Source organism: Nicotiana sylvestris, chromosome 2, assembly GCF_000393655.2.
Source record: "Nicotiana sylvestris chromosome 2, ASM39365v2, whole genome shotgun sequence".
NCBI classification, from domain to species: domain Eukaryota; kingdom Viridiplantae; phylum Streptophyta; class Magnoliopsida; order Solanales; family Solanaceae; genus Nicotiana; species Nicotiana sylvestris.
The window spans coordinates 116,187,343-116,238,582 of record NC_091058.1 but is presented as its reverse complement, the minus strand read 5'-3'; the positions used below and the strand labels follow the sequence as shown (position 1 = coordinate 116,238,582).

The following is a 51,240-nucleotide window of genomic DNA, read 5'->3' as shown; positions in this document are numbered from 1 at the left end:
TTCAGTGGAATTTATTCTTTATTGCTTAAATGTATAAAAGAAGTGAATTCAAAAATATCTAAAACGAGAAATTACTAGTTATTTAGTGTTGGCTTGCCTAACAATAGTGTCCGGCGCCATCACGACCCTTAGTGAATTTTTGGGTCATGACAATGTAATAATATTACACGTTGGATAATAATAAAGAAAAATATAGAACAAAAAAGTTATTCAATGACTATATAAGTCCCTTTAATTTAATAGAAATTTTATTATTGGGTATATGACGAGTGTCTGGCGTGTATATAATTTAAACTCGTACTCTGTCAAATAATAGTATAGAAAGATGTCGAACCCACAGAGATTGGTTTATCTATTCTACAGTCGTTTTTTGTCTTAATTACTATTTGAGAAAATCGGAAAAAGTTGAGTTGTGAATTAATTAACTAAAAATGCATGAATAGAGCAGTAGGAAATGATTTTATTTTTCACAAATATAATAAAAAGATGTTGGGATCATAACTTCACTTTATATTTCTATAATATAATAGATAAAATATTCATCCAATTTGTATTTCTCACAAATGTATAAATGTCTCTCACAATTACATTTATATATTATTACTTAAGTTGAACAATTAATTGCACTCCTCTCGGTTATACAAATTAATAGTCAAAATACTAATATTAAAGAGCCAGAAATATATGCTTAAACTGAAACATGCTCTCTTTTAGTAAGTCCCTTTCGGTTATCTTACTTGTTATAACTGATTGCTACAATATTCGCCTTTTTCGATTACAAATTAGTATAAAATCAATTTTAACATATAACAGCTAGATGTCAATAAATAAAGGTTAACATCTATCAATACCAAAATTAACTATATTACTTCTTCCGCTTCTCTCGATTACAGAATTAATAAGAAGTTAATATGTAGTATGAAATAGATAGATGTTAACAAATTAAATAACACATAACTATAAAGCAGATACAATTTGAATGAAAAGTTTCAGCTCAAACACGCGAAATTGAGGAATAATATCTACTATTATATAGAAATATTAAGATCCGTCATTTTCCCAGCACAAGAAAAGTTACTCCATAATGGAATTAGTATTAATAACGGAAATATTCTTGCTCATTAAATAAGAAAATAAAAAAAAATCAAAAGAATAATTTTCCTATTTAATTCAAAATAGAAACTAAAGTAATTTCCTATACCGGATAACTTAAGAAGTAGAAAAAGGAAAAAGACTAATGAGAAGAAGATTTCAATTTTTTTGTCTCGATCTCTTCCTCTCTCTATTTATAGATGTCTCCCCACACTGCTGTTGGGCAGCTCAATATATCTCTATTTATAGATGTTCCCAGGACTATATACATTGAATTCTCACAATTTTTATTCCAAATTGGCAACTTGTCGAATATGTGTTCACTGAACTTCTTCATCTAACTTGACAACTTGCAACTTCATTTGTTTTGAAATTGTGTGCTCATAAATTTATTTCTGACAACTTTCCATTTCAAGTTGATAAGCAGCAACTTCTTTTCCTTTTTTATTTGTCTTGAGCAAACTTTTGTTTTCTGTTTCCATTTCTTCTTCTTCTTTTTTTCCATTTTGTCTTGACGTTGGATCTTCTTTTGAGAATGTCTTCCTTAATTGATAAATTGTTGATTATATTATTAAATTATTATACTCCTGCAAAGAAAAATAAAAATATTAATATTAAAATTAAATTAATTACTAATTTTATGCAAAATATTTTTTTCTTATCAGTATATCGTATTAACAAATAAGATGACAATTGAAATTTATTAAAGTAATACGATCTAATATGTTCAAACTAATTTAATTAATATTTTTTAATATTGATGTAGTTTAAACATAATAATAGAGAAATAATTTAAAAAACAAATCTCATCCTTTCAAAATTAACAAGAAGACGTGTTAGTTACCCAAACCTATATTAACATCTACCGGAGCAAATTCTAATGGGAGGAGCCGCTTCCCATCTAAATACTCTTTATCAACTTCAACCCAATAATGTCCAGACCGACCAAATGGAGTAAACTTTGAATAACAACCAACCAGCTCACTTTTTTGCTTCTGGGGTCAAGCATTAACACCTTCAACTTACAGGATAGAGCAGTATTTAACCACTAGCTAATTGTTCTGTGAGGAAGACAGTAAACCATGGATTACTTAGCCATTGTTGGTGTATTACTACTTGCTTGGACTTTGATTCAATGCATTTCTTGCCTTTCAATAAGCAACAGAAGTAACAAAAAATTTCCACCAGGACCAATTCCACTACCATTGATTGGAAATCTTCACAACATTCTTGGTGATCAACCCCACCAGTCCCTCGCGAAGCTAGCTGAAAAATATGGCCCAATAATCAGCCTCAGGTTGGGCCAAATAACGACGGTGGTAATATCTTCATCAGCCGTAGCAAAAGAAGTTATTCAAAAGCAAGATTTGGCCTTCAGCAGTAGAACAATCCCAGATGCAATCCATGCACTTGATCACTATCAGTTCTCTGTGATATGGCTACCAGTCAATACTCGGTGGAGAAGCCTCCGGAAAATCATGAATACTTATATCTTCTCCGGCAACAGGCTTGATGCAAATCAGAATCTCAGGTATATATAGAGCTAATTGGAAAGCTGAGTCAAACTTGGGAAGATCAAATCAATAAACAAACTCATGGCCTAGCTGCCAAGCTTCTTTCTTATTTTGAAAAAGTGGGTTTTTAAAAGTACTTCCAAAAAATAATAATTTGTGTTCGATTAATTAATTTAAAGATATTTTTTTTATTATTAGAGCAACAATGAGTGCTTGACCAAGATTTTAAAATGTGCTTTTAGAGAGACGCCACCTTATTCAGCTTCTCAAAAACAGTTATTTCATATGTATACAATTTCCAACTTCCAAATTTATTTTGTGTATTCGGGTTTAGATTACATTTTTTTAAGTCGAGTTACAGTATTTTGATCTGTTTTGACCCAATATATGTTTAAACCTCAAAACATTTGGTCAAAAATGTTGATTTTGCAACTTGTAATCTCAGGTTTCGAAAGATCCAAGATTTAATAGATTATTGCCGTCGGTGTAGCCAAACAGGGGACGTAGTGAATATAGGACAATCTGCTTCTGAGACCTCTTTGAATATATTTTCGAATATCATTTTTTCAAAGGATGTAGTGGACCCTTATGCAAATTCAGGTAAAGAATTCAAGGATGCGGTGGGCAAAATGTCGGAAGAAGCTGGTAAACCCAACTTGGCCGATTATTACCCCGTCCTGAAAAGGATAGATCCTCAAGGTATAAGGCGACGCATTGGCAAGCATTTGGATAAATTGCTTCAGCAGATTGAGGGATTGATTGAAGAACGTTTGGAGCAAAGGAAGAAATCACCAAATAGTGGTAGCACCGATGTTCTTGATGTTTTGTTAAATACTAGCCAAGATGATCCACAGGCAATTGACAGAAATCACATTGAACGGTTATGTCTGGTATGTTTTCAACTTCTTCGTTAAGTTCCTTATTGCGGCCAAACGCACGCGCAAGTATACACGATCGTTAAGTAATAAAGTGACTAAAAATCGGATGTCGAACTCACGCGGACTTGTGATTAACTATTAACTAAATTAGACTATCCTAATTATCTAAACAAGGATTAAACCCAAAAAAAGTGATGCTAAAGTAATTAAACTAAAAAGAAAATAACTAATGAACTTTAAATAGAGAAAGAACAGATTTTTATATTATTTATGTGATGAAAACGATCTAGGGTTATGGGCTATCTAACATTCCTATTCTATTCTTCAACTGAATTGACTAATTAATTTATTGGTTAACAGGGTTAATATTGCTCATAAGAATCTGTCCAGTTCTTACCCGTCTATTCAAGCTAGCCTAACGCCTATATGTCTATAGAATTAGAACTAACAAGAACGCATTTATAATTCCTGTAAATCAACCAAGCAATGCAATTAGGTATATGGTTATCCTAACCGTGAATCCGTTCCCCGATGGTGCCGGTTCAAGAACTTGTTCTACTCAATCATATATGCAATCTAGAATTCTCACTTTCGAGTTCAACTCTAGATTCATAGATAGTATTCAATTGATGATCAAGCAATTAAATAATTTTGCGCAAGATTGAATAAATAAACTAATACGATAAACTAAGAAATCAAAATCAATATTCGAATAACAATAATCATGAAAGAACCATAACCCTAGAATGTGAAGCTGAGCTTTACATAGACATGGTAGCCGAACAACAAATCATACAAAGAAACATAAAAATTACAAAATTTGGTGAAAGAAAAGATGAAACTCGACCTCCACGACGGTTATGAACTCTCCCTTCGTCAAGAGTTACTCTAAAAAACACCTCTCCCCCCTCCAAAATAGGTTTAAGACCCCTTTTATATGAGTTGAGAGCGTATAAGGCCGAAATAATCTTGTCTTGTGCAAAATAGGAGACTTCCCCGGCTCAGCGTCCGACCAGTGCCTAGCGCTGGACCTGGCGCAGAAAGCACTGATGTTTTGAGTTGCATTTTATATATTACTCTTTTGTCTTCCATTTGGGGGACAAAACCTAAAGGGTGTCCCCCCCTTGTCTTATTATTTTTTTCTTTCATATTTTATTTAATTTTGCTCCAAATTTCTTTATCTTCACACTGCTTTATTCCTACACAGTTAAAACATAATATTTAGCACAAAGTAATATAATTAGTACTCAAAGGATGATTCAAAGTACTAGAATATAAGGTAACAATATATATATATCACCACCCCACACTTAAACGTTGCTCGTCCTCGAGTCAACCAACAATTTACACTATTCTTGAACACTTTATATTTACACATTTGAAGCACACTACACCAATGACCATGGTTGATAGCAAAAATTAAACCTTAGCATATGCAATCACATATACTTCCCTTTTTCTTATGTCAAACTTCAAAAATATTCAAACAAAGACAACATGCTCATAACAATCCTAGCTCAAAAATCGACTCAATGTCACAATGCACTAATGGCTTAAACACTTAACATCGTAGAGAAGTCTAATAATATTACCTATCCCTCATGAAACCATGCGCCTTCATAACAAGAACAAAAGAGTAAGTTGAATGCACACACTTAAATCAAATGCTCAAATATATTTTAAGGACTCATATATATCAAAGAATATCACCCACCATCACAAAAGAAGTCACATGCATGCAATTGATACCATAGGCTTGCCCTTAATGTAAATCTCTACTAATGTAGGCTTGGTCAGTCTAAATTCAACTAGAACTTTTTCATGGTTGTAATGTGGGATAAGGGATGGGCAGTATATATTTTGGAATAATGACTTAACCTCTTAAGCACTTTAACACATCATATGATAAACTTTAAGCTCAAATTCTTCAATCCACTTCAATTCCACAACTAAAATCACTCCCATCAATTGTTCTCTCTTTCTTTAAGCACCACTTCAATTTATACCCCCACTAGCAAGAACAAGACAACAATTTATTCATCTACATTTTTTTCTTCCTTTTTCTAGATTTTTCTATTCATTTTTTTCAACTATTATTTTTTTTTTAATTTTCGCTAGTGGTGTATTATTTTAAAAAAATAAGTGCATCGTTCTCCCTTGTATTAGTTCCACTCGAAAGCCACCCCACACTTAGTTCATTCTTATTTCTTTTAGCGCTCATTTTACAATTAAAGTGTTTTGTAAAAGGATAAAAATAATGTCAATTAAGAACAAAAAGGGTATTTGCTTGTAATGTGGGTGTCAAATAAATGTCTATAGGCTCAAAAGGGTTAACTAGGGATAAATTTATTTGTGATAAGCATTTAAGCTCAAAAAGATCAAAGAAAGCCTAAAATCAATTTTAAAACCGAGCATCACCAAAATTTTCGCTTCCACTCACATATCGAGCAAGTCATAGACACAAGTACAATACACAGACTACACAAAAATCTCACCACACATAGCACATGACTCACTAAGGACGGTCACATCCTGACTCTCAACTAATGCAAGTATTCACAAAGCCATGAGATATTAAGCATTAAGCACAAAGTGAACATAAGTCAAGTAAACGAGACATAGACACCACAAACATACTATCCAATTTATAAAGGTATCATGATCAATTTTAAAACATAGGAAATGTACTACACATGCCAAAGCCTAAATATGTTACTATCAAACAAGTCAGGAGCGCCTAGGAATCTAATCTTTCTTCCATTTATTCCCTAAATTCGAATCTACTCTAAAAGGAAAAAAATTACCCGGTTCAAACTACATCCCATGAAAAAGAACCGAGGCATAAAGAAAAATCACGGGGGATTATTACTACTTAAAGAAATTAAATGACGTACTTTGACTTTTTCTATTTTCTAAATTTTTTTGTGTGTTTTTTGTTAGACTTTAATCCCTCTAGAAAACTGTCTAGGAGATCCATCGTCGGAAAAGTCTAATTTTTTTTTAATTTTTGATTTTTCTGATTTTTTAAATCTTTTTTTTAATTAAGCTACTAAAACTACTATTACTATACTACACCATTAATTCTACTAACTATGCTATTAAATATAAGAAGCTAGCTAATAATAAAAATATAAGAAACTAACAATATACTAATATAATACTATACAAAGATCAGAGAATCTTTCACTCCACACTTAAAAGAGTGCAATGTGCCCAAAGCACAAATAAAGCAAAAATAATAAGAGTGGACAAGAAATTCCCTGAAAGGCCAAAGGCCGAAGCAATAGTAGCTCACGGGGTACTCAGACTTCTCCAAAGGATAATCCTTTATGCGGGTACCTCACACTAATTCCAACCATCTGGCTCGCTTTTGCACACTTTCAGTGACTTTTCTTCCTATACTCATAATCCTACAAAATAAAACAACACTACAAAGATAATAGAAAAATAAATAAACAAAATTTTAAAAAAAAAACAGTAATGCCGGGTTGCCTCCCAACAAGCGCCTAATTTAACGTCGCGGCACGACGTGTATCACTTTTTTCTCCACCTTAAACTTATGAATTGTACCCCCTAACATGGCATCCGGTCTACGGCTATGCTCCAGTGGTGGGGCTACAAAAATAACCAGGCCAAGCAATAAAATTTTCACTCTATACTTCTCGGCCTTTGGACGAGGAATGCCAGTTATGCTTTTTGGCACAATAAATTCAAGAATATAGGCACTCTCATCCTCACCCTTTGACTCCTTCACAGGCTCAGATGGCTCGATTACTATCTTACTATCTAAACACAGTGTGGAAAATGATTAGAATGAGGTCTAATGCGCCCTGACTCATGAATTGTACTGCTATTTATATCCCCATATATACACACACTCAATTCTCCCAAAGTAATGTTATCTACTCCCTCACATGACTCTAGAACACTCTTCTCAATATTGGCATCCTCAAGAAAAACATGGTCTAATGATTGGTATTCTCGTTTTAGCTCTTCAATTTGGTCTAGAAGATTTTTTTTCAGCTTCACACAATTCATCAGTAAATTGTTAGACATTATGCGCATCAACCTTTGCGCTCAAATTTGCATCCAAGTTATACACAGCCAAGCCAAAATTATCAATTTTATGTGCAAGCTCATCTCTCTCCTTAGACCAATCATTCACCAACGTTATTGATAAATAACGTCGTTCGGCATATTCCCCTAATCTAGAATATCTGTCTCAATACACACCCCTACTCCCATATTTAAATTCAGATCTCCAAGAGGTCAAGCGATGGCAAGCTCAAAAATACAGACCATAAAAGTCTTCTGTTAACCAAGCGTCTTCTGTAATAACCTTACCTCCGAATATTTCATCCCTCTATGTCATGCTGAGAGAACTAGAAACACACTAAGACAAAAATCAAATAGTTATAAAATAAAATATTTACAAAAAGAGAAGGAAAAAAAACTTGTAAAGATAAAAGTAAAAGTCTAATCTAGAAAAATAGTTAATTTCTAAGTCCCCGGCAATGGCACCAAAAACTTATTGAGGGCAAACGCACATGCAAGTATACGCGGTCGTCGAGTAATAAAATGACTAAAAGTCGGATGTCAAACCCACAAGGACTTGTGATTAACTATTAACTAAGTTAGACTATCCTAATTATCTAAACAAGGGTTAAACCCAAAAGAAGTGATGCTAAAGTAATTAAACTAAAAAGAAAATAACTAATGAACTTTAAATAGAGGAAGAACAAATTTTTATATTATCAATGTGATGAAAACGTTCTAGGGTTATGGGCTATCTAACATTCCTATTCTATTCTTCAATTGAATTGACTAACTAATTTATCTAGTCTATTGGTTAATAGGGTTAATATTGCTCATAAGAATCTGTCGAGCTCTTACTTCCCTATTCAAGCGCACCTAACGCCTATATGTCTATGGAATTAGAACAAATAAGAACACATTGGTCGGAAATTACCGACCAACTTTGGTCGGTCAATTAAATTCGAAATCGATCCGGGGTCTGTACTGTGGCAAGATACTATTCTACCACTAGACCATTGGTGCATTTTGTTTTAAGACTGTCTTTTATTTTATTTATACTCTTTAATTGTATTTTTGCACGAAAATAACCAACCAATGTCAGTCGATTTTATTAAAAAATAAAATTACAGACCGAATTCGACCGGTTTTTAAAAATGACCGGCTGAATTAACCAACCGATTTCGGTCGGGTTTTTAAATATTAATTTTAATTTATTTTAAATGAAAAATCGACCAAAGTTGGTCGGTTTCTTGAAAAATAAATTTTGCGAGACTCAAAAATAGTTTCCCGCATTTTTGCGCCAAAGAAAACCGACCAAAGTTAGTCGATTTTGTTAAAAAAAATTAAAAAAAATATTTTGAAAAACCGACTGACTTTGGTCGGTTTTTTGGCCAATTTTTTGATTGGCCGAAATTGGTCGGTCGACCGCGGTCTGTTTTTGCCGAACTTCTAGTGGTGGAAGAATGCAAGAAATAAGGAGGTCGAGAATTTGAAAAGTTGGATTAGTAAACGTTGCAACTATTGAGCCTCATGTATTACTGTAATGAATAAGAAGAGTCAAACAATTGGAGGTTACGATGAGAAAAAAATAAATTGGAGGTTATGGATATTAAAAAGCGAAGGAATTACAAAAAAATACACATTTCACACCATAACAAAAAAATGGCCCATATTGTTAAGTTTTACCTTACCTAGCTCATATTGTACATATTTTGAAAGCATTAGCAAATTCAAAATGTGTGTTCTTACAACTATTGCTTCTAAAAGCTATGGAGTTAAATCTCACAACGATTGTTTTCACTCTCTCTTCTTCTTGCATCTTCTACATATGCTTCAAGGGGTTGTGTATTTTCTGCTTCTCCTCCTATTTGCAATGTTAGAAAATTGAAGAGTAGAAACCCACCATTGAAGGCCATTCAAAGCTTTGCTTTCGAAAATAGGATTTTTTTGAGTTTGTTAGGTATTTGGATTGGGTGTTGTTCCAATTGGTTGAAAATATCAAAAGAAGTTCAAAATTTAAATTTGAAGTGATTTGGAGTAGACTTGAGTTAAATTTCAGAAAAGACGCAAGGTAGAAGACGAAGTCAGTTTTTTGTATAATTTTGTATAATCTTGTATAATAGTGTATATGAGTGTATAAACACATTTATACACTATTATACACCTTTATACAAGCGTCTGTAGACGAATTTTTTTTCACGATTTTCAGTTACAATTCTTGTTCAAAACCAGTCCAAATCTCCATTAAATGGCTTCAAATTTTATATACAACCTCCTTATACTATTTCTAACAAGTCTAAATAACACCTACTCTAAATTTCTCACAAAATCAAATTTGAAATTTAAATCCACATATTTAAGCTTGTTAAAAATCTAATTTTCACCACCCAAATAGATTTGGTTTGTTGAACTAATATTTGAGTCACAATTACTGATTCAAAAATTAACTTAAAAGTTTGAGCAATCTTTTTTAGAAATTAAATAGTAATTTCGAGAATCTATTGGAGTTGAATGTATTAGCCTATTATTTTTGGGCTAGTTGATTGTAAATTGAAATATGAGCTATAAAATTGAAAAGTAAAGAGCCCAGTTATTCTTATATGAAATTTTCCCTTAAAAAAGTCATGACCCCAATGAAAAGGTGCAAGTGAGTTATGGCATTACATATGGGGGTTTTAAATAATTAAAATGGAAATTTTGAAAGTAAAGAGTCAAAAAAAGAAGAGAAAAGAATAAAAAGTCCTACATTATAGAGATTTAATTAGGGTACGCACGTTGCATGTGTAAATATATATCAATGAGTATAAACTTTTTGTAATCACATCAATAGTTTTTATAAAAATATATATGAGTTATAAAATAAAAAGATAATTCAAGTTTGTGAAAATGATAAATTTATTAATGCTATTATCAAAAAAATTATACTCATTGATATAAAGGAAGAGACATACCCAAAAAAATGTCCTCAAAACATAAGCAGCAAAGTTGATCCATCATATATTATATTATATTATTATTTATTATTGGTATAATTCCCCTAAATAAGTTTACACACAAATTTCTCTCATCTCTTTATTGCCGTAATCCTGCATATTAGATAATATAAAAAGATAAAAAGTTTAACTTAAGGCAAAATCAATAATATTTTATATTATCAGGTCACATAAAAAATATCTACAAATAACTTGATTTATAATTTTGAAAATAAAGTAGGTAAAATTAAACTGATAGTGGAAAATTCTTTGACCATCAATAAATATTAGTTAAACACCATAAAAAGATGCACACATACGTAAAAATATTTTGACATAAAGTTAAGCGAATACAAAAGCACAAAAGTACATAGTTCTGTTGACAGTAACAAATCTCAACAAATAATGACTTCAAATAGCTACTATTTATCCTAATAGATACTATATATTTGTAAAGGAATTTGTAGAGATACTTGCCTAATTAATCAAATTCCAACCATAGCTAAAAATTATAAATTATCAATCAAACCTTTAAAGAAACACACCGAATTAAACGTTATAATTATAGCCATAAAGATGAAAGATTTTTGTTCCTCAAGCCATACTCATTCCCTTTTTCTAACCATAGCCGGAATTGGAGAGTATCAATTCCTCTGCTCAAATCTCGTTTTCGAATTGAATGGAGGAATTAACTTGAGGAATGAATAATTGTTGATCTTTTATTGCAAAATAACCCTAATTAAGAAATTATTTTTAAAGAGAAATTGACGCAAGTAATATAATAGTTAAAAGATGGAAATAAACAATCAAAATTTTAAATTAATCCTTCATAGAGTATGCGGTAAAGGAAGTCGTCTGCCACATTGTTTCATTTATGTTGAAAAAAATAATACACATTATTCACTGCCTCAGAATTATGAGAGTATCCATTATATACTTGCTACCTTATAAAAGCTAATTTATAAAGAAAAGAATCAATAGCACAATCAATTTAGACAAGTATATCACCATGATCATTTATCACATTGTAAGTATAAATTTTCTATTTACTAATTATTTCTGCATCCCTTATAGTTATTTATATTGCAGGACCTTTTCATTGCTGGAACTGACACAACTTCAAATACATTAGAATGGGCAATGGTAGAGGCCATGAGAAAACCAGATATTATGTCAAAAGCTAAAGCCGAGCTTGCAGAAGTTATTGGCAAAGGCAAGGTAATAGAAGAAGCTGATGTTGCTCGTCTCCCTTATTTGCAGTGCGTAGTTAAAGAAACCTTGCGAATACACCCAGCAGTTCCCCTTTTGATACGCAAGGTAGATCAAGACGTTGAGGCGTGTGGATACTTTATTCCAAAAGGCTCCCAAGTGTTAGTGCACGTATGGTCAATGGGGCGCGACCCAGCTATTTGGGAGGATCCTTTGGCATTTAAGCCTGAAAGATTTTGGGATGTGAAAATGGATTTTTTTGGCCATGATTTTGAGCTCATTCCATTTGGTGTTGGCCGAAGAATATGCCCGGGGTTACCTTTGGCAACCAGGACATTGTCTGTAATGTTGGGTTCATTGTTGAATTCATTTGATTGGAAAGCTGAAGGGGATATTGCACCAGAGGATTTGGATGTCGAAGAAAGGTTTGGCATTACACTAGCGAGATCAATTCCTTTACGAGCTGTCCCTATTCCGCTATAAATATAATGTCAGCTTCAAGCCAACACCCAAAACCTAATAATTAATTTGGAGTCTTGACGTTATACCTTAGTCATGAATAATGAAGTTGCACATGTTACTAAATTAGTTTATGATTTGTGTGTGCAAACCTCCTAAGCACGGATCTTATTTTTTGTACTTGTTTACTCTTATGTAAGTATAGTGACAAGGGTTCATATTATCAAGGTATCATATGTCTAAAGATTCTGACTTATTTCAGAGGCGTTAGTGACTTCAGATTGAAGAAGGGTTTGATTTCTGCGCATCTCTTCGGGGACATGGGGCGTAAACCTCGTGCTAGAACTAGTGGTACATCTTGTGGACAACTTCGGAACGTTAAAAAGAAATACTAAATCAACAAAGCAAAAGTTGTAATATGTGAAACCATGTTAAAAATAGTAGTATTATTAATCCTAAACCTCAAGGGAGGTTTCTGTAATTAGCTCCCCTCCCCCTTGAAGAAAAATATTTGAATAATGCTGCAGAGCTCACATGGCGCAAGAATATTTTTATTAATATTGGTATAATGCATCAATCATACATGGAGCAAGCAATTGTGTTGACCTTCAGGCTTCAGAGATACTCCTTTTCATAGTTAGCAGAACATGATGTATTTAACCACTAGATAATGTAAAGCTCGTACTCTGGATTATTATACTTATGGATTACATAGCCATTGTCGGTGGATTATTACTTGCCTGGACTTTCGTTCAATTAATTTGTTGGATTTCAACAAGCAAAAGATGTAACAAAAAGCTTCCACCAGGACCAATTCCACTACCACTGATTGGAAATCTTCACAACATACTTGGTGGTCAACCCCATCAGTCCCTGACGAAACTAGCTGAAAAATATGGCCCAATAATCAGCCTCAGGTTGGGCCAAATAACGACGGTGGTAATATCTTCATCAGCGGTGGCAAAAGAAGTTATCCAAAAGCAAGATTTGGCCTTCTCCAGCAGAACAATCCCAGATGCAATCCATGCCCTTAATCACTATCAATTCTCTGTTATATGGCTGCCAGTTCATAGTCGGTGGAGAAGCCTCCGGAAAATCATGAATACTTATATCTTCTCTGGCAACAGGCTTGACGCAAATCAGCATCTCAGGTATATATCAAATCAATAAAGTTTGCTTGAGTCAAAATGAGTTGGGTTAAGATGAGTCAAATAGCTGGTCAAAATCCGATCGACTAAACATGATCCAATTTTACTTTGTTTTGTTTAAAAGAGAAATGCACAAACTTATGTTTTTTTCTTAAATTATCAGGTTAAGTTCTTCCAGGTTTATATTTTCCAATTTCCTAATCTAATTTTGTGTATTTAGGTTTATATTACTAAGAAAAATTGCCGATTTTGCAACTTCTAATCTCAGGTCCCAAAAGATCCAAGATTTAATAGCTTATTGCCGTCGGTGTAGCCAAACAGGGGATGCAGTGAATATAGGCCAAGCTGCTTTTGAGACCTCTATGAATTTACTTTCGAGTACTATTTTTTCAAAGGATGTAGTGGACCCTTATGCAAATTCAGGTAAAGAATTCAAGGATGCGGTGTGCAAAATCACGGAAGAAGCTGGTAAGCCCAATTTGGCTGATTATTTCCCCTTGTTGAAAAGGATAGATCCTCAAGGGATAAGGCGATGCGTAGGCAAGAATTTCGATAAATTGCTTCAGCAGATTGAGGTATTGATTGATGAACGGTTGGAGGAAAGTAGGAAATCGCCAACTAGAGATAGCATAGATGTTCTTGATGTTTTGTTAAATACTAGCCAAGAAGATCCGGAGGCAATCGACAGAAATCACATAGAGCGGTTATGCCTGGTATTTATTTCAGCTACTTATCTTCATTAAGTTCCTTATTTGCCACATGCTGCTCTAATTGGCTTCATTAGGTTCCTGTTCATTTTAATTTTTCTTCATATACAAATCCAGTTCAATGGGATTTACTTCTAAAGTAGAAATTCTTTTGTCCTGTCAAAGTCAATGTACAAGCTTGATTTCCTGAGCTAGAACGAAATGGACATATGAGCAATCCATTACGTGAACACAATTGATCGGACCAACAAGAAGAGAAAGAAAGGTCGATTCCCCAAATACCTTAACAGAGTTGAGCTTTAGGGGGATTCTTTTTTGTGGTATTGGACATAAAAAAAGTCAAGTATACTATGCAGGCTTGATTTACTGGAATATTTGCTTCAAAGAACTCCTTCAAGCTTGAAAGTTTAGCACAAATAGCTTTATTTGACAATTAGCTGGAAGTCGGGTAATATCTGTGTTTGACCTTTATTAGCATATGCTACTCACATAATTTACCCTTCCTCAGTTACTCTTTGGCCAAATTGTAGAGATTTATCCATCATAGGAAGTGTAATGGATAATAGGGGAAGAGCTATTGTCGACAGTCGTATGCCACATTGTTGTATTTACGTTGAAAAGAATACACATATTTATCGCCTCAGAATTATGAAAGGGTCCGTTATATGGAGTACTTGATATCTTATAAAAAGCTAATCTGTAAAGAAAAGAATCAGTGGCACATTCAATTTAGACGAGTACATCACCATGATTTATCACATATAGTAAGTATAAACTTTCTGTCTGCATCCCTTATAGTTAGTTATATTGCAGGACCTTTTTATTGCTGGAACTGACACAACTTCAAATACACTAGAATGGGCAATGGTAGAGATCATGAGAAAACCAGACATAATGGAAAAAGCTAAAGCCGAGCTTGCAGAAGTTATTGGGAAAGGCAAGATAGTAGAAGAAGCTGATGTTGCTAGACTCCCTTATCTACAGTACATAGTTAAAGAAACCTTACGGATGTACCCAACAGTTCCCTTTATGATTCGCAAGGTAGATCAAGACGTTGAGGCGTGTGGGTACTTTGTCCCGAGAGCTTCTCAAGTGTTAGTGAATCTATGGTCAATAGGTCGTGACCCAACTATATGGGAAGAGCCTTTGGTATTTAAGCCTGAGAGATTTTGGGGTTCAAAAGTGGACGTTCGTGGCCAGGATTTTGAATTCATTCCATTTGGTGCTGGTAGGAGAATTTGCCCCGGGTTACCTTTGGCAAATAGAACAGTTCCTGTAATGTTGGGTTCATTATTGAATTCATTTGATTGGAAAGCTGAAGGTGATATTGCACCAGCGGATTTGGATGTGGAAGAAAGGTTTGGTATTACACTAGCGAGAGCACGTCCTTTACGAGCTGTACCTGTTCTGCTATAAATGTTTGCTCCAAATTGGTCATGTAATACCATTATTATTGACAAGACAACACCCCAAACTAAGGCATTGGGGAGTCTTGATTCAGGCATGAATATTGAAGTTCCACATTAGTTTATGATTTGTTATTTGTAGCCCTCCTAAGTAAGGATGCTTTTGTTTTTTGTATATAATGACAGGAGCTTATATTATCGTGGTATCAGAAGTCTAAATATCATAACTTATCTCTCAAGATCAAATTTAGATTGTAAAAGGGCTCTCTTTCTTTGCATCTCTTGGGAGATCAGGGTATAACAAACTATTCTAGATTTACCCACCTTCCATGTAGATAGTTCAAATTACCAGTATGTAATTCTCTTCCTCCTTTTTTTTTTCCTCCTCCCTTTTATAATTTATATAGGTCAAAATTCAGTGACATTATTTATTCTTCAAGCTACTATTGATGTTATTACGCTGATTAGTGCTTTGTACTAAATTTGCACAGTATCTATCAACAAGTCCCTAATAAACTGTTTGGCATTCACTTTTCTTAGTTGTATTTGAAATTTTGGTTCAACTTTGGATTGCTTTGGATGTTTTAGTCTACCTGGAACTCACCCCTCTTCATCATCTGTTGACGATTAATACTTGCCTGCACTTTGTTTCAACGGAAAAGGGCCAAAAATGTCCCTCTAGTATGTGAAATCGAGGGCATCTGCCCTCCGTTAAAACTTTGGCCCTGGCCTACCCCTCCCGTTAATACCTTGGGCCAAAAATGCCCCCTTTTTCGTTCCCCACCCAACAGAAAATAATTTAGGGACTCATTAAAGTTAATTATATTATTAATTAATAGATTTAACTATTTGACTTTTAAATTAATATTTTAAATTACTTTTTAACTTGACCCATTATAATCTGAGTTGACCCAACCCAACCCTGCTACTCGTTCTAGGGCTCGTTTGTGAGGGCTTTGTTGGTTGAAAGTGGAACATAAATCAAGTTTTTTATAGTGAAATCTGGAAAATCAAGGTATGCTACTAATCACTGTTATACTTTTTTATCGTGGAGTTAGGGTTGGTTGGCCCTTTTCTTTTTAAAGAAATATTTTCTTTTTGGTGTTGTTGTAAGAGTAAATGATTTTAAAACTTGGTTTTATATCTAAAGTTTAGTTTTTTGATGTTTGTATTGGAATATTTATGGTTCCGAGCCAGCTTCTTGTCTTTTAGGGTTTATTATGATTTGTATTTGATGGTTGTTATTGTGCAGTTACTGATGTGGTTCATTTTTTGTCCCCTTTTTCTGTTCCTTTGCATGTGAAAGCTATTGAAGATGATTGAGAAAGTTGACCTGGTTTTCCACTATGGGGGTAACTGGGTAAATTTATCTGAATTTCTATAAAATTAGAATATGTTGCATGTTTTGTCTGGTTATGAATCTGGTGGTGTTCGATTTGCTCTTATTTGTGATGAGTTTACAAAGAACTTAGGGTTTACAAAAATCAAACAACTTTTAGTAACCGGACTTCTGGAAGATATTACCTGGTAACAGATGATGATGATATGAGGATCTTGCAGTATGGTTTAGAGTTATAAATTTCTTTGCTGTAGATGATTCGGATTTGAGGGTTTTTGCTCAAGATATCAAATACCACATTGAAACACACATTGTAAATGTCGATGTAGCTTCTGACCAAGAAAGTACTATAAGTGCTTGTGACTCTGATGATTCAATTTCATCTTATTATAATTCTGAAGAACTTGAGGCTTTTAGCCAAGAAAGAAGGAGGGATATGAGCTATAAATTGGAGAACTATATGGAATTAGAGAAGGGTCAAACATTTAAGGATATGACTGAGGCCAGAAAAGTAATAAACTTCTATGCAATAACTAATCGTAAAGGTTTGAGGTTAAAAAAAGTGATAATACTAGGGCCAGATGTAAGTGCCAAGATGAATGCCCTTTTGTCTGTTTCATATCAAACGATGGCAGGAGTGACACCTTTAGAATCAAAACCTTGAATCCTAATCACATTTGTGACCCTGTGTTTAGAAACCTTATGGCAGGTGCCAAAACATTAGCTCATATATTTAAGAGTAGATTTCAGTATAATCCTCAATACAAGGTAAAAGATATGAGAGGAGAGTTGGAGACTAGTTATGACCTAAATGTGCCTAAGACTATGGTGAAAAGAGGTAAGAGGTTTTCTGTTGGGTGGGGAACGAAAAAGGGGCATTTTTGGCCCAAGGTATTAAGGGAGGGGTAGGCCAAGGCCAAAGTTTTAAAGAAGGGCAGATGCCCTCAATTTCACATAGTAGAGGGGTATTTTTGGCCCTTTTCCGTTGTTTCAATGCATTTCTTGCCTTTCAATAAGCAAAAGATGTAACAAAAAACTTCCACCAGGACTAATTCCCCTACCATTGCTTTTGGTGATCAACCCCACCAGTCCCTCGCAAAGCTAGCTGAAAAATATGGCCCAATAATCAGCCTCAGATTGGGCCAAATAACGACGGTGGTAATATCTTCATCAGCCGTGGCAAAAGATGTCCTCCAAAAGCAAGACTTGGCCTTCTCCAGTAGAACAATCCCAGATGCAATCCATGATCTTTATCACAACCAATTCACTGTTGAATGTCCTGGAGTTTCACGTGCGAAAGTTTAAACTCCATGACAGTGGTTATTTCAATTACAGAAGCTGAAAAGTGACTATTTGTGAATTTTATCCAACTTTGCATTATATGGGCTCATGTGCCATTCCGCGTATGATATCTCCTGCTAAATGTAGAGAATTTGCAGGTGTAGGATCCTCTTATGCAGCTCCCATTTCCACTTATTTTTCATCACAATGACACCTACTTACCGATCACTTTTATTTTCTGAGAGAGTGAGCATCAAATATTAAAGAATAGGAATGTTGAGTAAAATTTACAAGAAATTAATTCTTTTCACATGATTTTTGTATTCTTATGTTCATTCTGATATAGTGGAGTTACTCATTATAAGCAATGGCCATAGCCCATAAGTATATATTGATGGAATTACTCTGTATCAGTTTACTTTATATGCAAGTTCCTCATCCTTACATAAATTGAATCTCTATTTCAATTGGCAAGAAAAAACTAGTAATTAAAGAGTGGGGAGTAGTTCTGATGTTCAATCAAAGTCATATATATAATCATCTTATGTTTCATCATCTTCTTCACGCTTGCATGACAAAGTGCAGTCATATCTGCTTATTTACTACTTAGTTTAGTAGTGGATTGTACATGCACTCACTTTCTTGGATAAGTGGATTGTACCTAATTTGATTTGCCTTCACCATAATTGAACAGCCTCTCCATGTTTGCCGCACTAAACGGATTTTCTTAGGAGAGGACTTTCACTTGTCTCTAAGATCCTTTGGAGCAATTACTAGCTTATTAAGTTTCTATATATGCTGATACCCTTCAAGTCAAGAAAGTCAAAAAGCAAACAGTAAGAAGGACAGTCCCGTGCACAAAGTATATCACGTTCACATAGCAACAAGGGAAGGGTCGTATCCCAAGGGGTGAGATGTAGACAGCCTACCCTGATGCACGCATCAATGGCTGATTCCACAGCTCGAACCTGTAACCTTTAGGCCACACAACAATTTTACCGTTGTTCCAAGGCTCTCCTTCTCGTTACTAGTTAGTGCTAACATAATCCATTTTGCATACTCATTATCCGCCCATACGAGTGATTGTTCAACTAGGTTGGTGATACTAAAGTGCTAACGAATGTGAAGAAATACCGGAATATAGAATTACTAATTCTCTAACATTTTTTCCAAATTAGTCAGCTGAGGATCCACTTTGCGGTTTGAGCCCCACATATATACTCCAGTAGGTTGGCCATTTGTGGAGATGGGTGGGAGAGAAAAAATAATAGTATCTTACTCGTTAGAGTTTGTTAAGATCCTAAATGGTCTGGGACCAGAGTTTCGTTGGATTTCTGCTGCAATTCGTGCTCATGACTCCACTATTACGTACGAAGAACTCTATGAGAAGCTTCTTGATATGAGTTTTTCCTTAAACATGAAGAGTCAAAGAAAGCTCCGAGCCAGATTACTGTCGGTACTACTGCTACATTCAACAAATCTGGAAACTCGAATAATCGCAACAATCGTCGCTCCAACAGTGGCAGCAACCAACAATGGCGATACAACAATCGCTTTAATTTATAAAATCAGTGGCGATCTTCGAACACCAGCAACTTTTATGATGATGTTCGCTCCCAGTTGTGCAACAAACTAAGTTATGTTGCAAGTGTATGCAGATCCAAATCTCACAATCATTTTGAGGCTAAGGCCAACTATGTTTCGGGAATGCACACATAAGCAAATCCTTGAATTCTCGACTCTGAAGCATCTCACCACATAACTGATAACAATATTGGTGTGATGGTCGTTCAATTTAATCCTGCATCACAATTGCCAATAAAATTATATGGCTGCCACAGAACTTTGCAACTTGGAAGGCGCAATTTTCCATGCTTATGCATGGTCATAATCTTTATGGTCATCTAGATGGGTTTACTCCTGCTCCATCTCACACTATCACAACTGACACAATCCTTAGTGCCAATCCTACATTTGCTCTTTGATTCCGTCAAGACCAACTCATTCAAAACGCACTTATGGCATTTATTGATCCAACAATTGCCATTACTATTCCAACTCTTGATTCAACAAAAATATCCTGGGATGCATTGCACACTACATATGCGAACAAGTCCCAAACCAGAATTTTCAGTCTTCGCAATCGACTTGCGAGACTCATAAAAGACTCCCAATCAGTCACTGAATATTTGCAAAATATGCGATCCATAGCTGATGAACTCTCTGCTGCTGCTGCCCCGATCACAAGCTCTGATACCATATAAGAACAATAATAAAGCATAAAAGCTGATGTGTTTATTGAATCAAAGCAGCCTTTAAATACAAGAATGAAAAACTAATTCCCTAAACTAACTCCTCTAGAAGAGGAGGAATAAACTATTTACTGAACAAACTCCTTGAATAATGAGATATATTTGAGAAAATAAAGGACTAATAAAATCCTAACTACTAGTTAATAGAACACTTGGACTCAATTCTTTGTCTTTGGAACTTTACTACTATGGTTATGGGTTTTTTTCCCGTCATTTTTCTCGAATAGGTATGTTTTGTCCCTTTCTCTAATACTCGATGTTTATACTTTTCTGGGACAAATTTTTTCAAGATACAGTTCTTCTTCTGCTATGGTTTAATTGATTTATATTTGATTGATATTTATTTATGTTTGGTTTACTCATTGTTGGGTAATATAAAAGATATGCAATATTCTAAAAATGGTACATCTTATTCAAAAGTCACATTGTTCTATTAGTTATTGACTATCTTTGATAGTTTGAAACTATTATTTTATTTTATTATCTTGCTGATTAGCTCTTCTTAATTGAGTTTGGAAAACTATTGTCAAGTTGGGAAATAGAACAATCGACACTTCAGTACTACTTAAAGTTGTGAAATTCAAACCCGATAGAAACAATGATAGATAGATAGTGGTATTCCAATAGAAGAGATCAACAAGCATTAGGTTTTGAGTAGCATGCTAATGTTACCAAAATATCATGATGGCATGAGCAGTAATATCGCAGAACCCAGTAGCTCGAATCAGGGCTTTGGTATGCGTATTTTTTTAACTAGATAGCTCTGTCGCTAATTTTTTTTGTTCATTACCATTATGTAATTTTTAAAAAGTTTATCCTAATGATATTCAATTGGGTAAATTGATTTTGACCCCAACAGAGACTAAGTTATTATCCTTAATTTGTTAGGGCCTCTCTTTTGTCTTACTATTTTTAATTGAGTTGCTCTGCAATTGTAAGGAGGACTCTTGCGAGGATATCGAAATTTACCCAATTAAGGATAATAACTTAAGGATAATAACTTAAGGATATCGTTGATACATATATAAAGTATGTAGGATTGGCGAGGATATCGAAATTTCCTGGAAAGGAGGACTCTTGCAATTGTAAGGAATGCAACATGTTGTTTGATACATAGTTGATACATATATAAAGTATGTTGTTTGAGCTTTAATGCCCTATAATGATTTTCCCAACTGGATATAAAACTTAATCTAATTGACAATGTTCGCCACCCTCATTTCTCTAACATAGAGCTTATTTGGCCAAATTCTCAACAAAAAAAATCGTTTTTTGAGTTGTTTATAATTTATATAGTGTTTTTTATTGATCAAAGAAATAGAATAATTTATTGTTTGCTTGCGAGAAAAGAAGATTTCTAGATTTTGTTTGTATCTTCTAGAATGAACTTAAGATTATATACCTTTTAAAAAGATTGAGCACTTATATTATTATCGCTCCTTTATTGAGTTAGCTAAATAAGATCAACAATCGCAATTTTTAGCAACTATTATTTTTTAACTTCTATTCTATAACTCAAATGCAATTTGTTAATATAATATTTATATAAATTTTAAAAAAAATCATTTACTAAGACGAGGGTACGCGCACAAATTAAAACTAGTTAAACAAAAAGTCTAATAAATAGGCAAAATTGTTCTATTTCTAATAGTATAAGGAAAATTTAACCGATTTCCCTTAAAGATACCGTAATTTCTTTTCAAGTAATGAAATCATCATCAAAAAAATACAATAGAGACATTAATAAGGTGGATAAGAAGTAAAAACAATAAAATCATGTCCAAATAGAAAGTGTTCTGATAGTAACTTAATCAGTACTCCCTCCGTTCCAGTTCATGTGAACTTATTTCCTTTTTGGTCCGTTCCAAAAAGAATGACCACTTTCTTAATTAGGAAACAATTTAGCTTAAACCTTAATGAGAAACTTTTATAACCAGACAAATACTCTGGACCCCTTTTTAACTTGTTTGGGACCACACATTCAAAAAATCTTCATTTTTTCTTAAATTTCGTGTCTAGTCAAACATGTTGACATAGATTGGAATGGAGGGAGTAGTAATTAATATTGAATATATGAGATAAAGTCTAACGGGTAACGTATTGAACTTATTACCATTTGGCATATAATAATGGACTAAATATAAAGTATAAACATTTCGGATTTTTGGATATCCAAAAATCCAAAGTATCAAATCCAACATCCAATTCGAAATCCAATCCGTAATCCGAAAATTCAAACCAAAAATCCAAAAAATTTGGATTTCGGGTTTGCCCAAACTATGCCCACCCCTAGCTATAACATAAGGAATTAAAATGTTAATGATCGCTTTCACATTTCGTTAGACCTAAAATTGGACTAATATGTACAGTCAGGCCTCTCTATAACAACATTTTTATACAACAACACTTCACTATAAAAGTCAAGTTTTCCCGGAACTAAATTTCATGTTATGTTATAATATATATATATATAACATTTCTTTGCTATAACATCTAAAAATATTCGGAGCAAACAAGGCTGTTATAGAGATGCTAGACTATATTTATAGAGGAAGAAAGCTAAAATGGGACATTCCAGTAATACTTTTCTAGTAGAGTAAAACAGTAACTACATACTCCCATTAACGAGCGAGTGCAAGCGATATAGATAACATATGTCCTTAAATACAATACTGACATCCCAAGTAATACATTTCTTGGAACATTCGATGCACATTATATTTACATTTCTTGAGCTTGTCAATCCCAACTTGTTTTGGACTGATAGTTGTTTAAGTATTCTTGATCTGTAGAGGGAAGAAAAGGATTGCACTTGCTGCTCAGCTGTGTGCAGAATTGGTGGGTTGATCCGGAAGATGGAGAGGACAGCCGATGATTGTTGGACTTTAAGCCATTAGGCTTTAAAGATTAGAAGTGTGAATTGGAAAATGGTGGGAAATAAAATGGAGGGAGATGAAAAATTTAGAAAATTTGAATCAAATGAGCTTTGTCAAATGAACTTTGTCCCTCATTGGTGAGGGACAACTACACTTGTGTATATATATAGGATCACTTTTTAGAGCTCTTAAAAGGAGTTGAAGAGAATGAAGCCTCGCGCCGTCGTCGTCGCTCGACTCGGATTCGGATTTGTCAACTGATCGATGAGATTAATTTTTTGACAAAGTTTATTTAATTAATTATTTAAGAATTAATTAAGTGTCAGTCAGTTAATTAACTGAAATTCAAAATGTTGAACGTTGGTTTTCCCTTTTGAACAAACACCTTTTCCTTTCAAATATCTGTTCACATTATGAACAGACATCACACCTCTTCCGACAATTGCCTATAAATTCTGAGGCATGGCTTCCTTTTCAGGGACTGAAAAATACAGAACTTCCTTCTGAAAATCCTACATTCTACTTCGCAGTTTCTCTTTCAAATTCGTAAGTGTGATTTTGCTCCGTTCTTTGAGTTAGTTGGTATCCTACAGTTTATATTGCCACTGTTGCAGGAAGGTTTATTCCGTTTCATCCTGGAAGGATTTAATCCATTACCTTGGCAACTTGTGAGGGAGTTAAAATTCCTTAAGGACGTACAAGGAAATTGTGGACTAGGAATATTTCTTATAGTATACAGTTTTTTTCAGTTTCTTCTAACAGTTTTCTAATTTCTGTTTTAACACAGTAGCGACAACAAGCTTAAGGAATTTTAATTAACGTTTCTGTGTTGAAATCTATATTGAACTATTATCTATATTTTGTATACTGCTTTGGAGACTAAAGCCTTGGTGCTTTCTACTCCGCTATATTTTTTACTCCGGTTTAAAGAACATAAAAACTTTACCGAGGTATTAAATTTGAATACGGTTTGAAGAATATAATAAACTTCACCGTTTATATTTTGAATGTTTGGTTTGGTATTCAGTTTGAAGATATAAAACCTTCACTGATTTTAAAAAGTTCTGTTTGTTGCCAACTTTACAGAAAAATGGCAAATGAGGACCAAACTAATGCTAATGGAACGGGTGCTACTGTTACGAGTGTTGCTGCCTCGTCGAGCCGTTCAACTCCTGCTCATGCTATGGCACCAGCAGAAAAACCCGGAAAGTTTTCCGGAATTGACTTCAAACGTTGGCAAATGAAGATGCTCTTCTATATTACTACGTTGTGTTTGCAGCGATTCATCAAGGAGGATCCTTCGGTCATGGCTGAAGGCACTCCGGATGACGAACGATTTGTTGTAACTGAAGCATGGAAACATTCTGATTTCTTGTGCAAAAACTACATTTTGAGTTGTTTGGAAGATAGCTTGTACAATGTCTATAGTGTCATGGAAACTTCAAAAGTGTTATGAAATGCGCTTGAGAAGAAGTACAAGACTGAGGATGCCGGACTTAAGAAGTTCGTGGCTGCAAGGTTTTTGAATTTCAAGATGGTTGACACTAGGTCGGTCATAACTTAAGTTCAAGAAATACAAGTCATTGTACATGACCTCCTTGCTGAAGGTATGACCCGAATCAATAATTTTATTAATAAGATTTATCTTGTTATTAATTATGAATTTATTATTGAAGGTATGGTCATAAATGAGGCCTTTCAAGTTGCCGCTTTCATTGAGAAGTTACCTCCATTGTGAAAGGACTTTAAGAACTATCTAAAACACAAGCGGAAGGAGATGACACTTGAAGATTTGATTGTTCGTTTGAGGATAGAAGAAGACAACAAAAATGCTAAAAAGAAGTCACGTGGAAACTCGACAATAATAAGGGCTAACATTGTTGAGGAGGCGCCACAAAATAAAAAGAGAAAGAAGGCTTCTGGATCAAAAAATTACCAAGCAAGAAAAAGTTCAAGGGTAATTGCCACAACTGTGGAAAGTCTGGGCATAATGTCGTGGACTATCGTGCACCAAAGAATGATGTACAAAAGAATAAGAAGAAGAAGAATCAAGCTAACATGGTTGAAAATGCTAAAGAAATGGAGGACTTGTGTGCCATGTTGTCTGAATGCAACTTGGTAGGAAATCCTAAAGAATGGTGGATTTATTCTAGAGCCACCCCCATGTTTATGCTAACAAAGAGTTATTTTCTTCCTATGCCCCCGCAGGACCCGACGAGACAATTTTCATGGGAAATTCGTCTACAGCCAAAGTTGAAGGAATTGGTAAGTTTGCTTTAAAGATGACGTCGGGAAAAATTGTGACTCTAAACCAAGTTCTCCATGTTCCAGAAATTCGCAAGAATCTTGTGTCTACCTCACTTCTTGTCAAGAATGGATTCAAATGTATTTTTGTTTCTAATAGTGTTGTACTAAGTAAGAATGATGTGTATGTATGAAAAAGATACTTGAATGAGGGCCTTTTTAAGCTAAATGTAATAGCAGTTCCTATCAATAAAGTTAATGCTTCTTCTTACTTACTTGAGTCAAACACTTTATGGCATGTACGTTCAAAACATTGCGAAAAATGATAAATTTGGAAGTATTGACAAAATTTGATTGAATTAATTCCAAATGTCAAATATGCATGGAATCAAAGTATGCTAAGCATCCTTATAAGTCCGTTGAAAGGAATTCAAGTCCTTTAGACTTAATTCACACAGATATTTGCGACATGAAGTCAACACCATCACGCGGTGGGAAAAGGTATTTCATTACTTTTATTGACGATAGTACGAGATATTGCTATATTTACTTACTTAATAGTAAAGATGAAGCAATTGATGCTTTCAAGCAATACAAAATTGAAGTTAAAACACAACTAAACAAAAAGATCAAAATGATAAGAAGTGATAGGGGTGACGAATATGAATTTCCTTTTGAAGAAATATGTTTGGAAAATAGCATTATTCACCAAACAACTGCCCCTTACTCTCCACAATCTAATGGAATTGTGGAGAGAAAGAATCGAACGTTGTTGATAAGTTCTGGTTTACCATAGAACTTGTGAGGGAAGGCTATACTTACAGCTAACCGAATAATCAACCATGTACCTCATAGTAAAACACAGTCCATTCCTTATGAAAAATGGAAAGGAAGGAAGCCCAGCTTGAAATACTTCAAAGTGTGGGGGTGTTTAGCTAAGGTACAAGTTCTTAAACCTAAAAGGGTTAAGATAGGTCCAAAAACGGTTGATTGTGTATTTATTGGATATGTAACCAATAGCAAGGCATATCGTTTTCTGGTTCATAAATCAGAAAATCCTGAAATCCACGTTAATATGATAATAGAATCAGATAATGCTGAAGTCTTTGAAACTATTTATCCGTATAAAAAGGAAAGTGAATTGTCCTACCAAAAGTCAAAACGACCTCGGGAGGAAACAACAGATAGTATGCCTAATGAGGAAAATCCGAGAAGAAGTAAACGTCAAAGGACATCTACTTCATTCGGTCCAGATTTTCTGACATTCCTACTAGAAAATGAGCCTCGAACCTTCAAGGAAGAAATGTCTTCCTCAAAAGCACAATATTGGAAAGAAGCTTTCAATAGTGAAATAGAATCCATATTGAGCAACCACACCTGAGAATTGGTTGATCTTCCTCCAGGTAACAAAACTTTGGGTTCTAAATGGATTTTCAAGAAGATAATGAAAGACGATGGTACTATTGACAAATACAAGGCAAGACTTGTTGTCAAAGGATTTAGACAGCGAGAAGGTCTTGACTATTTTGACACATACTTGCCGGTAACAAGAATTACATCCATTCGGACGCTAATAGTGTTAGCCGCCTTGTATGATCTTCAAATCCATCAAATGGATGTTAAAACAGCCTTCTTAAATGGTGATCTAGAGGAAAAAATTTACATGAACCAACCTGGAGGGTTTGTGGTTCCGGAAAAAGAAAAGAAGGCGTGTCGACTTGTTAAGTCCCTTTATGGACTAAAACAAGCACCCAAACAATGGCATGCGAAATTTGACCAAACAATGTTGTCAAATGGCTTTAAGATTAAAGAATGTGATAAATGTGTTTACATTAAAAACGTTCCAAATCATATAGTCATTGTTTGCTTATATGTTGATGATATGCTAATAATGAGCAAAGACATTGCCGACATTCAAGCTACTTAGCGTATGCTTGCTAGTAAGTTTGATATGAAAGACTTAGGAGTTGCCGATGTAATTCTAGGAATTAAAATCCAGAGGACTCCTCAGGGTCTAGCTTTGTCTCAATCACATTACGTGAAAATGGTACTTGAAAAATTCAAACACTTGGAATTTAGAAGTGCAAGAACTCCAATTGACTTAAACCATCATCTTGTAAAGAATAAAGGTGAAAGCACGTCTCAATTGGAGTATGCTCGTGTGTTGGGAAGCTTAATGTATATCAATAACTCTACACGTCCTGATATAGCTTGTGCAATAAGTAAACTCAGTCGATTCACAAGTAATCCCAACAAACATCACTGGGTGGCAATGAAACGAGTTCTGGGATATTTGGAATATACCCAAGACTACGCTTTGCACTACAATAAATATCCTGTGGTTATCGAAGGATATAGTGATGCAAATTGGATAACCGACTCAACAGAAACAAAGTCCACAAGTGGATATGTTTTTACTGTTGGTGGAGGAGCAATATCTTAGAAGTCTTCCAAACAGACGTGCATCGCTCGCTCTACAATGGAATCAGAGTTTATAGCTTTGGATAAGGACGACGAAGAAGCTGAATGGCTTCGAAATTTCTTAGAAGACATTTCGTTCTGGCCAAAACCTTTGGCTCCTATATGCATATATTGTGATAGTGAGGCTGCAATAAGACGGACATGGAGCGTTATATATAACGAAAAGTCTCGTCATATACGACGAAGACATAAAACCATTAGACAACTACTCTCTAGTGGAGTTATCACTATTGATTATGTAAGATCAAAGGATAATGTGGCGGATTCGCTTACAAAAGGCCTAACTAGAAAGGGAGTTGAGAAATCATCTAAGGGAATGGGACTATGGCCGAGGACAAGTCATCATGGCGGTAACTCTACCTAGAATTTTGGATATTCCGAGATCTAGGTTCAAGGAGCTCAAACAAAGTTGTGATTGACCGGTTCAACATTGTCAAAGAAAAATTATTGGTCCATTCTCGTGATGAAGACAATATTTAGTAAAAAGGATAGAACTTTACACGTTCATTAATGATTACCTAAGTTTGATGTGGTATTTATCAAATAGTGTCAATCTAAAGGATTACACGTTTAGGAATCACCTATGTATGTGTGAAGTGGAAGCCACATCAATGAGAATTCTGTAAGGCCAATTCTCTACGTACTTATGAAACCAGACGGTGTTTATGGCTGAAACGAACACAACAATAAGAACCAAAAGATGGTTAAGGGTTGGTTGTGTGACATATGGTTGTCTAGGTATACATTAAAGTTCGACGGTTCAAAGATATCAAATCTACCGATTGACCGAGTATATCCGACATATGCTCACTACGGAAAGTTCAAAGGGAAACCTACTTATCCAGATGCAATTAATCCTTACTTGCAAATCACACAACTTTCATCTATGTTCATTCTTGTTACAGTCATTCCCATTCATGTGCGGGATTGTTGGACTTTAAGTCATTGGGCTTTAAAGACTAGAAGTGTGAACTGGGAAATGATGGGAAATAAAGTGGAGGGAAATGGAAAATTTGAAAATTTGAATCAAGTGAGCTTTGTCAAATGAACTTTGTCCCTCATTGGTGAGGGACAACTAGACTTGTGTATATATATATAGGATCACTTCTTAGAGCTCTTAAAAGGAGTTGAAGAGAATGAAGCCTCGCGCCGTCATCGTCGCTCGACTCGACTTCGGATTCGGATTTGTCAAATGACCGATCGATGAGATTAATTTTTTGACAAAGTTTATTTAATTAATTATTTAAGAATTAATTAAGTGCTAGTCAGTTAATTAACGGAATTAACTGAAATCCAAAATGCTGAACGTTGATTTTCCCTTTTGAACAGACACCTCTTCCTTTCAAATATTTGTTCACATTATGAACAGACATCACACCTCTTCCGACAATTGCCTATAAATTCCGAGGCATGACTTCCTTTTCAAGGACTGAAAAATACAGAACTTCCTTCTGAAAATCCTACATTCTACTTCGCAGTTTCTCTTTCAAATTCGTAAGTGTGATTTTGCTCCGTTCTTTGAGTTCGTTGGTATCCTGCAGTTTGTATTGCCACTGTTGCAGGAAGGTTTATTCCGTTTCATCCTGGGAGGATTTAATCCATTACCTTGGCAATTTGTGAGGGGGTTAAAATTCCTTAAGGACGCACAAGGAAATTGTGGACTAGGAATATTTCTTATAGTATACAGTTTTTTCCAGTTTCTTCTGACAGTTTTCTAATTTCTGTTTTAACACAATAGTGCCAACAATGGTATCGTCCAAATACTATCCCCACATATCAAACAGAGGCTACTGCACCAGCAAAAATCTTCTGCATCTTTCTTATTTATCCTCTCCTATGCAAATAATATTACCGTACCAACAAACATGCCGATTGCAAAATAAGCTCCAATATATAATGACACAGTCATTGCCATTGGAATAGGAATGAAACTGGAAAATTCCGCTGGGCTCACATATCTCAAGAGGTTTAGGGCTAGAGCTGCCACAAAGAACCCACAACATAATGCAGGGCAATACTTGGGAAGTTCAGCGAACCCCTCAATTCGGAGAATGACCATCTCTAGGTACATAACAGCATATATATGGTGCTTTGTACTATGTGACATCTAGAACCTCGCCTTGCCACATCCCAAAATGTCCGGACCCGTCAAAAATTTCTACCGCAAATTTCGCATTTGACACAATTCTTGTCATAAGCGAAGATGCCAATGATGACGTATTGTTGACACTTGATGTAGATTCTTCTTGTTTATTGTCTCCCATCTTTGACACAAATATTATTTAATAGCTGACGACACAAATCAAGATTATTTCCTTTCTGGTGTGGAAGATCAGACTAAGCTGCAACCACAGAGCATACTCAGACAGAACCTTGACTCAGTTACCAAGATAAATCTTTTCTGATGTGGAAGATCAGACTATGCTGCAACCACAGAGCATACTTAGACAGTACCTTGGCTCTGATACCAATTGTTGCGGAAGCCAAATGTATATAGTGTGAATAAGTCACAACTACTATACCAAAAATTATGACAGCCACCAAATAATAAATAAGACAATAAAACAACAATAAAGGGAACACCAGAATTTACGAGGTTCGGCTAATTTTGCCTACTCCTCGGACACAACCAATATTTTATTTCACTCCAAAAATACAAGTGAAATAATACTAAAGAGAGAAGATACAAATGCCTTAAACAGATGAGAAGGCAAATGAGAGGTGTGTCTCAATCCTAAACATTAGGCCTTCTTTTATAGGGGAAAAATCCCCTCCAAACTTAACTCCCAACCAATGTGGGACTTTGGCATTTTGCCAAACTTCAACAAATCTCCACCTTGGCAAAATTCCACATTTTCAATTCTCTCTCAATAACAAATTTTGGTTGTGTCTTCATCTTCAATCTTCAGTGTTCAACAATGTTGATCAAATCCAAACAATGTTGAAACTTGACCGCAGTCACCACCTTTGTCAGCATATCAGCAGGATTCTCTGTAGTATGAATTTTCTTCACCGTGACTCCACCTTCTTCTATGATTTCTCGTACGAAATGATACCGAACATCAATGTGCTTCGTCCTTGCATGATAAACTTGGTTCTTCGCTAATTGAATAGCACTTTGACTATCACAAAAAATTGTGATACCTTTTTGTTCAACACCAAGCTCCTTTAGCAATCCTTGAAGCCAAATTGCCTCTTTCACAGCATCTGTAATAGCCATGTACTCTGCCTCTGTTGTAGACAAAGCAACTGTTGACTGCAAAGTAGACTTCCAACTAACTGGTGCCTTTGCAAAAGTAAACACATAACCAGTAGTTGATCTTCGTTTGTCCATATCACCCGCAAAATCTGAGTCACAATATCCAACTACAGACTGATTGTCTTCCTGCTCAAAAACTAACCCGACATCTACAGTATTATGAATATACCGTAGAATCCACTTCACAGCTTGCCAATGCTCCTTCCCTGGATTGTGCATATATCTGCTAATAACTCCAACAGCTTGTGAAATGTCAGGCCTTGTGCAAACCATTGCATACATCAAGCTACCAACAACATTTGCGTATGGTACCTTTGACATATACTCTCGTTCAGCTTCATCCATTGGCGACATAGTAGTACTTAGCTTAAAATGGGAAGCAAGTGGAGTACTAACTGGCTTAGTCTTGTCATCTATGCCAAAACGTTGAAGTACTCTCTTCAAATATTCCTTTTGAGATAAACAGAGTTTCTTTGAACGTCTATCTCTAATTATCTCCATGCCAAGAATTTTCTTTGCCTCACCCAAATCCTTCATCTCGAACTCCTTCTTCAGTTGAATCTTCAACTTATCAATTTCTTCCAAATTCTTGGAAGCTATCAACATATCATCAACATATAGGAGAAGATATACAAAGGAACCATCTTTAAGCTTGTGCAAATACACACAATGATCGTATTTGCTTCTCTTGTACCCTTGCCGCAACATAAACTCGTCAAATCGCTTGTACCATTGTCTAGAAGATTGTTTCAATCCGTACAACGATTTTTCAAGTTTGCACACCATATTTTCTTTTCCAGCAACTTTGAATCCTTCTGGCTGAGTCATGTAGATTTCCTCCTCCAAGTTTCCATGTAAAAACGCAGTTTTTACATCCATCTGAACTAGTTCCAAATCCAATTGTGCTACCAAAGCCAACATAATTCTAATGGAGGAATGTTTTACAACTGGAGAAAACACTTCATTGTAATCAATTCCCTCCTTTTGAGCATATCCTTTGGCCACCAATCTTGCTTTGTAGCGAACATCTACTTGGTTAGGAAATCCTTCCTTCTTTGCAAATACCCATTTGCACCCAATTGCTTTCTTTCCCTTCGGGAGATTGGCCAATCTCCATGTATGATTCTGATGAAGGGACTGTATTTCATCATTCATGGCAATCCTCCACTTATCTTCTTCTGAACTTTGGACAGCGTCTTTATAAGTAGTAGGAACATCATCAGCTACAATTGAGGTTGCACAAGCAACCGTCTCTATGAGACGAACAGGTTTCGTTATTGTTCTTTTTGGCCTGCTGGTTGCTATTGATTCAAGTTGTTGTTGAGATTCCTGAGTTGGAATCTCCTCTACTGGCTCTCCTTCCAGAGGGTAATCTTCATTTGTTTCCTCCTCTGCTTCTTGTGTAGGAAAAATAAATTTTCCCTCAAACTCCACCTGCTTAGAAGCACCTTCATTTTGTTTGGTATCTTCTGTTACCTTATTTACCATAGCAAATTCATCAAAGGTAACATCTCTGCTGAATATTACTTTCTTTGTCATAGGACACCATAAGCGATATCCTTTGACTCCAGAAGTAATTCCCATAAAAATAGCCTTCTTTGCCCTTGGATCCAATTTTGACTCTGTCACATGATAATATGCAGTTGAGCCAAACACGTGCAAAGAGTTATAATCTACAGCAGGTTTTCCGTACCATTTTTCAAATGGTGTTTTGCCATCAATAGCAGCAGATGGTAGACGATTAATGAGGTGGCATGCATATGTAATTGCCTCAGCCCAAAATTCTTTGCCCAAGCCAGCATTGGACAACATACACCGTACCTTCTCCAGCAAGGTCCGGTTCATACGTTCTGCCACTCCATTCTGTTGTGGTGTATGTCTAACAGTGAAGTGTCGGATGATGCCATCATTTTCACAGACCTTATTGAAATGATCATTTTTGTATTCACCTCCATTGTCTGTGCGAATACACTTGATTCTCCTGCCTGTCTGATTCTCCACCATCGTCTTCCATTTGAGAAAAATTCCCAACACTTCATCTTTGCTCTTCATTGTATACACCCATACTCTTCGGGAAAAATCATCAACAAAGGTTACAAAATAGTGCTTCCCACCCAATGAAGGTGTTTTGGAAGGACCCCAAACATCAGAGTGTACATAATCCAAAATGCCTTTAGTATTATGGATCGCTGTACCAAATTTAACCCTTGTCTGTTTCCCTTTAACACAATGCTCACAAAACTCCAAGTTGCAAGCCTTTACTCCTTTTAACAATCCTTGATCTGATAGAGTTTTCAAGGATTTTCCTCCAGCATGTCCCAAGCGCATGTGCCATAGCTTGGTTGCTTCTGCCTCTTTGTCGTCACTGGATGTTACTGTCGCTGTCCCAATAACTGTACTGCCACGATAGCGGTACATATTATTATTCTTCCGATTAGCCTTCATTACCACTAGTGCACCGGAGCATACTCTCATCACTCCATTTTCTGCAATGATTTTGAACCCTTTTGATTCTAGGGCTCCCACAGAGATGAGATTCTTCTTCAAATCCGGTACATATCGAACATCTATCAATGTTCTGATCATTCCATCATGGTTCCTTAATCGTATTGAACCAATGCCATATGAGGTAAGAGGGCTGTTATCCGCTGTGTGGATGACTCCATATTCTCCTTCTTGAAATTCCATGAACCAGTCCCTGTTGGGACACATATGATAGCTACAAGCCGAGTCCATCAACCATATGTCTGATGATGTTGATGACTCTGTTGTAACTAATGAGAAGTCTGAATCATCACAATCAGCTACATTTGAATCCATAATAGCCTTTCCATTGTTATGTTTGGCCTTATTCTTCAACTTCGGACAGTCTTTCTTCCAGTGCCCTTTTTCTCGACAAAAGGCACATTCATCTTTACTGGGTCTGGATCTTGACTTGGATCTTCCCTTCTTTGTCCTCGTTTGATTTTGAGGACGACCCCTCACAAACAGTGCTTCTCCTTCTCCGCCCTTCTGTTTTTCTCGCTTTCTTTGTTCATAGCTGTACAAAGCTGAACAAACTTCTCTGAGAGAAATTTCGTCATTTCCATGGAGTAGAGTAGTTTCAAGGTGCTCGTACTCATCAGGAAGTGACGCCAACAACATTAAGGCCAAGTCACCATCATCATAAGTTGTATCCATATTTTGCAAATCTGTGACCAACTTATTGAAACTGGTGATATGTTCATTCATCGTGGTACCAGGAACATAGGTGAAGTGAAACAGTCTCTTCTTCATGTACAATTTATTTTGACTGTTTTTCTTCAAAAATTTATCCTCCAGTGCTTTCCATAATTTACTTGCAGAAGTTTCCTTTGTGTATGGATATTTCTGCTCTCTAGCAAGGTAGGATCGAATGGTACCGCAAGCAACACGGTTGATAATTCTCCAATCTTCTTCTCCAATAACATCTGGTTTCTTTTCTTCAATGGCCAGATCTAGCCCTTGTTGAAAAAGGACATCTAGAACCTCGCCTTGCCACATCCCAAAATGTCCGGACCCGTCAAAAATTTCTACCGCAAATTTCGCATTTGACACAATTCTTGTCATAAGCGAAGATGCCAATGATGACGTATTGTTGACACTTGATGTAGATTCTTCTTGTTTATTGTCCCCCATATTTGACACAAATATTATTTAATAGCTGACGACACAAATCAAGATTATTTCCTTTCTGATGTAGAAGATCAGACTAAGCTGCAACTACAGAGCATACTCAGACAGAACCTTGACTCAGTTACCAAGATAAATCTTTTCTGATGTGGAAGATCAGACTATGCTGCAACCACAGAGCATACTTAGACAGTACCTTGGCTCTGATACCAATTGTTGCGGAAGCCAAATGTATATAGTGTGAATAAGTCACAACTACTATACCAAAAATTATGACAGCCACCAAATAATAAATAAGACAATAAAACAACAATAAAGGGAACACCAGAATTTACGAGGTTCGGCTAATTTTGCCTACTCCTCGGACACAACCAATATTTTATTTCACTCCAAAAATACAAGTGAAATAATACTAAAGAGAGAAGATACAAATGCCTTAAACAGATGAGAAGGCAAATGAGAGGTGTGTCTCAATCCTAAACATTAGGCCTTCTTTTATAGGGGAAAAATCCCCTCCAAACTTAACTCCCAACCAATGTGGGACTTTGGCATTTTGCCAAACTTCAACAATCCTCACCATCTTTTGAATGCACAACATTGAGAAACTTCAGATATAAGAAGATCTCTCTAGATCATTTTACTGGAAGTACCCAAACTTCCATGCTAACTGGATGCTTAATTTGTTATGCCGACTTTAAACTAAATGTTGTGATAATACATGGGAACTTCCATATATTATCTTTCTGAATGGATCGATTCAGTCACAAAGAAATTGCAGCATGGTAATCCAGGAGCAATGTCAATGCAACACTGACGATCAAACTTCATCTTTACTTGATCATATTCACTTTAATGCAATGAGATTATTAAGAAAACAGAAAAAAGTCTAGTGCTATCAAATTTCAGCAGCTTGTTTTCTCGTCATTACAAACTATACATCTGTATACTAATCCGGACCTCAAAAAATTTCTTTAATATTAAATTATTAAAAGTTTGGTGCTCAGCCTCATTTGTATTATCCTTGCCAGTATCCAATAAAATGTACTTCGAGAATTGAGCCTCACCTGAGACCTCCATGACAATGGGAAGATTTTTCTGTTTGCTGCTATTTCTGAAAATTTCCATCACGGAGATTGATACTATCTTAATCAGATTGTATTTCCATCACAAAATAATAAACAAAAATTAGCTTGATGATAAGTTGTAGCATGAATGAGGCAGCGCGCCCCCCACAGATACAAGACATGTAATGAAGTTCAACAGAATATAAAAGCTAGTATAAACTAGGAAGAAAATGGGTTAGTCAGCCAAGACTAATTAAACTGCACAAATATATAGTCCTAAACAGGAGCTCCACTGTAGGAATATCTTACCAAGGAGTAGAACATATGAGCAAAGAATACCACGAGGACGAACTGAACTCATGCATAAACCCAGACAAACCTTCTCTTCACTACCAAATAATAAAAAGATAAATGATTCTGTTAGAAAACAAAAAGGAAATACATAGGAGCATAAATTTCTTTACCAGCATTTGTCGTGAAATTGCCAAGTGAAGAATATTTGCTGCTTTTTAAGGTGTTGACATGTCTGATTTATTTTCAACTATATCTAAGTCTTAGAAACACAAACTGATAGATTTTCAAATTACCTTATTGCTTTTTTGTATTAAAGATACTACATCAAGCATTAATCAGTTGATCCTCCCCACACCAATCGAAATTATACTCCTTTGGAGCTGGATTAATCTTCTAGCCCCTTGTGTATGTAGCTAGCGCCAACAAAAAACTATAAGAGATATCTCAGTTTTCTTAGCCCATAAAGACGAGAGCAAATAACACTCACCTGTATCCATTTATTTCCAAGTGCTGGAACCTATTAGATCCCACATTTACACTTTGGATGCGACGTAGTGTGACATGCAGGCAGGTTTAGAACTTCTTGCTTGCAGACGTCACATGTTCTGTTACCTTTTACGCTGAACCATTTAAAAGCACATTCTTGGTGAGCCAAAGCAAGTTCACCTCTGCAGCAGCATTCCATCTTGAGTGTCTCATGCACCTTCACACAATTCAACCAGGCATATTCGACAAACAGTTTCCTCTTCAGGTATATCTTCACCATTTGGTTCATTATTCTGAGAAACAACACATAAATTAGATATTGGTGGCGGCAGGTATAGTTGTACATTCAGTGCTCGTATGTTCGGAAGACAGTAATCAATGAGAACAAAGGACGCCTCATCACATATTTAGCGATTTTATCTGATTTTGTTTCCTTAGATAGATTTGCTTGTACCCCTACAGATAGCTCTCATTCTTGGAATAATACTCTAAGGAGATTGCTCCATTATCTCTGTATTTAACATGATAATCGCCAACGTTGGAGTTTTTATTCTTTACAACAAGCTTGTTGGCCCATAATGACTGAATAACCATGAGTATATATCATAATTTTTATAACATCTAATCAATTAGTCTGCCTTTGCATGGTTGATGTAATATTCGCTTTCAGGGGAGCACGATATATGTCTCTATGTGCTCAGTGGTCTACTCTTTTTTGGAGTAATTGTCACGACCCATTTTCTCAACAAACCGGGACCGGCACTCGATCACTAAACATGATCGAGCGAACCATCTCTACTTATCAAATTTATTATAACTCCAAACTTTATATGCAACAAGGTAATACTCTAACCAAATATTTTTGATTAATTTAAATATTTAAATAAATCAACTCCAAAACTTTATTCGTAGTAACTACTGAATTACTGCTAAGTTATTATAAAAAATATCTGAATCTTAACCCCACGACTATGTCTATGATGCCTCAACTAATAAACTGACGCACTGCTCAGGACATGAGATTTCCTGGTCAGTTCTCTAAGTAAACAAAGAAATAACTAAATAAAGATAACTCTAAGGAATACTCCAGGAACAAAAGCGGAGCTCACCAATAGCACTAGAAGAGAAGGAAGTCCTAACTAATAGCCTGCTTGCCTGCAAAACCGGTACCTACGTTGTACCGCAGACCAACGTAGGTTCTCAAAAGAGAACGTCAGTACCATCCATTGTACTCAGTGAGTTTCAACAACAGGGTCGAAACTTTAATAACATATACATTATGAGCAAAGGTTCTAAATGCATGTAAAACATAAAGCTTATAAGAATAATCCTAAAATAATTGCATAATAGGAGTTTATGAATATTCTAAAGAAATTCTTTTCTTTTTCTTTCTTATAAAAAAATACTTCACTTTATACTTTGGGAGTTCCAACTATCCTGACTTAATTCTGTTTCAGTCACCGTGTGATCGGCACGGGTTCAATCCCAACCTGGTCGAATAGGCCCAATCGACGAGGTGCCACTCGCTTCATGGTTCTCAGCGCTCATGTATCATACCTTAGCATGGCTAAATAAATTCTCAGAAACGAGACCCTCGGCTCGTGTGCTCCTTACTTTGGCACAAGCAGTTTCAGGAAGTCAACGCCTTGGTCAGGACCCTCGGCCTGGACGATGATTCCTTCTCAGAATAAAGGATACTTCCAAACATCTTTTCTTTCTAAAACTTCTTTTTGTGACTTTTCAAGTCTAGATCTTTTCTTTATAGAACATCATGTACATGCTCATACTGGTATCCTTAAATGTAAAGCATGACATAAAAATGAAAAAAACATGTAAAAGTAGTTCTAAAGATTCTTGCTTCTTCATAAATTTTCAACATGAAAATAACATATAAGAATAACATAAAAATCTGAAAATTTATGCATGTATATCATAATAAATCGTCTAAACTTTTGCTAAAACAATTCTAAGTTAATAGGTATTCACTCGCTCCAATTAAATAAATATAAACTCTTTTAAGCGATTCATCAAACACCTTGTATGCGTGCTTTTGTGAGTTAAACCACTTTAGTAAAGGGTTGTATCAACTCACCTCAAAACTTCTCGAGCCAATACGTAGGTCTCAGCCCAACTGACACCAGTCAAACAATGGATTCTACAATAACTAGTGTATTTTAATTAATTTTAAAATTTCGCACCTAAATACGGAACTTTACTATTGATATAGAGAAAGAAGGGAATAACTATTCAGTTCTTACCTCTTTCTACTGTAGGGTAATTGGCAATAGGGAATTTTATATACGTGAGTTTGAGAATTAGTGATTTGTGAAGAACACTAGATTTTCCGTTGCTTGCGTGATAAGAAGCCTCTGTTTCGTACTGTTTTGTTCTTCGTCTAAGGCAAAACCCTTCCGCCCTTTTTGATGAATCAGAACTTGGGTTCTGTTTCTCTCAAGGCTGGGAGCCTTTTGTTTTCCAATAACCCTTTTATGGGCTTTTAGGCCCTTTTCCCCCTTTTTTGTTTTTTTTATTTTTTTTATTTTTTAACTTACCTAATAATTAATGATATCCACTTTTAATAATTAATAATATTAAAATTATTAATATTTTATTAATTATATATATATATTTCACTATAGGCAAGATAAAAATAATAAAAATAGTAATAATTTAGTTCTATAGTTAGCGTGTCTCGAAACTTTTGTAAATTTGAGGAGTGTTACAATCTTCCCTCCTTAAAAACATTCGTCCTCGAATGTTGCTAGAGCCTTATTCTTAAGCTAACAATCATTCCTTAGGTCCTTGAAGCTCTTAAATTTTTTTAGCACTACTCACTCTTCCAAGGGACTCAAAATTTTGGCTAACTCCCTAAATTTTCACAAATTTTGGTAGAGTTTCCCTTGTAAATTGGGCTATCCAAAAAATATCCATGTCACACATACCAAAACTACATCAACAACAACCAAATATACCATAACAACCCATTCATAGGCACCATACGAAGCTCATAAATTAATTACTCACACTCCGGCAAGGAGGTACTACGATAACTAACAAAAATCTAAAGCACAACAACTTTAGCACAAGTAAATCACTTTAATGAATTAAATATACTACGGCATAAACTAAATTACTATAACAACTAAGTATAATCTAGGAAGGACAGAAACACTTGCTAACTTGTATTTAATAAATGAAATATAAATGTAACCAAATTTAGGTTCACATACCTTTTTCCTCAAATAAATATGGATATTTCTTTCTCATATCTTCTTCGACCTCCCACATAGCCTCTTTTGAATCATGATTACTCCACAAAACTTTTACCGATGCTAAATCTTTTATTCTCAACTTTCTTACTTGCCTATCGAGAATTTCTATAGGTACCTCTTCATAAGTCAAGCCTTCTTTAATTTCTATGGTATCGACAATTATTATATGTGACTCATCATGAATGTACTTTCTAAGCATAGACACATGAAAGACAGGATGCACAGAGGACAACTCAACGGGTAGCGCTAGCTTATAGCCATGTTTCCTTTCTTTTCTAGAATTTCATAAGGTCCAATAAATCTAGGGCTAAGTTTTCCTTTCTTACCAAACCTCATAACTCCTTTCATTGGTGAAACTTTCAAAAACACCTTATCACCAACCATGAACTCTAACTCACGATGCCTCTTGTCAGAATAAGACTTTTGACGACTCTGAGCTGCTTTAAGTCTTTCTCTAATTAGCTGAACTTTCTCCAAGTCCTCACAAACAAACTCTGGACCAATCAACGACACCTCTGTTGGTTCAAACCAACCCACTGGAGACCTACATCTCCGCCCATACAATGCTTCATAAGGAGCCATACCAATGCTGGACTAATAGCTGTTATTTTAAGCAAATTCTATAAGCGGCAAGTGATCATCCCAATTATCTCCAAAATCTATAACACACGCACGCAACATATCTTTGAGAGTCTAAATGGTCCTTTCTGCCCGTCCATTGGTCTGTGGATGGAAAGCGATGCTTAAATTGACCTTGGTACTTAATCTTTTCTGAAATGCCTACCAAAAATGCGCCATGAACTAAGGGCCTCTATCAGATATGATTGAAACTGGAGTTCCATACAATCAGAAAATTTCTTTGATGTACAACTGCGCATACTGCTCTGCGGAATCTGTCGTCTTTACTGGTAGGAAATACACGGAATTTGTCAATTGGTCTACAATAACCCAAATTGAATCATGTTTACGGTACGTGCGAGGTAGACCTACTACGAAATCCATATTAATCATCTCCCACTTCCACTGTGGTATCTCTTTATCTTGAGCTAGGCCACCAAGCCTCTGATGCTCGGCTTTGACTTGCTGGCAATTTAAACATTTAGCCACATGATCTGCTACTTGTTTCTTTATGCCTTTCCACCAATACAACTCTATCAAATCTAGATACATTTTGGTAGCACCTGGGTGGATAGAGTGCCTCGAATTGTGAGCTTCCTCCATTATGGCCTTCCTAAGACCATCTACATTGGGCACACATAACTGATCATTCAACTTCAAAACTCTGTCACTTCCTAGAGTGAAAGCAGTGATTTCTTTGTTTTTGACTCCTTCTTTTAATTTCACTAAGTACGGATCTTCGTCTTGCTTAGCCTTAACATGAGCAACAAGGGAGGATTGCGCTAAGGAATAAGCAGTTATACCTCCTTCTTTGGTCTCATCCAATCTAATTCCATCATTTGCTAATTTTTGAATTTCTCGACCCAAAGATTGCCTTTGTACTGCAAGATGGGCCAAGACATCCATTGACTTCCTACTAAGTGCATCTGCTACCACATTAGCTTTACCCGAGTGATAAAAGATATTGATGTCATAATCTTTCAATAGCTCGAGCCACCTTCTCTGTCTCAAATTTAATTCTTTTTGCTTGAAAATGTACTGGAGGCTTTTGTGATCTGTAAACACTTCAGAATGCTCGCCATAAAGGTAGTGTCGCCATATTTTTAATGCAAACAATACTACTGCAAGCTCCAAGTCGTGTGTGGGGTAGTTCCTTCATGATTTTTTAACTGCCTGGAAGCATGAGCAATAACATTTCCATTTTGCATAAGAACACAACCAAGGCCCATTCTAGAGGCATCACAATACACTATGAACCCACCAGAACCTGCCGGCAAGGTTAACACAGGTGCAGTGGTTAACCTCTTCTTTAACTCTTGAAAACTCTGCTCACAAGCGTCTGACCATTGGAACTTAACTGCTTTCTGAGTCAACTTAGTTAATGGAGCTACAAGTGAGGAAAACCCCTATACAAACCTTCTATAGTAGCCAGCTAACCCCAAGAAACTTCTGATTTCGGTTGGCGTTGTCGGCCTAGGCTAGTTCTTGACTGCTTCTGTCTTCTGAGGGTCTACTTTTATTCCTTCACTAGATACCACATGGCCTAAGAGTGCCACTGACTGCAACCAGAACTCACATTTTGAAAACTTGGCATAAAGCTCATTCTCACATTTTGAAAACTCGGCATAAAGCTCATTCTCCTTCAAGGTCTGCAAGGCTATTCTGAGGTGTTCTGCATGATCTTCCTTGCTCTTAGAGTACACCAAAATATCGTCTATAAACACAATAATAAAGGTATCTAGGAATGGCTTGAAAACTCTGTTCATGAGGTCCATGAATGCAGCTGGAGTATTTTTCAACCCGAAGGACATCACTAGAAATTTATAGTGCCCGTAGCGAGTTTTAAAGGCTGTTTTAGATATATCCTCTTCTCTGATTCTCAACTGATGGTACCCTGACCTCAAGTCTATTTTTGAAAAGTACTTTGCACCCTGAAGTTGATCAAATAAATTATCAATTCTTGGCAGTGGGTACTTGTTCTTAATGGTAACTTTATTCAACTGCCGATAGTCTACGCACGTTCTGAGAGACCCATCTTTCTTCTTGACAAACAGGACCGGGACACCCCATAGTGAAACACTCGGCCAGATGAAGCCCTTGTCAAGGAGGTATTTCAACTGTTCTCTCAACTCATTAAATTCTGCTGGAGCCATCCTATAAGGAGGTATAGATATAGGCTGAGTGCCTGGCATGAGATCAATGCCAAAGTCTATGATTCTTTCAGGAGGAAGCCTGGGAAGGTCATCTGGGAAAACTTCTAGAAATTCTCTAACAACTGGCATAGACTGAAGAGCTGGTGGTTCTAATTCTGGATTAATGATGTGAGCCAAATAAGCGAGACACCCCTTACCAATCATTCATTGTCTCTTAAGGTAAGAAATAAACTTACCTACAAGCGATGTTGAACTACCCTTCCACTCTAAGACTTATTCATTTGGAAATTGGAACCTGACTATCTTGGCATGACAATCTAACATGGCATAGCAGGAAGATAACCAATCCATACCCATGATCACATCGAAATCCACCATTTCTAATTCTATGAGATTGACTTTGGTGTTGCGACCTTGGACTGAAACTATACAACCTCTATAGACTCTTGTGACTTTCACTGACTCACCAACTAGAGTAGATACTAGGAATGGCTTACTAAGTTGTTCAGGTTCTAGTCCGAGGTTAATTGCAAAGTATGGAGTCACATATGAAAACGTTGAAACTAGATCCATTATGGCATAAGCATTATGTGAGCATACTAAAAGTATACCTGTAATAACTTCTGCAAATGCCTTTGCACTCTGACGGTCAAGTGTAGCAAACAAACGGGGTTGTCCCCCTCCCTGAGTAACTCGATCTGCACCTCTGCCTGCCCCATGCCCGGTCTGATTATAAGAACCACGAGCCTGGGATGGTGCAACTGGAGTAGCTGAGGAACTAGAAGGACGAGTTGATCCACCACTGAAATTACGTTGCAACTTTGGGCAGTTGGCCTTTATATGACCAATGTCTCCACAATGATAGCAACCATGAAACCCGAGCTTGCATTGGCCTGAATGTTACCACTTACATGTTCCACAAAGACCTTGTTGGTGTGAATGTTGCTCAGCCTGACTCTGGCTATGTGAGGATGATGTCCTAAAATTCTGATTCTAGTGAGACTGATTTCCATAACTCTGAGTACGTCTGAAGGAAGACCCACCACCTGACTGATGGCTAGACTGAGCTGGTGCTAATGACTCCTTATTAGAGGAATCTCTTCCACCTCCACTAGATGTACCATTAAACCTGCCCGTTGTCTGGGCTTTCTTGTTATGCTCGTTTTCTTCTCTCCTTTGATGTATGTCTTTTTCTAAGTGCTTGGCAAATCCCACAACAGAGGAGAATCATTCCTACTGCTGTAGCTGATGTCGTATCCTTAATGTGGTAAGCTAAACTGCCAACAAACCTGCGAATCTTTGCTTTTTTTTGTCTTAACCATGTGAAGAGAATGCTTAGCCAACCTTATGAATTCCATGTAGTACTGTTGCACACTTTTATTCCCTTGCTTGAGCTGTTCGAACTATGTAGCCTTAGCTTCCCTATCCTCTTCTGGGATAAAGTTAGCCATGAAGGCCTTTTCAAATTCATCCCAAGTAGGCGGACCATCATCGTCATCTCTTTCCTTTTCCCACATCTCAAACCAAACACCAACTATATCTCTAAGTTGGTAAGCAACCAGCTCCACAGCTTCATCATCAAATGCTTTCATTACTCGAAGGGCTTTCTTGACACCGTCCAGCCACAACATTGGATCTTCATCAACTATATAACCATGGAACACTGGAGGACTCAACTTCAAAAATTCATTCACTCTTGAGGACTCAGAATTATTCTGTCTATTTGATTGAGGTGGAATCTCATCTTTTCACGCATTCTGGTTGGCCATAAAGGCTTTAAACATATATATAGCACTGTTGACAACATTAAACATCTGACCCGCCTCGAGAGATATAGTTGCTTGAGCCGGAGCTGCTGTTGGGGGCGGCATTGGATCCTGAGGTACTAAATCATGCTCTACCCCTTCTTCATGTTCAACCCGGGGTACTTGAACACCCTCTGTGGATTTACCTTTCCTTTTCTGAGTTGGAGCCTTTTTAGTTCTGCCTTGAGCCACAGTGGTAGTAATAGTTTCTTGAGCAGCATCCTGATTGTCAGTGTCAGAGTTGCGAGTACGAGCCATTTCTGTGAGTTTTGGAGAAAAGAATACATTAGATAATTTCTTAGAGGTAGGCTCTACTGCACGATTTAAAGTATGAAAAAATGAGACTTTTCCTAAATGCTTGTAGCCTCCTATTTATAAGTATGACGCGCTTCATACACATAAACAAGACTCTACTAACACGGCTTCATAGACCCCTAGGACTCCATAAACCCGAGGCTTTGATACCAAGTTTGTCACGACCCATTTTCTGAACAAGCTGGGACTGGCACTCGATCACTAAACATGACCGAGCGAACCATCTCTGCTTATCAAATTTATTATAACTCCAAACTTTATATGCAACAAGGCAATACTCTAAACAAATACGTTTGATTAATTTAAATATTTAAATAAATCAACTCCAAAACTTTATTCGTAGTAACTACTGAATTACTGCTAAGTTATTATCAAAAACATCTGAATCTTAACCCAAGGACTATGTCTATGATGCCTCTACTGATAAACTGACGTACTGCTCAGGACATGAGATTTCCTGGCAAGTTCTCTAATTAAACAAAGAAATAACTAAATAAAGATAACTCTAAGGAATGCTCCACGAACAAAAGAGGAGCTCACCAATAGCACTGGAAGAGAAGGAACTCCTAACTAGTAGCCTACTCACCTGCAAAACCGGTTCCTATGTTGTACCGCAGACCAACGTAGGTTCCCAAAAGAGAACGTCAGTACCATCCATTGTACTCAGTTAGTCTCTGTGAGCACGTGATTTTTGCCTTAACGAAAACTACTCCAAAATAAATCAAAAAATAAAATAAATTTCTTTTACTGTGTAATTTTTGAATTTGCGTGGTGTTAAATATTTGTGTTATGTCCGTAAATGTTTACTTTGTCATAATAAAATGAAAAATAAAATAAAATACATGTTGCATGCATATAGGATTTAATTATGCATTTAAAAGATAATTTAAATAAAATCACAAAAATATGCGATAGTTCTATTTTAAATATTTCACTGTGTGATTGATGTTTTGTCTATGTGTTAAATAATTGTTATAGAGTAATTAATATATTTTTGTGAAGTTAAAATTGTTTTATAATTAAAATTGGAAATTTAAATTAGAAAAATGAAATAGTTGAAAAAGGAATAAAAATCGGACCTGGATTTAAATCCAGACCCAAGCCAAATTACCCCCTTTAGCCTAATCCAGGCAGCCCAAGTCCGGTCCAGTCCAAAGCCAAGACCAAACGACGACGTTTGGCCACATTTATCAAGGACCATTGGATCAAATCCAACCAACGGACGCGATTTCATCACCTTTACCCGTAACCCGTAACCCGATCCAGTGACCCGACTCAGTCCGACCCCAACATTAAACCAAACGACGTCGTTTGGATTAGTTGATTGATCCTGGCCCTTCATCTTACTTGATCGGATGGACAATACCAATCCACCCCACCCCTATATAAGTCCCAAGCCCTACCCCGGCCCCTAACTGAACACCCCCCCTCCTCTTACTGTTCACCATCTTCCTCAGACCCTCCCACCTAACCCTAGCCGCCCTAAGACCCTAAAGCCTGAAACCCGGCGGCATCAACGCTGCCGGTCACCAAAATAACACCCTAAGATCCCCTGAACATCCTCTACACGAATATGACCTTAGTTTCCTTCGAATCAGGCCCCAACCCTTCGAATCTTAAATAGAAGGTTGGCCTGAAAACCTGATCTTCTCCGATGGCTTCCAAAATAACACCACAACTTCCCCTAGATACCCTCATCATGGATCTGTTAGTTGCATGGTTCAAATCATACTGGAACTACTCGAATATTCATTTGAAGATTCGAGTACAACCTGACCTTATCCCAACCTACTTCAAACCCACACCAGTTACCCCCTGACCTCCCTCGTGCCTAGAACATCTTTGGTTTCCCTCGAATCTAACCAGAAATGAGTAAGTCCCAAATCGAACTTTCAAGAACCCTAAAATACCAAACTTTTGGATTCTGTCCAGATTGAATAAAGATTGAAGGTTTAATCGACCTTAGTCGAAGTATTTTCAGTGGAAAATACTTCGACTAAGGTCTGTTTGATTTCAAACAAAGTCCAAATCCAAGTCGAGTTGAGTTCATTTGAATTTAAAGGTTCAGAGGTAATTTCTGTTTCTTATGAGCATTCTATGAGTATTCTATGTTTGTTTTCATTAGTCTGTTTAATTTTTCATATTTTTTAGTCAATTCTGTTATACTGTCTCATACTCGTCTATTGGATCAGAATCATACTATTGTTTCTATTGTTTACGAATGGTCATAATATGTGTAATCGACTCGATTAAGTTCGTCGATTAAGTTGTTTTGTAAATTCTTATTGCCATTAATGCTGTTTGTAATACCCTGTTTATCCGTTTGGAATTATTTATTGTCATTGAACTCAGTCAATTAGTTCTTCCCAATTAATTGATTCTCTTTTAATAATTCAGAAAGTTTGTCAATGGTATGTATATATTGTTTTCTGAACAGGGCATTGTCAGTATATTGACAATGCTCCTGTATTTGTTTGCTTTTAGTTCAGTTTTGAATTTCAGTTGAAATAATCCTGCATGTTCTGTGTAATGTTAAGGGTGTTTTATTCAGTGTTCAGTTGAGAATCCCCTGTTTAAATTCAGTTCTTGTCAATCAGTTATTAGAAATGTGATATACTGTCTCAAAATCATAGGATTGGTTATAGCTGTAAATCAGAAGGATAATTAAGTTTATACAGATTATAGAATCTGTTTTACAGTGGGTTCTGATTTTTCAGTAATAACAGTAGGTTTTCAGGGGTACTACTGGTAATGAAACAGTGAGGTAATATGATATAATAGAGGGCTGAAAGTGGTATGTTAATGGCTATTAGTTAATGATACTAATGGGGAACAAGGGATAATGGGCTGCTAGAAATCAGGAAAAAGTTAACTTGATGGGATTTAAAGTAGTAAAGGCAGATTTTAATGGAATTTTTTCTGTTTTTAAAAGATAAAAGGGGGTCCGGGCAGCACTTAAAAAGGGGGGACAGACCTGTATAAGATAGAGGGGAATGAGGACTTATTTGGAGAGAGGTTTTTTCAGAAAACTTGAAGAGAGTTTAAGAGTTTTTTTCAGAACAGAATTTAGACAGACCTTAAGAGTTTTCAGAAAGAGAGAAATCAGTTTTCAGACAGAAATTTTAAAGTTAAGTTTTCAGAGAGATTAGAACAAGGAAAATTTAGATCTTGGGCAGATTTTAGGAGATTGAAAGAGGAAAATCAAGCAGAAACAGAAATCTGAAAAGGAAGATAGAAAGAAAGGAAAACAGAAACATTAAAACAGAATTCTACATCGGAAGTTAGTATTGAAATTGATTCTGTGTTTAAAAATTGAAATTTTTTAGTCGGTTTTGTTCCAAATCTCAGAATCAGAAATATCATTCTCTTCATTAAATCTGTCCGGATTTGTTCAATATCGTTGTTCAGTTAAAAACCTGAAACTTCCTAAAAAGTACTGTCACTGTGCATCTGGGTTCTTCGGGTCTTATTGTTGCTCAAACCTGTGGAAAGACTGCTATTCCATTGATTTTGTTACTGCTGCTACTGCTGAAATTTACTCCTTCTACCTTCATTTTCAGGTACATGTCTTTTAAATTTTAAGTTGGAAAGAGATTCAACATGACTCATCAATGAAGCTTGAATTGAAATTCTGTTTTTCCATTTGTCCAAGTTCATCAGTTTAAATTTCATTTTTTTGTTTCATGTTAGTTAATTAGTAGTGAATTCAATTTGATAGCTATGAGCTAATTGTCTTACTTTGAAAGTTCGTATAAAGCTTTGTAATAATGTTAGTCCTTCATCTCATTAGTTTAATTATATTTGAACTGTCAAGGCAAGAAACATGACATAAAGATTGGCTATTTACTAGGCCTTATGGCATTGTTAGAATGGAGTAAAAATATCAAAACTATATTGCTAGTTTATTCTTATACTTGATTTAGTTATGGATGGAATGATATAAGTTGTACATTCTTATGTGGTATGATAACAGGTATTTATAGAACCATTAGTGGATAGTGAGTTGAGTTGTTATGGCTCATTACGATGTTAAAGTGCTACAAATGTTTCAAGACATACAAATAGGTGGCATGTAAAGCAATGTTGTTAATTAATTTGTACAATAATTCCCTTTATTATCAATTTGATGCCTATTGACCATCCTAAATAAATAATTAGGCCTATTAGATTAAAAGCACGTATATGAGAATAAGATGAGATATACAAATTGCAACACTTTTAATCAACGACAATTAAAAATAGGACTTTCACTAAATAGAAATAATAAAAGTTCTTAAAAAAATATTCTTCCCTTTATAAATCATTTTTAGTTTCATATACAATTCATTATTGGGCATGTAGATATATATGTTGTATTTGTGAAAAATAGTATTAATCATGTTCTTATTCTTTATTTTGAATTTGAATAGTCTTGGATGAACATGTTATATGCGGAAATTATAATCAACGGGCAACATTCAATAAATTGTGAATTCTTTTTCAAGAATTAAAGGGTATCTTAAATGAAGATTTCTCATAATATAATAAACAATTTGTGGAAAAATCCCTAATATCATTACAAATATTTTGCGCAATTAGGGATACGTTCGCGTACCCTGATTATATTTTTAAAAGCAAAAAAATTCGGATTATGCGTACGCGCAATTTCGAGCGAATATTTAATAAAAGGATTTTTCCAAAGGCGTTAAATCAATTTCATAAAAACCCGAGATGTACGGTTCACTATTTAAAAAAAAACAAATATTCTTGATTCGACACAATTTCGAAAAATGATTGTTTAATAAATATCTTACCAAAAGTTATCGTGTACACGTACGCGTGACACAATTCCGCATTTTTAAATTTATAACACGAATATACGTACGCGTAATTCGATTCAAAAAAGGGTCTTCAATCACAATAAGTATAAGCGGTAGTAAAATCATGTAACATCAATATATTTAATAAAAATCAAGATAATTAAGCCAATAATAAAAACAGTTAAGCGACCGTGCTAGAACCACGGAATTCGGAAATGCCTAACACCTTCTTCCGGATTAACAGAATTCCTTACTCAGGATTTCTGGTTCGCAGAATAATAAACAGAGTCATATTCTCCTCGATTCAGGGATTGAAATTGGTGACTTGGGACGCCTTAAAATTCCCAGGTGGCGACTCTTAAATAATTAAATAAATCCCGTTTCGACTGTCCTTTAATTGGAGAAAACTCCCCACGCGCCCCCCGGGCGCGGTAAAAAGGAGGTGTGACAGCTCTGGCGACTCTGTTGGGGAACTCAAACCAGTGTTATTGTAACCCAGAACCTTTGGTTCAGGGTTTAAAGAATTCGAGCTTAAAATATCTGTGTTAATTGGCTTTATTTACTATATGATTTTCAACTGTTTATATGCTAATATGCTAAATGTTGCTTTTTACCGCTTTAATATTATTTGAATTGTGAATATATACAACTGCTACGAAACCCCCTTCTTTCTGAGTCTTCTGAATTTATGGTGTACACGTGCGCGTGACCCACCTTTCTGTTAAAGTCATACCAAATAAGACGGAGTTGGGACAAGTAACTAGGCCGGGCAGACTTTCGTGCTCCCGGTACGTTGCCCCCGCTTCGGCTCAAACTGTCCGTTTGGGTAAGCCAGGTTTAGAACAATCAACCTAAGGTTTTACACTTAGAATAACTCAGCCATGTACCGGATCCCTAGTAGGAACGTCTATTTGCATCATACACATTTGGCCTTGGAGACTCAACACAGGGGTTGGGTCTGTCTAGGACAGGTGAACCCAAAATTAAAAGACCATCATGATGCATCCTATTTGTTACTTGTGCATTCATTTGCCTCGAACATGCTTGTTGACCAGCTTAAATAAAATCATGGTAAGAAGAAAGGAATAAAATGGGTTGTTTTAAAAATTTCGAAAAAATATAGTTTTAAATTTTGAAATAAAGGTATTTAATAAATAAAAAAAAAAATTGAAAATGATTTTTTTTTTTTAGTATAAATTTTCCAAAATGAATTTTGACTTTATTAAAATTAAATTTCAGATACAAAATGAGCACCACACAAAGTCCCTCATCCACAAGTACGGAAGAATTTCTATGTCAGCTTCAAATGTGGTGGTATGATTTAGGCGAAGACGGTCAAAAATGGGTCGTCAAGCATTTGGGAAATCTCACGGACATTATGAAAGTTGAACCTCGTGATGATCTGATTACGGCGTTAGTAACTTTCTGGGATCCTGTTCACAATGTTTTTCGTTTCTCTGACTTCGAGCTTACTCCTACATTAGAGGAGATAGCTGGCTATGTTGGTTTTGACGGAAGTTTAAGAAATCAAAGCTTGATATTCACAAAGGCTCCTTCGGTACATCGATTCT

General features: G+C 35.8%; 2 protein-coding genes across 3 annotated transcripts; both read left to right on the top strand.

Annotated features, from left to right (window-relative positions):
* The first annotated feature begins 1,948 nt into the window (after positions 1-1,948).
* LOC104215089 (geraniol 8-hydroxylase-like) lies at positions 1,949-12,420 on the top strand. Of its 2 annotated transcripts, none has more exons than XM_009764837.2 (3): positions 1,949-2,623; positions 3,052-3,496; positions 11,566-12,420. In XM_009764837.2, exons 1-3 carry the CDS (start codon positions 2,175-2,177, stop codon positions 12,181-12,183), a joined length of 1,512 nt encoding a protein of 503 aa, XP_009763139.1. In that variant the 5' UTR covers positions 1,949-2,174; the 3' UTR covers positions 12,184-12,420. The 2 variants fall into 2 exon arrangements, with proteins under 2 accessions (XP_009763139.1, XP_009763140.1); XM_009764838.2 differs by having other exon boundaries at positions 1,951-2,623; positions 11,581-12,420.
* Positions 12,421-12,579: 159 nt separating this feature from the next.
* Positions 12,580-15,618, top strand: LOC104215090 (geraniol 8-hydroxylase-like). The gene is made up of 3 exons (XM_009764839.2): positions 12,580-13,310; positions 13,576-14,020; positions 14,828-15,618. Exons 1-3 carry the CDS (start codon positions 12,862-12,864, stop codon positions 15,428-15,430), a joined length of 1,497 nt encoding a protein of 498 aa, XP_009763141.1. The 5' UTR covers positions 12,580-12,861; the 3' UTR covers positions 15,431-15,618.
* The last annotated feature ends 35,622 nt before the right edge of the window (positions 15,619-51,240 follow it).

Coding starts and splice junctions, on each gene's coding strand:
- LOC104215089 (XM_009764837.2), top strand. CDS start 2,175: ATGGATTACTTAGCCATTGTTGGTGTATTACTACTTGCTTGGACTTTG. Junction 2,624..3,051: donor GATGCAAATCAGAATCTCAG/GTATATATAGAG, acceptor TTGTAATCTCAG/GTTTCGAAAGATCCAAGATT. Junction 3,497..11,565: donor ACATTGAACGGTTATGTCTG/GTATGTTTTCAA, acceptor CATCCCTTATAG/TTATTTATATTGCAGGACCT.
- LOC104215090 (XM_009764839.2), top strand. CDS start 12,862: ATGGATTACATAGCCATTGTCGGTGGATTATTACTTGCCTGGACTTTC. Junction 13,311..13,575: donor GACGCAAATCAGCATCTCAG/GTATATATCAAA, acceptor TTCTAATCTCAG/GTCCCAAAAGATCCAAGATT. Junction 14,021..14,827: donor ACATAGAGCGGTTATGCCTG/GTATTTATTTCA, acceptor GTTATATTGCAG/GACCTTTTTATTGCTGGAAC.